The 51,490-nt window shown below is 40.3% G+C and overlaps 3 protein-coding genes across 3 annotated transcripts; 1 reads left to right on the top strand and 2 right to left on the bottom strand.

The window, feature by feature from the left end:
- Positions 1-20,828: 20,828 nt before the first annotated feature.
- LOC148316845 (breast cancer metastasis-suppressor 1-like protein-A) lies at positions 20,829-26,760 on the bottom strand. The gene is made up of 10 exons (XM_088286953.1): positions 26,482-26,760; positions 26,226-26,316; positions 25,901-26,028; positions 24,689-24,768; positions 24,491-24,587; positions 23,772-23,861; positions 23,617-23,681; positions 23,493-23,532; positions 23,284-23,404; positions 20,829-22,077 (listed from the first exon to the last, which is right to left on the bottom strand). Exons 1-10 carry the CDS (start codon positions 26,615-26,617, stop codon positions 21,960-21,962), a joined length of 966 nt encoding a protein of 321 aa, XP_088143079.1. The 5' UTR covers positions 26,618-26,760; the 3' UTR covers positions 20,829-21,959.
- A 5,948-nt stretch (positions 26,761-32,708) lies between these two features.
- Positions 32,709-34,946, top strand: LOC148316844 (NF-kappa-B inhibitor alpha-like). The gene is made up of 6 exons (XM_088286632.1): positions 32,709-33,001; positions 33,460-33,565; positions 33,728-33,935; positions 34,027-34,115; positions 34,199-34,459; positions 34,539-34,946. The coding sequence occupies exons 1-6, from the start codon at positions 32,772-32,774 to the stop codon at positions 34,566-34,568; spliced, it is 924 nt and encodes a 307-aa protein (XP_088142758.1). The 5' UTR covers positions 32,709-32,771; the 3' UTR covers positions 34,569-34,946.
- Positions 34,947-36,124: 1,178 nt separating this feature from the next.
- Positions 36,125-39,940, bottom strand: LOC148316843 (proteasome subunit alpha type-6). The gene is made up of 7 exons (XM_088286050.1): positions 39,751-39,940; positions 39,002-39,096; positions 38,649-38,730; positions 38,272-38,427; positions 37,520-37,698; positions 37,314-37,408; positions 36,125-36,339 (listed from the first exon to the last, which is right to left on the bottom strand). The coding sequence occupies exons 1-7, from the start codon at positions 39,824-39,826 to the stop codon at positions 36,282-36,284; spliced, it is 741 nt and encodes a 246-aa protein (XP_088142176.1). The 5' UTR covers positions 39,827-39,940; the 3' UTR covers positions 36,125-36,281.
- Positions 39,941-51,490: the final 11,550 nt, after the last annotated feature.

Raw genomic sequence — 51,490 nt, 5'->3', positions numbered from 1 at the left:
CAGCAAGAACTGGATGGTTGCTAGGCAACAGGAGCATGCTGTAACTGGGATGTCAGTTTTTTATTTTTTTTTTAAAGGCCGGTGGGAGTTGGAATAAAGCCTTTGTTATTGACTCCATGTTAGCTCGTCCTGGTAAGACAAAGACGGCACTGACACGCAGTGAAGGCGGGAAGGCGCTCGCTTTGCCCCCTAACGCCTTGCGATTTCAACATCTTAGAAATCGGCGAACTGCTCAGCTATATTTGGACCACACAGGCTCTCCTCCTACACACTAGTCTCATAACCATAGCGACTATTTATAGCACAAATTTGTACCCCTGCCAGTGGAGTACAGTTTTGTTTTCACCTTATATGAATACTGTACCGACTTATTCAAGTTGTTTTGTTTTGTTTTTATTATTAAGACGTCATTCAGTGAAAGGGTGTCTGACCTTATTGTCTGGATTTCAACGTACTAATTACCTATGCAGACATGCTTTAATCAAGTTGCAGGGAAGGTCAAAGTTCGTGAGGGCTACGCAAGTCAACGGCCCGCCACTCGATTACAAACAAGTAAAGTTACATCGTCAAAGCGTTTGATGCAGCCAGGAAACCGGCCAACCAATCCCATTAAAGGAGGCTTGCTTAAAACATGGAGGAGACGAAGAGACACCTGAGCACCCTGCCGGTTAAATTAAGAACATGAATATTTCAAGTGTAAATGAAGCAGCGCACTGCGGAGGCCGTAATGTGAGACGGACTGACCGAGTCCAGATATCATGTGTCACGCCCAACCACACCCACCTTGGAAAGAAGGAACACACTGACAAGACGTACGACAAAAAAAAAAAAAATAAGGATTACGTCCAGGATATCTGGTGCGGGTGTGCATGTAGATGCAAAAAGTGTGACATGCTTCGTAAAGTATTATTATTTGATTCATGCTGAGAGACAAACATTTGTACTATTAATTATAATATATAATAAATATAAATGCATATTATAATATTAATTTATGGGTCAAAAATGCATTCTTATTAGTTTTCTCATGCCTAACATAATTTAAAAAATTATAGACCTTTCCTGCAATATTAAAGTCTTAACCACATCTTTTGTCCAATTATTTGTTGTGCATTGTGTCTACATGGCAGCATCATTCAGCATTTGCATGCCACTTCTGAGATAATTGTTATTTGTGTTTCGGCTTTCCCTTCATAAGTTGTCATTTCCTTCTGTATTCCCCGTGCAGAGACACCCATCGTAATTAGGTTGCATGGATTCAGACATAATGTTCTTGCAGCCTCACTGCCTATTATGGGCCTTAGAGGGCCGTTTCCACTGTGTTGTGTTAATGTAACGCCCTCGATCACAATGCACACAGCAGCTATCGTCATCCAAACAAACAAGAGTGAAGTTCTAAATCAGCCGTGGTTTTTTTTTTTTTTTACACGTCAATCTTTCTGATTGTGTGTCTTTATTGTTGCTTTCCTCTGCGGGCTCCATCGGGAGCCATCTGCATTTTTGTTTCATTTCGATGGACTGCACACACTCCTCCGTTTTCTTCGTTCTCTAGTGTCCGTCATTGAGCATCGACGTCAGGCCTCATTCTATTTACCGAGAAGAATGGACTCATCCATCTTTGATTGTAAAAATATTACGGAGGTGTCACGACAACTGAGCCTTCCCAAACCTCATGCAATATTCAGAGGCAATGATATAAGATTACTACTAATGAAGAAAACAAAAATAGCATGCCATACAAACAGCTCTTTAATAACAACCTGCGCCCTTGTTCGGCTTTAGAAGAGCAGTCAGCTGGCGGTAACTAGAGGCCACAGAGAGAGCATGCACATCAACACCGCACCCTCGGTGTTATCTGTGTAAAAGCCACTGCAGGCAGCAGTCACACTCGATGGACACTTCATTAGGTACAACCTGCAAAATTTTAGGAGGTGCAGTACAGGCCCTATAAGACCAAATTTGATGGGTATACATTTAACACGATATGGTAAAAGTACTGTACTCGAGTATATAAGTATACATATAAGTGCACAAAAATCACATTCCACGTGGCGTGTTGTCCTTTAGAGGCTAGCCAGCACTAGCTGGACTTTTATGCAATCTATGCTTGTTCCCAGAGCTTCGCTAACGCGGTCATTCCGAAGCGTTTGAAAAAATTAACAAACCAGTTTTGACAACATAAGGAGTAAAGTAGTTTGTAACCACGGTTGTTATAGTTAAGGAAAACTAACAAATCAAATAAAAAAAAAAAAATTACAAAACATTATTGAGACCAAAATAAAAAACGAGAGTGATCTTAAAAACACTACTGACTGAAGCTACGGTTCATATTTAGAAAAAAAATAAAACTGATTAGAATTGATGATCGTAATGATTTTTCATTTTAATTTAGTATTACAGTTCGACGACACAGAAGAAACAAAGTCGAACCGTCATTTGAGAATTGCTGTACTTGACCAAATCTCCTTATTTTACAAAAAACTAAAACTAATACTAAAACTAATAAAACAAAACTAGCACAGATTAAACATGCTCTAAAAACTAAGCCAAATTAATGTCATTTTTTATAATTAAACGCAAAATGAAATATAAAATAAATATAAAATAAATAATTTAATATTTTTAATTATTTAATTATAAATTTAAATTATTTTTAAAAATATTTTTTTATTTTTTATTGTGCTACCTCGAACCTTATACGAGTAATATTTTATCGGACTGTTTTTATTTAATTCTCCATTTTTTTTGTACTTGAGTCATATTATTTAAAGTTGCACAATAGTTTTTGAAAAATAAATACTCAAGTAAAGCACAGATAACCCAAAATGACTTAAGTAGAATAATAAAGCATTTACAGTTTACGTTAGTCATATAGGTTGTTGTTCGCATTTCATCACAAAATGCATGTAAGCAACACTGCTGAGCCGAGGGATGAAAGCGAGGGTTCACTGGATGGCAATGACTTGCATCAGCATCAGCATATTCTCTAACGGGGTAACCCCCCCTGCACCCCTCCCCCTCAAGGAAAAAAAAAGGCGGGAGGGAGGGAGATCAATGCAGAGGGTGTGATGCAAAGAGACAGGAATGAGCTAGAGTGGGCAAAGAAAAGGTGGGGAAGAAGAGAGAGGAGGGGGGTGAAACCCGCAAAAAAAAGCTGGGGTCCTCCTGCAAGGAATTTCCTCTCTGCGATGTGTTTCCCAAGCATTTTTTTTTCCAAACAATCTTTCCTGGGTTTAAAGGCACATGATAATAACCAATAATTACACGTCCATACATTGGCCTCAAAGCATGCACCTGCAGGGTGGTCCAAAAGCTTGACAATTGAGGAAGGAAAAAGGAAATGATGGAGAGGAAAGCTGGAGAGGGGGGGGGCGGGTGTGGGTAGCCTTGCAGAGGCAGATGCAAATGCAACATAATGCAGTGGTAGCCGACTGAGGCATTGCAGATGTGACAAGGCAAGAGCTTCTGCAAAGCTCCCCCCCCCCACGAGCATGACGGATGAGGTTTGCAATGCGACGCTAACCTTGATGGACATTATTGTAAACCCACAATCGCACATCAGCCGGATGATGTGTCATGTGATTGAAACGTGAAGCAATAACGGGGGAGGGGGGCGCTAAGGCCGTAGAGCTTCATCCACAAAAAAAAAAAAATTGGTTTGAATCAAATCCCTCACACATCAATCACAAACACGCACAGCAAAAGACCCAGGCCTCGAATGCACCACGCAGACTTGCCTGTCGTACGTCTTGTTTAGAGTGATGTAGCTCACAAAAGTAATCTTATTTCCGCCTTTAATGTTAATGCCTCCTTTTCCCCTACATTTAATAATTTAATAAAGCCAAACTTAAAGTAGTCTTTGTACTCTACGGGCCTGCCAGGAACAATGCAATTAAACAAAGACTGTCTTGGCAGTCTGGTTTATGCTTCTCTATCTCTTATTTATTCCATCTTACAAGTGGAACAGTGCAGAAGTTGAACATTGAAATTTGGTGCATGTTATACAAACGTGATGGGCTTGCCGATTGTTCACAGACAAATACAAAAATAGAATTGTTCTTCTCGTAACGCATTCACTGCCATTGACGGATATAGACGTCAAAAATGACCTGGGTTGGCAGTGAATTAGTTAAGTAGTTTTGCTTTCATGTCAAAGCTGTTGATAGTAGCAAATCAGTGCAACCTTGCCCTGAGGATATTTATACTCATGTTTGTCATATTTGGACTAGATCAGCCCTCTCCTTTCCTTCCTCCTTGTCTGTGTTCCTGCACTGGATTTGAACGTCAAGAATGGCCGAGGCAACTAGCCGACTCAGACATTTTGTGTCCTGCTGTGACAAGCCTCATTTTGTGCTGCAGGGGTTAAAAAACGCTGTCAAAGGGGTGGCTGGAAGAGGCAATGGGTGGATGGGGGTTGGGTTGATGGTCGAGTCGGTGAAATTATATAATATTCAATGTGAAAGGTACTGACAGGAAGGACAGGGCGTTTGTTCGCAGGAAGGGCCAAAGCGTCAGCGCTCGCTAATCCACAGCTGTGGAGACTGACAGGAGGTTCGACTGTCAGCAGGAGCAGGGGGAAAAAAAGAGAGTTTGGCATTTCCATACTGTCTGCATGAGGTATTTCGACTCAGAACATGCTGCATGTGGCTATCCTGGGGCTAACACGAGACTTCACCTCGTAAAAACTTTTTTGCTGGTGTTGCTGCCATCGTGTATTATGCGGCCGAGGTTTATATCGAGGCAAGCGAGGCTTTCTCTTTCAGCGTAAGGGAAGTCAAGTGAAAATGTTTCTTTATCTATCTTCTATGCTCGCTCATTCATTTAAAAATGACATTCTTCGTTAATATTCGTGAAATGTGAATTCTCTCATTCGTTGCCATCCCAGGTAAAATTAATATAATTTTTTACGTCAATATCCGTCAATGGCAGTGAATGAGTTAAGCAGGAAAAATCTCATTCGCTGCCATCTCAGGTAAAATTAATATAATTTTTGACGTCAATATCCGTCAATGGCAGTGAATGAGTTAAGCAGGAAAAATCTCATTCGTTGCCATCCCAGGTAAAATTAATATAATTTTTTACGTCAATATCCGTCAATGGCAGTGAATGAGTTAAGCAGGAAAAATCTCATTCGCTGCCATCTCAGGAAAAATTAATATAATTTCTGACGTCAATATCCGTCAATGGCAGTGAATGAGAAAAGCAGCTAAATCTCATTGGGTGGCCATTTTGTGTGACATCACGCTTGCTCGGAGCTCAAGTAACGACCAATCACGGCTTCAGGTGAGCGTTAATTTTCACGTGGGGTCAAATCATCGTAAAAAATGGTCGAGCGATTGCCGCTCCATTACTGGCGCTCCTGTTTCAAAACTTCCTCAAATAAATGCTAATGATATCCCGAGAGCGAGCATGACTCAACTAATGATGTTGCTCGACTCATTCGGCAATCATTTAGACACATTGGTATTCGAGCTATGGTCTACAGGTCGAATACTTAATCTCGCCGAGGTCACCATCTCAGAGGAAAATGTGCTCCGCTTTGCTCAAATTGCTTTCAGATGAGACGTGGTTGTTCTGGACTTGTGTCATTTAAGAATTACAGAGGTCATCGTGCCCATGGGAGGAATTTTTTTTTTTCTGCAGCTTCGCCCTGATCTGTGATTTGCTACAGTGTATTGCCCTCATAGTTTGTTGTTGTGAGAAAGAAAATGGAATGATGGCTTTATTTAGAGAGATACGTGCCGCTTCAAATCGTGTCTAGCCAAACTGAACACAAATGGACTCCAATCCAGAAGTACAAACATCTCAAGGATGATCAAAAGAAACGGAAAATAAACATTTCACAGAAAATGGTCTGAACAATTATGTCTTGCTGTGATATTATATGTGCAACATCTCAGTTTTTTTTCCTTTTCTTTTTTTTTTATGGGTAGCTTTTTATAGAGCAAGAAACCATATTTGGTCACTTCACCTTCCGGTGGGGTAATAACCCCACAAATTAACCCCTGTTTATCGTGGGAGATATGTTCCAGACTCAACCTCTATAGAGGTGAAAAAAAATGCAATACATACCGTTTTTAAAAACAGTTTTATTTTTGAAGTCGAACAGGATCGTAATCGTCAGTTGGTCAACCCCAAAAAAAAAAAAAAAACACGTCAGCAAAACGGGCGTCCATCGGTGAAAGTTTCCCTTCATGCTCAATAAATATGAGAATAAAAGTGTTTTAAATATCTTAAATAACATGTACAACTAGCATGAGACAGGGTTAGAAAACAGCACCAGCCCCTCCGCCGTACGCGCCCACACATCGGCCGAGTCACCAGGTGGGCGGCTGGCAGCACGCTTTCATTGGCCGGTTGAGGCCGCCCGTCTACTGGAAACAGCCAGAGGATGTGCTTCTCCCAATCAAAAGAGCACGATGACTTCCATCTTCTCATCCTCTGCCCTCAAACCAATCCTAGCTTCCGTTACAAGCAGAGGCTGAATCACACCAGAGAATCACTTGAACATAAATAGACAGCATCCCGGCCGGCCGTGAAACAAAACTTCGTTGAGGTGTGAAAGGGACAGGTGGGATTTTTGAGAAAAGTTGGTCTGACCTCAGGTCACACTTGCGTCATTCTAAAGCACGAAAACACACGAGGTTCTCAAACAATCACACAAGACAGTGTTTGTATTGTTGTTTATATGGCCGGTGAGTGACTGATTCGCCGGATGTTTCCTTCAAAAAAGCTATTGTGAGAACAAGGCACGCTTTTATAAGTGGTTAGACAACGGTCACATTCAAAAGAAAAGGTCTACATCCAGTGGACACAAGCCTTTAGATCAGGCGTGGGCAAACTACGGCCCGGGGGCCACATGTGGCCCGTTAAACGTTTTAATCCGGTCCGCCGAATTTGAAAAAAAAAAATTAAATGAATAAACGTTGTTAATCTTTTATTTTCTAAATACTGTTGTTTTTCAAAGACATATATATTGTTGTAATGCGTTCGGCCACTTTCATTTCAAATTAAATGTATTTTTTATCAAAACAATCCATCCATATGGTCCTGGTCTGGCCTCTCTGTCAAATTTTAGAACCCGTTGTGGCCCACCAATCAAAAAGTTTGCCCTCCCCTGCTTTAGATACAAGTTTCCATTTTTTTATGTTAAGTTCTACAGTGAGAGAGGAGCGAGGTTATTTTTCATTTTTTGGTTGATTCGTTAGCAAGCGCAGCGAAATGTACATAAGCAATTTCCATAAAACTTTGTGGAGGGAAGGCACATCCATTCAGTTCTCAAGGAATTCAGGCACCGTTAAACGTCGCTGACGTTTGGGTTCAGTGGGACAGTGACCCACCAGATCCAGCAGGTGGCGCTGCAGTTAAAAAAGGTTGTTACATGTGCATATGTGTCTGAAGCTTTTGATATTTTTTAATTAGTCTGGCATTTTTTTGCAAAATATAAATGTATACATTTTCTTGTCGAACTTTGTACTCTTAAACGTACGGCTTTTTCTTATCGAATGCCAGCTACAAGAATCGGCATTTGGGAGAATGTCTTAGGCTATTTTTCATACACACAGACGCACACAAAGCGCGACAGACAAAGGCCTCCGAACATACTGGAGTGCTTAAGGCATACTGGGTGGTAATGGAGCTGCTGCATATACAGTTACGCCAGTCCAGTCTTAACAGCGGGTCGGAGGGCAAGCATACACAAATGGACACAGTTTGTTCATCTAAAAATAACCTTTTATGCTCGTTCCTCTGGGATATGGAGAGTTAAATTGTAAGTACACAGTGTACAGGCCTCTCCAGCACGTCCTGATCGCTCAACACACAGCACGACTGATCGTTTGATGCCGCCTAGCTGAGCACCTCACATTGTGTGCGTTTTCTATTTGCACATGCACTTCCTCGATGGTTGCCACGGCGACCTCCGGGGGGGATTAGGAAGATAAAAACCCGAGACGATGCCAGCGGCCCACTGAAATTTGCCACCGCTGTGGCATCTTCGGTTTCCACCGACGCACCTGAACTTAGCCTAGCCAAGGGAGAAAAAAAAGGGCCAATCGCAATCGCGTCTGGTGATTGACAGCCAGCGGATGATCGATGGGCCAGATCGCGGCAGCAGGTGGCGACCCGCTCAAGCCACAAAAGCAATATTTGAGGACGGTGAATGGGCCGCTAATGAGACACTGGATCCTAAATGATAACATGGTGTTTATGAGAGGTCACCTGAGATGGCTAATGAATAATAGACTGGTTGTGGCCTGGTGTGGTTGGTTGTTAGAGCTCAGCTCAGGGCCGCTAGCACTGACATTTAGAGGCTAACGCTGAGCCTTGATAGGGCCAACAGGTGAGCGGCAAACAAAGGCCATCAGGTTTATTGGCCAAGGAGTGCTGCCATGTTAGATTAACTCGCTAAATGTTTGATCAGGCAGTTCCTGATAATTAGATTATACATAATTGGAAATGTTGTCACAGCAAACCACGTTTGAAACATAGTCCAAATTAAAGCTAATACTATATATACATATATATATATATATTAGTGCTGTCAAGTGATAAATTTTCACAAAAAATTCCATGATTAATCACGATTAATCACTTGACAGCACTAATATATATTTATATATATATATATATATACACACATACGGGTTGAGTGATATACGGAAGCGATACACGCGGCTGTGTGAAGAAGCAGTTGAGAGCCATTTAAGTCAAGGATCTTAAATTGTGTTTAATTTGAGCAAGTGGATGAGTTTCAATAAACACATCCGTCTCTACAGTGCAACCCCGGTCCGAGCTCATCTGTGAATTTGCCTCGTGCGACAACAAGACAAATGTTCCCGTATGCTCTGTGACCATAGCTGCGTTCTGCGTTTTTTAGGGAATAAAAAGCGTCTCCCGGTTCTTATAATAAAGAGGCTAAATTTAGCTATTGTGGCTTTTAATCAGATCTGTTTTGTAGTCCGCCTATTTGTGAAGGCACTGTGATGATGCAGAGATGTCGAGATGAGATTCTGCATCCAGTGGCGATCACACATCACCACGGGCTGCGAACTCGTGCTTAGAAGGAGCCGCTTCCAGAATTCCCACGGCGACTGAACACTCGTACTATGAACTTGGGTGAGCTGTTCGTGCAGGAGTGATCAACCCGAGAGGGTTTGCTGACTTGTGACGACTCCTGGTGGAGGAGTTGAAAGCCATCCTACAGTCGTGTGACCAGGCTGGTGACCATCTGAGTAAGGAGATGCCAGGCTGTTGTGGATGTGTATAATTTTTCCACACACGACTGAGTGTTATGTTTCTGCCTAGTTACTGCAAAGACTTTAAGCAACAAACCCAAAAACAAAAGTCAACAACCACAGAATAAATTGTTTGACAAGGGGAAGACTTGGTCCGTTTTGCATGGCTACAATGCGCGCACATTAGTGGCTTAAGATTTGAGTTTCACTTATTTTGTAACCACACTTGTAACTCAAAACACTTGATCTCAAATCATCTTTTCCCATTGAAATGAAATATCCATTAATCCGTTCCAGCCTTTTGCCCCAAACTAACAAAATTGTTCTGTGTATTTTAATTAAGAAAAATGCACTCAATATTAAACTACTGATAATTCAAAATAATTCAACTGATTTTGTCACACTGAATCAATCAATTAAATTATGCTGCTCTTTTTGGCCACCTGGAGACAGTATAAAAGGACATATGGCTGCACTGGGGAAATGAAGCTTCACGATGCTTCATGAACCAGTTTTTTATATTTTTTGGACTGCAGATTGCCCTCTAGAAGTCAAAAACTAAAACATGGTAAATGAAACATCTTGAAATTTCATTTAATTGTGAAGTCTCAGCTCATCTGTACTGCAATGCACGGCCTTTGGTTTTCTTGGTGTTTTCCAAGCCTTTGGTCATTCTTCGCAGAGGATTAAGAATATATGACGCTGTATCTGTCTATAAACTGCTCTTTAACGGGTTAATTACCACCGCATAAATGTGATTTAATGTTAGCATTAAGCTAGCAGACTGTAAGGCTAAACTATGTGTTTGTGTTAAATTTCATTTCGCAAGGCACAGGACTAAATATAAAAAAATATATTCCTGAAAATTCAAAGAAGACTATGAAGGTTGAGAAGACTGACATTACATTGCCAACATTGGAAAAAGTTTGATTGAGAAGTTAATGCGAGCAGTAAATCGAATAACCTCTTGTCCCTTCTGGAAGCGTGGGCCCAATCCTACATACTGTCATCCCATCACTTTGTGCAGATTATAATAATCTGAGGCTGTCACCTCACTGCAAATTCACGCTCGCACCTATTAGCGTCTGATTCAGTGAACCTGCTCATCTATTTGCCGTGCAAAGAAACCGGACACCTAAAGGAAACATGCAAATTCTATGCAAGCAAGCTCCATGCATCAATGGCCCCAGTGAGCCTTGAAGTAAGGCAAGCCTGTGCTGATTGCAGGTATTTACCAGCTACAATGTTCTAGTGGCCCTTATCTATGAAACATTAATGAGAGCTGATGTACTCTTAACAACCCCAACGGAAAATCCAGCACTCAACCTTTAACGGAAGTGTGCACTCCTATTATTATCAAACCATAACAAGGCAGAGTTACATCAGACTGTACACTTCTAATCGCCTCACAAGGACAGTGAATTTGTTGCCATAAAAAGCCTTTGGGAATTATTCGGACTTGAAAATGATTGGATGATGTGGCTTTCCATTAGTGCCACCGTTCTCTGGTGTTTCCTCCCTCACTTTATTTTTTTTTTTCCACTCTGACCCATTAAAGGATGCATCCATTTCACAATAAAAGCGCTTTTCGCCGACTAAGCACCGCCCTCCTCCTCCACCACATTAGTTCACTGACAGATAAAGGGAACAGAATGTTGCCTGATAAAGAGGTGCAGGCGCATCAAGCTCATTCATTTCTCCTTTAAACATGCATACGGATGGACGGGTCAGGTACTGTTAGAAGGAAGCTGCAGTTTTGCTCTGAGGGGGTTCTCTCCTGTCTTTATGTATGTTCCACTGCGCAGTTTGCAGGGTTTAACACGCACCCCTGGGCATGAGTGAGGCTCAATGAAGCCAGCACATAAAGACAGCCTGCTCCTCTGCTTGCCCTCCTTCTTACAGTTACATAAGAACGAGAGATGCAGGCGTACAGGGCGCTGTGGAAGCCCGGGGTGGAAGTAGGCCTATGAAAGCCATTGGGGTAATAGGTGTGTCTATGTGTAAACATGGTGATATGTGTGTTATGTTATGGGGGGGGGGGGGAGAAAGAAAGAAAATATAGCCCCAAGTGGAAGGCAGGGCTAAGGCAAATGGCGCGTCTGCTGGACAGGAAATTCTAATTATTTATTCATAAACAAGAGAGCGCTCCGGGCTTTATTTTGCACGTGCGAGCTCATATTCAATGTAAGGCTGAGATAATGACATGGCGGATAAATCATCTCAAAACATTTGGATGCATAAATAACAAAAAGGGACACACATTAAAGCGCCGTTGCTGCGACACTGATGATGGAAGTCGCAATGAAACATTGATTTCCCCTCGGCAGGGCACAACCAACGACCCCTCCGCCGCCTCCCATCCCTGCCCCAGTACGGAGTGGAACAACACGAGGCTTTTACCAAAGACAAGAGGACCTCATGAATATTCATGTCGCCACCTCTGCAAGAGACGGGGTGCAGAATTTGCTGAGATCAGCGGCGAGAAATCCCCATTGTGCAAAAAACACACAAGTACACTTGCGGTCCACTTCATGGATGTCGGTGCTCTCTCAACCACACTTTCTCTCTTTTAGTTTTCTTCCTATGACATCCCAACCGCCTACGCACACCCAAATGTTGACACACACACACAGATCTCCGAACCACCTACACATTTTCTCACGTTTTCACGTGGTCTGGCTGATGAATACTTGTGATCTTCTTTTCTTCACAATCTGATTTCCAGAACCAGCATTGGTCCACATCTGGACAGGTGGCTCCTTTTTATACACTAATAGCCCATCAACTCTGATGGTAACGACCTCTGGACAACCTCATGAAAAAAAAAATAAATAAAAAAATCATGTTGAAAGGCTTGGCAGCATTTTTGACAACTTCACACAGTGTTCCCTCTCGTGTTCATGAGTCAGTGCTTCTCACCACGTCCTCGGATGGCTCAGAACCACGTGCTCAGCACCTGCACTTTCAGCTCTCCGCGCCCGGGTTGCCACAGTAACTTTGAGTCTACGGAGACAGGCGCTTGATAGTAAACGGGAACGACGGCCGATCTGATGCTAGCTTGAGAGAGCGTCGACGAGGCGAGGCCAACGGGAGCCGAGACGCCGATAATCCCCCCTCCCCACCCCTCGCCTTACTGTGTGATCCCCTGGCGATGTTGTTCAGCTGTCAGCTGGGCCCTTTGAGCCCACACAAAAGGGGCACAGATGTAGAAATCGATGAAGCAATGGAGAAGTTGACTTCACTCACAAATGAGTACCGATTACGGCCCTTCAAACATCGGCAAAAATAATCGGCCAAATTGTTTTTACAGCAGTAATACTGGCCTTATATTTTAATCCATCTATACCATTCCCTTACATAACTCAACATTATTTTTTAAATATTTTAACTCAATTAACTTAATAATAATAACTAATTTCTTTACGTCAAAAATCATTTGTATATCTTGCAAAGTCAAATTCAAATATTGTACCATATTAGGTGAACATCTTTACAACATCATCTTAGAACAAAACACCCGGCTCAAGTTACCACTGGGCCTTGCAAACCAACACTGCTGGAGTGTGGTGCTTGTGGGCAGAACTAAATGACTATTTTTTTGAGAATCGTTTCAAAGAAAATTGTCTGTAAAGATCACACCGTTTAGATCTCATTTGAGGATCAATTAGAACAGTCGTTTATTTAAGGTACACTTAATATTTGGTGATTAATTACAAGATTTTCAAGGAAGCACCTGTGACAAGCTTCACAAAAAATGGTAAAAAATAAAAATGGGATTAATAGCAATTAATTACACAACTTCTTGCAATTAATGTGTTAAAAATGTAATCTCTTGTCAGCACTAATATATATATATATATATATATATATAAAAAAAAATATATATATATATATATATATATATATTAGTGCTGGCAAGTGATTAATTTTTTTAACTAATTAATCACAAGAAATTCCATGATTAATTGTGATTAATCACATTTTTCAAATACTATTGTTTGCAAAGCTTATAACAGACATTTACTTGAATAATATCTTGGAATTGATGCAAAATCACCAAATGTGAAGTATATTTAATTCAAAGACTGTTTTAATAACTTTCTTGGATTCTTGAATACTATCTAAATTTCGAAGCATTTATCAAAACTGCCCACAAGCGCCACACTCCAGCAGTGTTGGTTTGCAAGGCCCAGTGGTAACTTAAACACTGTGTTTTGTTCTGAGACGTGCTAATGGCACAATATTTGCAAAGTATGCAAATTATTTTTTAAGTAAATCAAACTGGGTTAACTGAGTTAAAATATTTAACTGAGTTTAAAAATGTTTGTATTAATCACCTGAATTAATGCTTTAATTTTGACAGCCCAAATATATATATATATATATATATATATATATATACATATATATATATTTATTTGGGGGGCGGGTTCAGGTTGTAGTGTAGGAGGACCCAAAATTCAGGGAATTGAGGCAGGGGTAACTTAAATGGTACTTAATTTGAAAAAAAAAAAAATGCAGACAATGGGGATCAAACAAAACTTAAGGTCAAATTAACAGGTATCAAAGTAACAAACAAACAACACAAGGACAACATAACATGGCTAGCTTGACAAAAAAAAAAGAAGGACAACAGAATAAGATTCCTAACTTACAGCTTTATGTTTAAATAAACCAGACCCATATTTGCCACTGAACAAGATTGCCAGTATTTCACTATTCTTTTGTTGGGGTGTGCCGTGAGATTTTTTTCCTCTGTGAAACGCCGCAGAGTTTGGGAAACAATGTTGTAGACAACTAATTGATTGTGGTGCAGCCCATTGAGGTAAAAGCTATTTGCGATGATAAATGACTGTAGTTGATGATTGTGTGGTCAAGCTCGGATGTTTTCCTGGAACTGGAGAATGGGAGGACTTACATAATGCAAAATGATATACACAAAGCAAAATAAAAACATGCCTTTTCAACGATAATGATGTTTGGTTTTGATTGACACTTCTGTTTGCAATTTTGTGTGGTTTATTATCGGGAGATGCCATACTGCTAGTTGCTACCCGTTCGAATAAACACACGGAGAGCAGAGAGGCAGGAGGCATGAAATTTTGCTAAGCTTTCCCATTCGTTCTTGTTTGTTATATTTCTGGTCATGAAATTGTAACAAAATTCATTTGACAGTGATTTGATAAGGCCTCGTAATTATTTTCAAGACAGAACTCTCCGTTTACTTGCAGGGGCCTGACTTTTTTCAAGCAATATAAAAATACTCATGGGCATATATTCTTTATCATCTGCGAAGAAAGAGTAATATTACTGCATCCTACTGACGAACTCTCCGTGTCCACAAAATTTAACTCTCAAAGCATCACTAATATAAAATGAACAAAAAAAGAAGTGCAACCACTCAAAATAATAATTAAAAAAAAAACAGCCAGTTTTTGTAAAGTTTGAAAGAAGGAAACTAAACATCCTATGTGTCCACCATCCAGACTAGCCTCACGGGTGTTGCACCCCCTCAACACCCGGTTAAAGTGATACAAAGGCACTTAAGCTCAACTAAATATAGATTCTCCTCATGATCCTTCAGCAACTTTTTGTCTCCTCGGCAAAATATCCTTAAAGGAAAATAAGACATCTGCTCTGAACTCACACAATAAGAAAATAATGAAAGACCAGCTTGATGATTAATTGACTTCCCACATAGTTAAAACAAATGCCAGGTTTCCTTTCATTTGCTTTTTGCTTTAATAGAAGAAATTCCAGCAATATGAAGATACAACTTCACATGGTGTCTCAAAAGTAAGCTAAATGTCACTTGTTATATTTACATGTTTTCCAAAAAGACAAGTGCATCAAGTAATATCGTTGTGACCCATCAAAGTGAAGTGTCAAGTAAAAAGCACCCTAGGGGAAGATTCTTCGCCATCTTTAGACATGCCTCATTTCCAATATTGCATGCATCCCTTCCCCCACCTCTTACTTGCACTCCAGACGACTGTGCCGTGCAGTAAAAGCACATTGTGCAAGTCATCAGAATTCCGACTCACGTTTAGCTGGCAACCAGTGCAGGGTGTAAGAATCCAGCACGTCCCCGACCCTCGTGCGGATAAGTGGGTTGAGATAATGGAGAGATTTGACTTTAGCACCTATGATGATCAAATAATTCAATAAGTTGTTGATGCTGCCATACGATTCCATGGCAGGCACAACAGCGTGAAAAAAAGTAAAGAAAACATTTTTTAAATTTTTTTATCTAAGATAACTTAAGCTACATGTGAGCGTTACATAAGGTGAGTAGAAAATCAGCTTAGTGTTAACAAGGGCATATTAAAAGCATTTATTTAAATGTGTTGTTGAGTTGGGAATATGAAAAGCAGTTATTATTATTATTATTATTTAATTTATTTTTATTCTTCTTATTTTTATTATATTATTATTATTATTATTATTATTTTGGTAATGAACAATGGGGACAAATCTGAATTGAAATATCACACAAGCCTTCAGTAGTAAAAAAAAAATAAATAAATAAATAAATAAATAAATTCTCAGCAGCGATGATGCCTTTGCAAAAAGGAATTTGTACAGATAATTAACAATTAAATTGAATTATTTAAATGCAATGCCGGTACAAAACTGACAAGCCTCAAGATAAGGTTCCGTTTCTGGTTCTATGGTTATCATTACACTTTCCATTTTTTGGGTTTTACTGGTATCATTATTGGGCAGCGTCACAGACACCTTAAAAGCCTTTAGAGGTATGGGTGTTGCTAATTAGCAATTGCTACGACCAATGACATTTGCATGGGATGCCTGTTCCTGGTTGTCTATGGTTGCAGTATCTAACAAACACAACCCCAACATATATTGATAAATATAAACCGGAAGCCAGTAAAGAGGAGAGAGTAGTCTCATTAACAGGGACTTATGTCCACCATCCCATTCCGTCTTTGTATCACAACCCTGGAAAAACAACAAGCTTTGTAACTTGTCAAAGGGCACCACGCTTAATGTTGAGAGGAAACAAAGTAAGTAAATAAGAGGGAGTTCCTCTGAGGATAAATTATTAAAAAAAAAAAAAAAAGACAAAACCAAGAGCTTTAGAATACCTGTGTGTGCGTGTGTGATGTACTCTGTCAGCATCCCGTCAAAACGGCCCAGCTAATTAGGACTGTAGCCAAATGGCTGGGTGAGCTTTTTGTTCACACTCCACTGATTGTCTGCAGTAAACATGGTAGACAAAAAAATATATACTGTAGGCGTACAAATGTATTTCGTAGTACGGACCTGTGTGCATCTGTCTTCTATATAGCGAACAGACCACTCGGTCAAATTAGGTCATTTGACTTTGTTTCCATAATAAAGTTGCACCATGCAAGCACATGAGGCTAAAACAGTAAGAAATGGAATCAAAACATTGCAATATCACTGAACACAGAGACCAGTCGTCTTCCAAATAATTACTTGGGGAACAAGTACTACTAAGAAAAACTAGTGAGAAACTTACAATTCATTATTTATTTAATCAGAGCGTGAACAAATCGACAAAATGTAGTTACATTCTACTTGAATTGAGGCCAAGTGGTGCAGTGACCAACCAGATCCAGCAGATGGCTCTACACCTACGGAATGGCCGTGTATTTTGTGATCTAGCAATCAAAAAGGACTGATGGGAATGTTCAGGGTTGTTTGGCCAGAGGGGGAGGTCCGCACGAGTACGATTTTTGTTTAACGTAAGAGCTGCGCCTGGATTTCGAGTTATTAACTTATTCACTGCCATTGACGGATAAATACGTCAAAGATCCATTTTTTTCACTCGGCTGATAGTGAATGAGTTAATTAAAAAACAAATCATCGTCAGCCACTCGTCTATCTATTTTTTTTTTACATTGCTTGTCGTCATTAAGGTCGTGGATATCTGGAGTCTGGGCAGCGTACACCAGTCAATTCATGGCACAAAACGACAAAAATGTGTACATTCATAGTGACGCCTCAGGAGGATAGAGTCTTCCAAAACACAAAATGATCTTATTTCAGAACTCAAAGTTTCAAGCAGTCGCTTTCACAAAGTGTGCCAAGGGGCCCGAGTCAACAGGGAGGAATTTACAAGGGCCACTGGGACCAAACACTATCGCTTCAGTTTTTTTCTCACGAAAGTTTAAGCAATTCAAGGCCATTCAAGCTTTAATGTCTTCAAGGCATAATAAAAGAAAGTAAGGAGAAGGCATTTTTTTGTAAGTGGCACATACAGTAAATCCAACTACCATCAGTATAGCATCCATGTTTCTATTCTCTTTCACTTATCCGAGAGCAGGTTGGATGCAGGAGCAACAGGAGCAGCTTAAGCAGGGAAGCCCGGACTCACTTTTTTCTGACTGTGTATCAATCGCAAGATGGACCCTCAGGCAGCAAATACAAAGAGAAAAGCAGCGGCCCTGGAATTGCACCCTGTGGAACCCCAAAAGACAGCGGGACTCCGATATGTGTAGATTTTAAAAACCTGACTTGAACGCCTTCAACTGAGTGTGTAAAATGAAAACACCCGGCTCCAATCATCAGGGTTCAAAGGCTAGAGACACGCTGTTGAATATCACACTGAATGTTATATTCGATGAGCTATCCAAGAAATCCCAGACCACACAATTTACCGAGCACATTCCATGACATGTATGCTTGTAAATGACAAAAACATCGGAACACTAGATGAGAAACTCTTCCACAGGTGACTCGGGAGACTGTTAAGTACAAATTGGTGTGGAAAAAGAACAAGCATATATGCGCTGATCTTTAGAATTATGCAAAATGGTCAGATGAGTCATCGCTCACTACGCTTTCTACAAGTGGGTGAGTGCATGTGTAACATCAAGAGAAAGACACAAGATTCAGTAGTGCTACTTTGAAGTAGGTTTATGGTGGCATGGCTCGGTTCACGCTTTGGACCAAAGTAGAGAAAGATATCCTTTGTGATGCTACTCATTTTTACACGAGTTGTGTTTCCTGTAGGATGACGAAGCAATGCATCGAAAGGGCGTACGCAAGTCACTGAAGGCTACTCGATGCTGTGAACAAAAGACAACGTGACAGAATAACGATGTCACTGTCCTCTTACTTTGGCAGCTGTGTAATTTATCACAGAACATGAGCAGTCACCGCCTTGTTTAGCCTTGGGGGTAAGCCACACTATCCTGGCAGAATATGCTGACATATAAGGTATGAACATTTTTGTCATTTTGGATTTCTGGGTACCAGATATTTTGTATGTCACAAGAAATGTATTGCATTAAACGCCACTTAGAAAACAAGGTGAAGAGTGCCCCTCGAGTACTGCATTATAAGCTTTATATAATCTATGACGAGCGCCTTTATTTTGACTAATGAACTGAATTCTTCAGACAGGATAAATGTCATTCGTCTGAGTGGACTATTATTGCACCAGTGTAGCAAAAAAAAAAAAAAAAGAATTTTTTTTAAAGGGTATGAGTCACTTTATTGGACTAAGGTTGACCCAACTCGGCTTGCGAGCCGCACGTTGTGAAATGTGAATCATTTAAGTCAGAGTAGACCAAAAATGTGCTTTCGGGAAAACAGCAACAAACAGCTGCTTCACTCATTTGAAATCATAAATGAGAATCCTCAATAGTGAATTTCGGCATTATAATACAAATGAGTCAGAATCAAATGGCATTGACGGGTGTTTTATGATCAGCCATTGTGTCGTTACATGATTTTGAAGCTATTAGTTTAAAGCTCCAAATGAAATAATCACTTGGAAAGAAGCGGTCACATCCATGTGGGTCGTCTGAATGTACTCAAAAAACTGACTCAGTCGGTGTGAAATCTGTGCCCGTTTAAATGAAGCTCTCAGGAAGCCATGACTCATTCTGTTGTCTGAATGGCAACAGGTGGATACACACGTTTATTGTACTTTGTCATCTAATGGAAGCGTTTTTAATTATTATACAGCTCGAGCATGGATATACAAACAAAAATATTTTTGCGGTTAAACTCGTTCACTACCAGCCGAGTTAAAAAAAAAAAATGGATCTTTGACGTCTTTAGCCGTCAATGGTATTAATACATCACTTTCGGGTAAATTAAGTGAAATTTAGTTCTCTCTCCTTGCAATGTAACCTCACCGCGACGCCATTTGCCTCATCCTTTATGATGTTAACTTATGGATGCATGCGTTCATCGTTCTCTTATACAATCTGCATCAAAGGTACACACCCACGCATGCACAGGCCTACAGCGCGGCACATTTCATGCATGCACAAAGAGAACCAAATGGCGGAAACTCCCTTGCAAAACACGTCGACACACGCACGTGTCCGTCTATAGATGTGCATCACACACGCACGGGTGGAGATATAAGTAATTCAGCAGTGTGTGACACTTTCACGGTCTAATTAGCCCCACTGTTGCAGTAAACACGTCCCGATGACCCTCCAGTTCGGGAGACTCATTAAGAATGGATGCCGCAACCGTCAGGAACTGATTCGTCACAGGACAAAGTCCTCCAAAACCATCAAGAATGTTCCAAACAGATAGGATCCAAGAAGGAAAGCCTTTCTCTCAGCCACTGCGTGGTGGGGGTGGGCGCATGTTTTAGCGAGGTTTTCTTGTCAGGGCCTCGCGCATGTGCACATTGACAACAAGCAGACTGAAGGAATGCTCTGGAGAAATGCTGCATAGCGTGTTCGAGACAGACAGCTCTGTTGCATGCTGTGTTTTGATGGCTTGATGGGGATTTTCCTTTCTCTCTCTACCGCACTCGCTCGCTCTCTTTTTCTTGCAGCAGCAGATGCAGACAAGGCCAGCAAGCTGTGATCAAGCTCTGCCTCCATCCCTCCCCTCTTTCCCTCACTCTCGTCAGCTGGAAGGCTGCAACAGCAGGGTGCCCCAGATTCAAAAAGCACCTCCCTCCGCCCATCTTTTTGCAAACACCTGCAGCCTCTCCTATGTGGAGCCTCACTGACACCTGGTGGATAGAAATTGCAGTGCGACAAAAGTCCAAGATGGATTTGGGAGGCAAAGTGAGTGGGGATTTATGACAGCCAAATTATACTGTACTAAATACTAATGTGAATGCTGGGCCTCAAGCTCTCAGAAAAAATCATCAAGAGGCAATTGGAGGAATGCAGGGAAGCCATTCATACGAAATGCATTAATAAATTAAGTTTTTTGCTGACAGCCACAGCTCTCAATCAAAGCCCTCACACACCCTACCATCAAGCCCCACCTCTTAAAGTACTCTATGTGCAGTATTTTTTTTTTTTTTTTTACTATTTTTGCTTCCAATTTGCGTTGAAATAGAAAATCAACGACTTGTCAATTATGTCATCCTATACCGCTCTTAGCCACTAGGGGGCATGTTTGTTTGCGATATGGGGATATCCAACTATGAACGTTCGCAAATATTCTTTCCAACGTCATGAAAATGTTCCCGATAACTTAAAATCAGGCTTATATTGGCCTGATAATGATACCTGGTATCAGTATTTGTCCATCCCTCTGAGCAAAGATCAAAAGGTCACTTACAAAGAGTCAAGCTTCATCAGGTGATGGTAACAAAATATTTAATCAGCCGGACATGCGTTGCATTACGGACATTTTTATTTTGATGTAGAACATAGAAAATGGATGTACAAAATGATCCACAATGCACAACAAGTAGAAACTAAAAAATAAATGATTTTAATATGGAGTAGCCTTTAAATCAGCTTAACTGGTCTGTTTGCTCCCGTTATGTGGTGAGAACTTTTGAACAATATTGTTCAAAGAAATATTTTTGAACGATGTATAAACAAACAGCCAACCCTGTAATTTAGTACAGAACAAGATTTAAAAATAATTAAAAAATAATAATTAAAAAAAAAAGCATCTTGTTGGATTTTAGTGAAAACAATGACTACAGTCTTTTTTTCTAAACAGACATTTACATTTTGAAATAAATGCCACTGATTATTTAATACAAGCCTGGCCAGTGTTAGCCTGGATGCAGCTTTAAATGCTCAACCCTGGTCACCATCAGGCACAAGAATGGAGCATCACAGTGACGTTAACTCAAAACACAGTCTTCGCTGTACAACGCACCTCTTGAAACGTTCTTACCACTTGCTATGCTCAAGTGCCATAATCCAGTGCTGCAATATATATATAAAAAAAATCATCACTTCTTAACATTTCCAACAATAACTCCCCGAAAACTTTCTGTTGCATGATTAAGCTCCTCTCACTGCTTCCAACGTGTGCAATTTCCATCCACACGCTCAAACGTGTTCAAAGCATGCATCGGGCTCATGGAGAATAGCCATCCATGCCAGCAGAAAGACTACAAACACACCAGTTCTGACCCTCTTCCTGTCCTTTAAGAGCGTTGCCGCAGTTCGCAGTAAGGCTTGCCGTGTCGTTTGTGGATGATATTTTTCAGCCAAGGCTTCGTCTCAACTCGCAAAGCTACGTGACTGAGCTCCATGCGTCACAGTTAAAAGACTGCTAAGCTTTTTACCTGCCTATGTCTGTAGCGTCACGTCGCCTTGATCCCCTTTTTTGGACAAGGTTTCGACTTTGTCCTTTATATCAACATAGGCACACATTTACAGAGATTGTTGGATTGGTAGAGAGTTGTCGCTTTCAGGACAAAATAAACAAGAGGCAGCGACATGAGGCGTGATCTTATTTTAAGGACGTATGTAGTAGCGCATGTGGGTTTCTGTTGTTGCATTTTCACGAGTGTTTGATGGTGTATTTGCCTTTCTGCAGCTGGGAGATGTACAACTTGGACTTGCTGCCGTCCAGTCGTTTGAACCACACCTCGTCATTGTTGATGGTGGTGATGATCGCGCTGTGTGGAAAAGAAAACGGCGTCAAGAGAAAATATCACTTGGTTGGACACGTTTGCCGTGGTTTTGGGTTGAGTGGTTTCACGATTGGCTGGAGTTATCACAAAACTCCTCGTAGTCCATTTTTCCCTTCACAATAATACCACCTACAGTTGACATTGATTTATCCAAGAAGGAAGAATTTGGTTTCGGAATTGGTTTAATTTGTGGTAATAAACCTTTGAGCTTGTGTGGTAAACCCAAAACAGAACACTGCCTTTACACAATGCGCTCTTCTGGAACACTTTGTGAGGAGGGTTGTGGTTTTGTTGCTTGGACTGAAATGACCTTGTCGAGTATTCATTTAAAAAAAAAAACAACATATTTGTGCGCATGCCAAAGCAAAAAAAGCAGAACTTCTTTTTTTTGGGACAAGCAACTATGTTCCAGTAAATTGTGGAGGAGCTTCATTTTGGTTTCACAAGATGGAATCTGAGATGAGGTTAGTTTAGACCAGGTGTGGGCAAACTACTGCCCGGGGGCCACATGCGGCCCATTAAACATTTTTATCCGGCCGGCCAAACCTGAAAAAAATTAAAAATGAATAAACCTTGTTAATGTTCTATTTTCTAAATACTGCGGTGTGTCAAAGACGGATATTTTGTTGTAATGCTTTTGTTCATTATCATTTAAAATTAAATTTATTTCTTTTCTCCAATGAGGTGAGGTTACCAAAACACTCCATCCATCTGCTCCTGGTCTGGCCCCTCTGTCAAATTTTAGAACCCATTGTGGCCCACAAATGAAAAAGTTTGCCCACCCCTGGTTTAGACAATTCCTGTCAAGGAACTAAGTTAAAGACAGTTAAGGAATTTCATTTTGATACAAATAGTGGTTTTCTACCATCCGGCGACATCTACACACAATGAAAAAATGACTTGTACATTTTCAGTACTCCACTAAAATACTTGGACATTACAGAAAGCACCGTTTTAATTATTTATTTATATTACTATTCACTTCAGTGTGGACGTAAAAAGGGATTTGATTTTCTTCCATTCGTTTGAATCGGAACATGTTCATTCCTATCTCTCTTCACTGATTGGCTGAATACATGTCAACATTTAAAAAAAACTATCCATCCATCCCCAACCCTCAAGCAACCACTCCCATTTGTAGATTATATAACACCAAGTGTGGTGAAAGAGCCCACCCTTCCGCACACAAACCTGGTGGGGAACTCGTCTTTCCTGTTGATGGAGATGGCTTCCCCCCTGCAGTACCACTGACTGTCATAAAAAAGTCGGCCATCTTCGGACCGTGCAACGTGCTGGTGTCGTTCCGCTTTGGCTGTTGGAATTTGGACGGGGATAGAGATGAGAGATGAATAACGTGAAGACTTCACAAAACAGTGCAGTAAAATTTGTGCAGTCCCAACCATCGGCCTTCCCCCTATGCGGCCCGAGAGACGCCATCGCCTGAAAGGAGACAACACAGAAGCAGCACGTCACATATCTCAACTGTCACTTGCAACTCCTGTGAGCCACTTTTCAAAATATGACCTTTCTTATTGCAGTCCAGTCTTCCAGAATATCCAGATCTTGCAGCATGTAAACAATATAAGGCCGTGGAATAGCAGTTAAAGAAATGTGAGGCTACTGTAGGCGACTAAGGATGGAGGGCAGTGAATGAATTGCGAGATGATGGGAAAGGATATCAGAGACTACAACAGGCTTCTTCTTCTTGATGGGGCAGAATGGGTCTTTCTTCTTACTTTTCCGGGAATGCAGGCCATCATTCCACAATTCTGGAAAACCCAACGGGAGGATTACAAAGCAGCTGTTGCATTACGTCAAATCACACCAAAATGACAATTCTTTCGTTTCATCACTTGTGAGACTTTTTGGCCGAGGTACACAAAAAAGATAGCATTGATATTTAATCAATTAATTACACCCTCGGTGGTTGGACTCATTAGTTCCACTGAAATCAGTGTTCTCATCCAACCAAGACGTTTTTGGAAACCTTCAAAAGCTTCCAACGTTGTGGGAAAAGTTTGGGGAAGGCCTTTTCATGTTCACAAGGCACAAAGCAAATGCCGTAAAGAAAAGGTTGGAGGACTTTGGTGTGGAATAATGTCAGAGCCTAGACCTCAACCTCGTCAACAGCCTCCCACGAGAAACCACAAAGACAAATTATTCTTCTGCAGGAAGGGACAAATCTCCATTATTTTTTTTTTTTTAAATATAAATTAAATTCTAATAAATTATTTTCATGCAGTGTCGGTTTTCACTGAACAAATCAAAATGCTATCCTTCAATAAACGTTTCATGATCAGATCAGGCAGTGTTTGAAAACTTTCATAAAATCAAGAACGGATTGCATGGTTTTCTAACGAGGGCTAAGCGAGCGGTGATTTTTCATCGTCCTTTGTACCTGAGGTGATGTCAATACTGTGTCTATCTTCTTCCAGTCGTCTGATCTTCTCCTCCAGCTCGCTCTGCACTGTGTCAAACAGCAGCAGCTTTTCACTCTGGGAAAATACACAGGTTGCACATAAAGGGAAGTATTCATCCATTGCCACAGACACACAAAATGACATAAATTGGTTCATTTGATCTTTTTTTTTTTTACCTCCCAATGCTGACAGGCTGCCTGGATCTCACAGTCATACTTGTTCTTCACCGATTCCAAGCAGAGTTCTTTATAGATGCCTGCACCAAATCAAATCAAAGCAAACGTGATAAATCAGATGGAAATAATAACGAGCAAAGAACACGCGGTAGTTTTGAGATGTGTCCATCTGAGACATCGAACACATACTGTTGGTTGGCAGTAATTGTTGCACACTAATCTGAAGTGGATATCCTACGCCTGTAACAGTACTGTATCGAAATGGAAAATAAATAAAATAAATAGAATATACAAATAATATTTTCATAAATTAATACTATTTTTATGAGTTATTTATATCAATAATAATATCAAAATAAGTCAGAATTTCACAGAAGAAATTCATATACGAATCAATTAACTTGAGTGTATCATTACTTGAGGGTATCGGTATTTATTTAATTATTAACAATTAGATTTAATTTTGCACTGTATGTTTGTTTTGTGTGGTTTTGCATCACTTGGTTTGATGTTCATTTGCCACTGCCATAATCCGCCGTATCAAAACATATATTCGCCTCAAATGGGAGAAGTGACAGTGGAAACGACAGGAGAGAAGTGGATTTTCTATCGTCTCCGCAATATAGTTCGTCAAATCACTCATCTCCAGTCACAGCACAAAAATAAGGTTAAATACATTTGGGTGGTGCTGGTGGTGAACTTTGGTAAATTGTAGTTGTTTGCTCGGGCTTTTTATAGATATCCGTGCAGCCTAGCATCTTGGCAGAGAATCAAAATCATTACACATGAAAAAAAACAGTGAGAATGAGTCTTACTTCAGGAAGAAAAACTAAGCCTCACTTAACCTGTCCTAAACAGATGGCCAGCGTGACTTCTATTTTCCATTACATTTGTCAACACATGCACACGCACGCACGTTTTCTTGTTGATACCTGACACTTGTCATAAAATGGAGCAAAGACCTGAGAGACAAGTTTGACAATACCATTTTGTGGATGTAGTTGCTAGCTTGTATAACTAACTAACTAACAACTCTTGTACTTTGGCTAAGAAGATATATGTATTTGTATTTTTACTGGTAACAATTTACAAGATGATCCTCAAGTCTCTGGGCTTTATAGATTAGGCCTGTGCGCAGTCTCTGACAAACTAAAATGGAAAATAAGCGTAATGCCCTTATTTGGATAGCAATGCATGTCAACAAGGACGCACCTGCCACCTTGGTTCTGATCTGCATGTTCTCCTGCAGGTTGGCTAAAGGTTCCAGATATTCCTGGGCACATCCTGCCATCACTTCCTGCAGCTTGACATCCACCTGGCTCAGACGTTCCTTATATAATCTATAATTTTGAAAGAAAAGCAGCAGAACGTGTTATGTTCAAATGTTGGCCATAAGACGTGCAACAGATGCAGGTGCATAGTCAAACCAGAAACAGTAAAATATCTTGTGTGCACGGTTCAAAAACGTGTGATGTGATACTAACCCACATTTAGCAATGCCCTCCTGTAATTTCTGACATGGAGAGAGGAAACTTACTGCTCCTTTAAGTCTGTGAACTGTTTCTCCAGAGTGGTCATCTCATCCAGGCACTCCATCCTTCTCCTTTCACAGTCTTCATCATCCATCTCTGTCACATACAAAGATATGACAGTTTGGGTCCAGTCATTTTGACGATAGCAACTTCGTACAGATTTAGAACTCACGGGCTACATGCCACGTTGTGTCTATGATTGACTGACAAAGGTCATTGTATGAATTTAAAAATGGGGTGATTTTAGGCCTGTTTTCCTACCCGAGCTGTCTCCATCTTCTGACACAGACGTGCTAACCGTGTCCTCCTCGTCAGTGCTGCTACCGTCTTGCTCCGGAAAATCCACCTCCATTTCCTCGTGGTTACTTTCTTTCTTCTCCCGGGAGTGAACCGGCATTACGACAAACGACGAATACACTGTAAGGACGTGGCAAATCTTTTTGTTCGTCGTAACACCGGTGAGAAGCGATGTTGTAGCTCAGTCAGCTAACCGGTTAGCGATACCGCATCAGGACAGCTGGGTAATGCAAACATGGCCCCTGTAGACCAATGAGAAGACGTTTTATTCAGATTGTCCAATCAAATGTTGGTATGTGAAACTAGTGGCAACGGCGCGTGTTCTGGGACTTGTAGTTTTGTTAACTGCCACAAGAAAGTGAGACGTCACCGCGGTTCGCGAGTTTTAAACCATTTTAAGTTTTTGCTTGTGTCACTATGTGTGTTTGCTTGTGTTTTTGCATTTTCGTATTTATGATTCAACTGTGATTCATCCATTTCAGAAGCCAAGGCTCAAATACACGCTAAAAACCTCACGATACGCAACCAACAAAAACTTTACAAAAATATACAATGGGCAAATAAATTTTTGTATATTCTGCCATCTAATTTAAGATGTTGTTAACTGGTAAATACGAAAGAATTCTGGGACAAATTAAATGAAAGTGAGCCATTTTCTGCAGCACACAGGCTAATGTCTCTCAAAAGAAATAATTTAATAATATAATTTCTTTATTTCAATATTATTTCATAATATTGGTGACTGGATCAACCAGTGAATATTCCTCCTGGTAAGACCAGTGGACAAATCCATTGCATTGGGGGATGGTGTTCCACTGGGCTATGTCCTAAGTCCAGTCCTGTTAAACCCTCATTGAATTTGCAGACGGTAGAACCATTGTGGGGCATCATCGACGAGAGGGAGGCCACTATAGACACCACCACTCAAAAAACGTCTCTTCTTTTCAAGAATGCTGATGAGGAATAAACTCCCTTCTGAAAAATGTTAATCACTGAACAATAGAGAGTGACGCGCAGCTGTAAGGTATGGTATGGTATACAAGTTGTACTGCACCTGAGAAGAAATAACTGACTAAGTGAATCACCAATTCACTTCCACACTTGGAGAAGATCTACTTCAACCGTCTCGTGGGATGGACCACAAAAGTCCAGGGAAGATCTCTATACTCCAGCCAGAAACCTGCACCAACAGACTGAAGAACAGCTTCTTTTTCATGGCTCTGAAGAGACTGATCCAGTAAACGTGATTCCCTCCAAATGCACTTTTTTTCCCCAAAACTATTCAGCTACCGTAACTACCTTTCAATGTGATTGAGGGTCAACCAAACATAATTTTGCTGTATCGTTAGAGAAAGATGATGTTTTCTTCTCTTCTCTTATTGAGGAGTCTGTTTTTCACCGCAGTGGAATTGGGTGCAGGTGGATGACCCATAACTGAAACAGTAATGTCTCATTTCCACGGTCTAGTCATACAGAATGCACAAATAACCTGCAATGGAAGCACAAGGTCATTTTACGCTTGGGTTTTCTCTGTTAAATCTAGTCCTAGCAGACTGGTTTGATGAATGATTCAAACACCCCTGTGCCAAAATTGTCAAACCATGCTGTTGATATTTACTCGATGTCCTCGTGATAGCTTGTTGGAGGTGAGAGATCATGGCACAATTGTCCAATCTCAAAGTGATTAATATTTTTGTAAAATAGAATTACACTCAGTCGTACCACGCCCTGTCATAACATAGCCTATATATGATTTTCAATTCGTTTTATGTTTACATAAGTTTATATTCTTATATTCTATAAACAATCTGACTCAAGTACTATAGACTGGGTGTCAAGAAGAGTATTGAGATCATTTCCGTGCTGTTAGTCCACGTGTGAACACAATTTTTTCCGAAAGGAAATAATTATGTATAAAAAAAAGTTTATTATGAAGGAAGGCGCCCATGATATCATCTACAATTAAAAACCACTATTGTGTTAGCATCTACGCTAACTGCCTTTGAGCCTGATGACCTAAAAAGATAATATTAACAAATGAGTAAATTTGGACAGCAAAAGAATTTAGTCATTTGGTTATGATTTGTCATGCAACTCCACTATTTCTGTGTTGTGTCTGCCAATGTGATCCATTTGCATTGCATGTGGGTCAGGAAACTTTGCTGTCTAATATGTGTAGTGCACTGATGCGCAAGCAGGAAGTCTGAGCTTTCACAACCCTGAAATTTTCAGGTAAATTTACATGGGCATGCAGCGGTGCCGCCGACAACTATGTAGATTCAGACAAAGGAAATAAGAATGAATAAATGAGAGCAGACAGATTGCGTCACCATGATATTGTTGATGCTATAGTTTAGAATGCACAAGCCATACTGGCTTATCCTTTTTTTTTTTTTATAATATCGCTGACATCGGACGGTATGCTCGTAGCTCGAAAATGTATTTTGTAAAGTAACCCCCACACTCAAGGATCCTGACCAATAATAAAGATTTACAGGCACGGAAATATGTTCCAGGGTTGCATTTGTACAGAGCTAAAAACATGCACGTGCGGAATGTGATCCACCTCTATATGCTACTTCACCAAGTATTGATCATGCAGGAAAATATTATTACCTCCATAAGCAAGTTACTTAGTTAATTAGTTATTACCACTTACTTACATTTGTTTTTTTATTGTCTGTTAGCTAGCTTTTTAGCTTGTCTCCCAGAACACTGACTTACATTTACAAACTAAATTCTGGTATTTGGTCTATTAACTCATTCACTGCCATTGACGGATATAGACGTCAAAAAGTAAATTCATTCTACTTTGATGGCAGTAAATGAGTTAAAATGTATTAATTTATTCCAAACAGTTTACAATATCCACTTCATTTGTGTTTTTCAATCAAATTTCTGCCCATTCGTTTTGCCATGTAAAACCAGATTATTAATTGGAATCTTTCTTTACCCAGTCAGATTTCAAAAATCATCCTCACAGGAAACAAGGGCTGGTCTTCGATGATGTCATTTTTTTTTTTTTATGTGGACCATAAAAAGTCATACAATAAACAACATTCAATCAATAATAATGAAATCAGCACAAAATAAAATGTGACGATAGAACATGCCCCATCACAAATGAAATGACAAAGCAATGAATTCAAATTCGTGGACGTCACAGAAAATGACATCGGCACAACTTAAAAGCGGCAGTCAAATTAAGAAGTAGCACTAGGTCAAAAGATCATATTGCAGAAAATAAATGAATGTGTCTATGCATGCGCATGCTTCTCTGTACACGTACCACAGTGTGAATGGCCAAGGATGGAAATAAAGGTATTACCTCTTCTATGAAAAACACCCACACATCGCCTGTACGTTCATCACAAAAGTGGGTCGTAAGAGAGGCTGCTCAAAGGGGTTTTAAACTTATCTTTGACATTCATTAACCTTATATGGATTGGATTTTTAAAATGAAAAAGAAAATACAATACCTGTGAACATTTCGCATTTGAATAAAACAAATACCAACAAGATTGAATTTAGGTTGGGATTGTCTGCTATTAATTATAGGCTTCACGAGCATTTAATTTTAGACGCTGAATTCAAATTAGCATCCAGAACAGTAGCACAGCCGTAATAGTAACAGAACAATCTGGCTTGGGAACAGGTCTAGCGTCGTGGAGAGGTGAGAGAAGTTTGCAGGGTTTGGCTGGCCTTCCCCATCACTGATGAATCCGCGATGGGCTGTCCGAGGAAGCTTTGCCGTCCGAAATCAAGCTTTTCACTCCAAAATGAGCAGCAGATTTACTCATCGCAAAGTGTTGCTGCACCAAAAGTCGCAGTTCATGATGGCACCTAATTACTTGAAAGAAAGGACCATTTTAATGCCGTTAAAATAATAATAAATAACAAAACAGCATCGTCACTGCTAAAACACCCGTGGGGGATTACAATGCAACTGTTTTAAAATTATTGTAAAATGCAGTAATATACAATTTATTTACAGCTGTCCACGAGAAAATTGTCCACTCGAGTATTGCAGCCTAACTTACTGATTTGACTGTTTTCTGAGTAATTAAAAAAAATGTTCATGAGTGGATGATAGAGTAAAAATTGTCTCATTAACATAATTATGCCCCACCATTTTCACAAAAATAAACATAGCAGCAAATTCAAACTCTCCCCCTTAGTTAGTAAATGTTAGTATGGTAAAAGGTCAGTATGACTTTGTAAGCAAAAGTTTCATGATGTCAATATTAGGTGATGTCATGGGATGAATAGGATGGAGATGCCCAGACAAGTAGCGATTTGTTGACGCATAGAAGAACGCGATGTATTTCTCTTGATACTCAGCGTTGGTGTCCATAGCAACCATGTGTAAACACACAGCAGCATTGTGTTTGCAACAACTCTCCAAAGATGTACAGTGAGTGGAAGTCCCGGCATTTCATGAGTCTTGACAATATCAGACCGCACACCTCTAGCGTTATCAATTTAGTGTGATCAAAGAAATTCAATTTAGGACAGTGAACAGGATGGGAACGGCATGTCCTCAGTTTTTTTTTTGTTCTAACACTTGGCAGAGATTGAAGATTGCTTGGAATTAAACGCGAAAGGAGGAGATTGCGTGCATGTTTGTGTGAGTGGCATTTCCCTGATGTGACTCACACGCAGACACACAACACCCCACAGGGTGTGTTAGGACGGTGTGTTTGTTGTCTAGATCTCCCTTATGCACTTGCGATGTGACTGCTTGGATACTGCTGCTATGTTTGCATAGGTAAATCCCCGTGAATGACAAAGCAGTAAGCCACAGACAGGTAGAGCGACTTTAACACCATATGCATCATATATCCATTTTAAAAATGTTGCGTGACACAGTAATAACTCAAAAAAAAAAATCCCAGCATAAGTTGTGTAAAATTTGCCATTTCCACAAAATCCAAAGCAAAAAAATCTGCATTGCGTACTAACTTTTACAAAGAAAGGCAAGTCCCAAACATCCTCTTGTGGCGTAGGAGATGAAGTGTTGGTTTCACAAGAGTTGCACTGTACAAACTTGAGAATTTTTTTCTCTCCTCTGCATACAATGTGCAAATATGGGGGCGTTTTGAAAGGCTATTTTGTTGCTGCCTTAGTTCTGCGTATTGCAAATTAAAAGGCATAAGTGAAATAATAGGGGCACATTTAACAATATTATATATATATATATATATATATTCGAAATATCTCTCTGTATGATGCAGTGCAGGTTTTACACCAACAGTTCCTGCAACAATACTGAACGTGTTCAATTCAATTCATTATGCGTGCATGTATATACTTCATTAGTGACATACATTGCATAATTCACGACAAAAACACTAAGCAAATAAATTAACATCCGTGTATACTACTGAAGTGCAATAATATTTTACTACTTAAGATATCAGCGGGCTCGCGCACGGAGCGCTTTAACATGCAAGCACTCTATGACTGTGGCACTTTACAACTTGTACTCTGTCTTATTCAATGTATTTATGGCTGTCCATTATTGCATTATTTTTCTTCTTTGAGACTGTACTTTTTTAAAATTTTGCTCTAACATGAATCTGCTACAGGGGCATCTGATGTAAATTAGCCATTGGCATATTTATGGGAAACTGTTTAATTAATATGCACTGTCCCTGTATACTATAAAAATACAAATTAAATCACCGTAACATTTAATGGGCTGTTCCTCATTTCAGTGGGAAAAAATGAGTACGTAAAATTAAATTGTTATTACTATTGACATATAGCACACAGGCTATAGTTATAACATTGTTTTAAAAAAATACATATAACATTTAAAATAATGGCGAATCAAAATGAAAAGTTACACAAAAGAAAAAATACACCACAGTAAAAAAAAATAAAAATAAAAGCCCCAATTTTCCCCAGGCAAAAGGGAATTCTTGAAGAGCTTTAAAGAGGTTGTCCCCATCTCATTCATGGCAATCATTCACAATCAAACATCCCCTAATGATCATGGTGTAGGTGTCTAATAGGAAACTACAAGATTTCATTTTGACTTTAGGGTTGGAGGATGAGGGGGGGGGGATTTTTTTCTCACAAAAACACAGCCCTGCCAGTGTGATTTCCCTGTCTTAGATAAGTCAATTGGAAATCCCCACAGAGGCTCCACCCAGCCAGGCTCACAAAAACCCAGTGCGCCAGCCCTCTCTCAACCATTCTTGTTTCTAACCTTTGGACTGTATGCGTGTACTTGTCTCGTGACAACCATCATGGACGTCCACGGAGTATCTCACGGCGATCGCATGGATTATAACGACCTCGAGCACATGGAACCCAAACACGGGAAAGCGTTGCCGTGCCAAGACGATCGCTTCGATAGCGGCCTGGAATCGTTGAAGGAGGACGAGCTGGTGAACGACTTGGAGCACTTGCGAGTGAGCGAAGAGCTCGTTCACGACTACGAGCCTTGGAGAAGTGTCGTGACCGAGGACGGGGACACGTAAGTGGACATTTTTTTTGACACTCGATTTCCTTGGAGGCGTTTGCAAAACGCCAATCTTGCGCGTGGATTTAAAAAGATACACTCGTGCAAAGATATAACGAATAACTGCATCGGCAGGTTTTATAACAACGTAATAACAAAATGCATGAACATTTAGGAAGTTGCATGAAATATGTTCCGCGTAAAGCGTGTTTGCGTGTCTGCGTTTACTTTTGGCTGAGTGCGCAGTCTGGGCGGTGCTTAAAGTTGAGCTCTGTGGGCTCAGGAAAGTCCCTGGCCCAGTGCCAGTAACTGATAAAGCATCAGATGTGTCAAGCCACAACTGGTGGAAACAACCCGACAAAACTCCACTCTTGCGAAACGTTCCTCTTGCACAGGCGTTGTTCCTTATAATTTCACTGGAGCTACTTCCTCAGAGCGTTCATTTTGACCAAGCTCTTCCATTCTCTCGACAGGCTTCTCCACTTGGCCATCATTCACGAAGCCGCTGATCGAGCCCAACAGATGATCAAACTGTCCCACAATCACCCCTTCCTCAATGCACAGAACCACCAGAGACAGGTACTAAGACACAAATCCCTTAAAACTCATTCACAACCAGCCCAGCTAAAGCAAATGTACTTTTTGGCGTCCATACCCGTCAATGGCAGTGAATGAGTTTTAATTAAAATCACACATGATGCTTTTGCTGAAGTCAGGGTGGTAACACAAATATTCTTGCAGACGCCACTGCACCTGGCCGTGATCACGGAGCAGCCTCAGTTGGTGGAACGGCTCCTGAAGGCCGGCTGCGATCCACGGCTGGCCGACGACAGCGGCAACACGCCGTTGCACATAGCCTGCAAAAAAGGCTCCCTCGCCTGCTTCGGCGTCATCACCCAGACGAGCCAGCGCCACCTCACCTCCATTATCTCTTTCCCCAACTACAGTGGTAAGTTCAAAATCCCGGCAAGAAAAATACACGAGGCCGATTTTGTGTTAGAACTGTTGCTGATCTTTTTCTGTTTTCTTTTGCTTCCCAGGACAAAACTGTCTTCAAATAGCGTCGATTCACGGCTATATTTCATTAGTGGAGAATCTTGTTGGGCTGGGAGCAGACATAAATGCACAGGTGTGTGTCATCAAGTTCAAGTTTGCTGCAACAAATCCAGTTTGGAGCAACATAGTGAAGTAACCACTCGTTTTGTTTTATAGGAACAATGCAGCGGCAGGACGGCACTCCATCTCGCTGTGGATGTCCAAAACCCAGCGCTGGTTCGTCGCCTCCTTGACCTTGGCGCTGATGTTAATTGCCTCAATTATGGCGGGTTCACGCCGTACCACCTCACCTACGGAAGGCCAAATGACGACATACGCCGCCAGCTGTATGAGAAGACGGCACAGGAGCTGAGGGCCTTGCCCGACAGCGAATCGGACGAGAGCGATATGGAAGACCTGGACTTCACTGAGGATGAGGTCAGTTTCCATAAATAGCACCCGCTCACGTGGCAATCATTTCACTATGAGGTTCTAAACATTTACCCCTTATTCGCAGTTGTACGACGACATCAAATTCGGAAAATAAAGTCCAACGAAATCCCGCCACTGGTGGTGTCAAAAGAGCTGCTATCGGGTCACCGAACCCCGGCCCCAAAAAGGACAAACACCTGCCCAGGACGTCCACAAAGCGCTGGCCCGGGGATCACAAGAAGGAAGACGGCATCGGCTCTGGTCTAGTTCGATCCAGAAAACAGAACTCGGCGCCCAGAACACGCGGCGAGACAAACGTTCTCCCTGCAATACTGTATAAGGATTTAATGATGTGAACATGCCAGACTGGTCATTTGTAGTAAATTGTAAATACAGAGATATTATTTTTGTACTTGTAAATATGTTGTGAAGTGAAACACTATCAATGAAATGCAAAATAAAAAGAAGCTTATGATGAATGAATCCCACATAACTTCTGTGTGCGGCAATTTTACTGGAACACCACCACATTTAGTCACTACACATAAAGTGACGGGGCTGAGAATTATGAGCCACACTTTTGAAAGACACACGGCCCGAAACAATCCGATTCAAGTCTGGGATTTTCTTCCTACGGGGCGAGGTCACAGTGCGTGAGTCACACCGTAAAAAGTCCCACGGCGGCACACTTTAGAACATAATGTGCCGAATATTCCACCCTACCTCTGAATCTTAAAGCACAAGGAACTGAAGAGGCGCTTTTGAAGGAGGAAAGGTCAAAGATGCTAACTGGTTGCTTAGTCACAACAACCAGGAAGCATTTGCGGAAAGTACAGTACAGCCCAATCCTGGTCATCTATGATTTTTTTTTTTTTTTTGGAATGGCCTCGATTAACCGGTACAACTACAAGGCCTGCCCTTAAGTGGCATCTATCATAAGATCCCCGAACGATTAGGTTTAATAGCAGTGTACACATTACCTAGCCTATAATTGTCCGCAGGGCTATAAACATTAGTGCGCCATATACACGTGCACGGGACTTGACGGGTTTTTCCAGCGACTCATCTGCTTCCTTTTAAAAATCACATCTAATTCCACATGACAGGGGAGCTCTGAAAACGATTCCTTGATTTAGGAAAACATGACATTTGAGAGGGGGTTTGGAGGTTTGATTTGTGATTCAGAGCTAGGCGGGGCAGATGACAAACAATTTGATGACTAGAGGAAACTGGACTGACTAACTGGTGATATCATTTCTGATCAAGAGTGAGTGATGAGGCAGATTATGTCAGAGAAATGCAAGGCTGCCATTTCCCTAAAATAGATTGTCACAACATACGTGTAAATGTACACTGGTTAGGCTTGCTCACATTTTCAGTGCATTGAAAAAAAAAAAAAAATCAAGTCAAATCAGCCCACGTAACGAAAAGAAACACTTCGGTGTGTCATGTGATTCTGGTGCTTTTTTTAAGTTCTACAACAGGAAGTGGAGTCGCGAGCCGCTCGTGTTCCCATAGACAGCCATTTCTAAATTTGACACATGAAAGCAGTTCTGATGAAACAGGATGTAGTCACATGAGTGTCACTTCAGAAAACTTAGCATTCAAATCCATTCAACTCATGAGGGACAAAATTTCATGTAATGCCATGAAGACACAAACTCATCAAAATGTATTTTACTCCAAAACTGTTTATTTTTTTTTATTGTTGAATACATCAATGGGGGAAATGTACAGCAAGCCAAGATAACACTAGTCTCAATTTTGAGAACTGCGTATCTCATCATGCTCAAACGAAATTCACGCGGGGGACACTTTCTCTTCTCGCTCAGTCCCGCTCTGCCAGGGACATCAGGTGAGTATCCACTTCGGCCTCTGTCAAAATCCTGGAAAGAGGAAATTACACACAGATGTTCTGATTGCCATTTTTTGTTCGTGTATCTCTTTGCAGAAATTACTTTTTTCTTTTTTTTTTTAGAAAATAGCCTCAGGTGTTATAGCACAATTAATTAGGAGTGAGAAACTACGGGTGCCTCGAGTCGATTAAATTCCGATTCCGATGCCTCACCACATTGGCTTACATTTTGTAATCCATGCAAAACACTGCTACTTTATTTTTAAAACAATTGCACAACTCAAGTGCAAGGATTTCTATTTCAAATTTTGACTTTTAATAAAGTCTCAAAGCAATGTGGTTTACAATAGGGTGTCAACAAGAAATTTGAAAAAGTGCCAATGGCAGCAGTTGCTATAAAAAAAAAAAAGTCCTGTAACTTCTCCTATGACAAAAGATTTACAAAAACATATTTAAACTCAATGCGATTTAGCGTAACCTGAATTTTAATACTTGACGGTGGAATATGCAGGATGATTGACATGACTGGGTAACTTAATGAACGCTGCTATTATGTAACCGAGTTTCACGAGGACGGCGCCGCTCGTATTAGGTTTGGCTTGTTCTGCCATCTTGCCAACAACAGCACAGATAGCTGCCGTACAAACGCAAACAAGCGCGTTTTATGTGACCGACAACATTGGCTTTTAACTTATTAATACGACGATTGTTGTTTTGAAAAATCGATAATTCTCCCCACCCCTGATATACATACATACATATAAAATCTATTCACATAAGTGAGTTTCACCTTAAGGTAGTTCTCTTCGAGTTTGCTTACAGTGTTGTCACACTTCAAGTTCCACACATGCCAAAAGCATTAAATCACCGCAATGCTCTTTCATAATTGCGAAATCTCGCTGCATCTTTCAAGCTCTCATCTCAGATAATCCATGAATGGTGATTCATGACTCGTAAAAACTGCTTTCCTTTGTTCATTATTCTGGAAACCTAGTGAGTCTTTACCTGAACTTGTGGTCTTGCGTTGTAACCACGCCCACCTCAAGCTCTGAGGGCTTGAAGTCAATGGAGAGGACGGTTGACAGACAAGAGATCGCTGTCTAAACCAGGGTGGAGGGGACACGAGGGGATTCATTTACAATAACTAACCAACCCAAGAAGTTGACCTAAAAGTCGAGAGACATTTCGAATGTCACTTTTGCATCACATACCTCGATAGTTTGCTCGAAAGTCCAGTCCAATTTCTTTTTCACCTTCTTTTCCAAGAAGCTGGTCGCTTCGGTCTGTTTCACCCCAGCGGCGGTGGCTTTGAAGCCGCAGTAATAGCCTGCCGGGTCACATTTGTAGACCTGTGGGCCGCATTCCGCGTCTATGCCGATCACAATCATACCTGCGGGTAAAACATGACAATAAGAGGCTTGCGGAATATTTTGCAGCGATCTCCAGGAAGGAGCCCAAGGGCTTTTTAGTGTCTGCTTGAATTAACCTGATCAATTACCCAGCCGCTCTTTGTTGTAGTGGGGCTGGGCTTTGTGCACCAAAGCCTTCTGCCGTGCAAAGCCAAAGCCTTTTATTAAAACCCACTTTAATTCGCTTTTCGTAATTCTACCAATCGTAATGATTAGAATTATATAATTCATTTACTTTAAACCCAGCTCTCCTGGTTTGTTCTATCAAAAGAATAAAACTAACACACTTAGCTTCGGGTGCTACTTGAGGAAGTTGCACCATAGGAGCACAATCCATTGATAAGATTGACATTTTTGTCATTTACTGGCAAGTTATCTTCCGCAAGCGGCAATGAGGTCATATTACTTCAGGGTGTAATGCACCAGAACAAACGTAATGCTTTGTGCTACCTAGTGGTTAAGCGGACGACGCGCCCACCGCTAATTAAAGGCATAGCGTCTATTAGAGTGGAGGCAACTATTTGAAGATCTATCAGATTGTAAGTTATACTTACAGCAGCCCAGTGGTCGCATCTCGGCATTCTGCGTGTAGACTTGAGAGATGTCTGCAATTCTCTTACACAGCATGTCCACTGGGATCTCATAGCCATACTTGTACTGCCAGTTGGCTGCCTCATAACGAGCGCGCTGAACTTGGGACCGGCTGTCAGCTGTAGATGTTATTTGGGAGGTGTAGAAAAAAAAAAAGTCATTAGTTGAAAAGCATCACTTCTTTTCAAATATATTATTAACATTGTCTGATGTATAATTAGTTTTATGACTATTTTTGGGGCTGCAGATAAGCCATCCGGGAGCATATTATGTCAATGAATCCCAGCATCGGACAGATGAAATGTGTTGCTGGTAGTTTCAGTGTCTTCTTTTTGATTACCTGTCATTCCGGACATTACACATCCAATGTTATCTGTTATTCTGAAAAGGTGGGTCACTGTGGCGGAATCAAGAAGCTTATCCTGTTAATGAAAAAAAAAAAAAAAAAAAAGAGTTGGCATTGATGATCAATAGACACCAGTTAATACTCAATTGATAAGTGACAAAGACATGGGGTGAGGCAAAAGAAGCCAAGCCAAACAAGGTGTGCATGTACGTCATGCTCAGATCAGTATGTAAGCAGTGCAAGAGAGGCACTTGGGCTTCTTCTCAATTAATGACAATGGCCAATATAATTATTTCATGTTGAGATTCCAAGTGGAAAGCCATAGGAATGTAGAATACACCACTCACCGGTACTTTTTTCTGTGTGACGACAACTGCACAGTCCTTCCCACGAACGGCGACTGATGTGAGTCCACCTTGATTAATAGCCTTGAAAGCATATTCTGTAAGTAGAAGACAGGGTGTAGGTTTATGAGAGACTTGTTTTGCATGGATATCTTTGTTTGCATACGTTAAAACAAGCAGGACAAAAATTAAGTCCGACGAAAGCCATTTAAATAAGCTAAATGTATTAATTTTTACTTTCAATTTTTGCATTCCGCCTAAATATGGAATCGCTATGTAACAGGCGTCCTTATCGATGAAGAAACTAGTAATTACTTTATTACAAGCAATCACACTGGTGACACTTTCACTTTCAAATTTCTTTAGTCCACTAAGAGCTTTTGCTATTAACCTCAAAACTAAACCGACCAAAAAAAACATGTTCAATTAATATTGAGACTATCAATGTTTTGCTGTCGCACTCGGTTTTAACAATGGTACAACAACAATGAATTAGTCAGTGATTACCTGACACGCTAAATGTTAGCTCACCGCTAAACTGCTAGATCAACCTGTTTTGAGTTTCAAAGAACTATCGAAGTTGTCAAAACATAACCTTGTCACAACACAAATGCACTCCACGTGGATTCGTATAATCGATTATTTCGACTGCCTTATTTGCAAGCAATTAGGAAAGCTAACCGAAGCATGACAGCGCATTTAGCTAGCTAGCAAACATGCAGGAATTTATCCAAAACAAAACACATACTGACCGACTTGATAAAGCCTTCCTTCGGGGGAGAAGATGGTAATGTGGCGATCAAACCCTGCACTGGAACCTCGGGACATTTTCCAAGGTAAACTTGGCCGAGGTGTTCGTTCGAAACAATTTGGAAGCGGCGAATATGCTGTGCTGTTTCAACCCGGAAGTTATGCGGCTGAGGCTTAAACTACATCCGCTGTGAATGCCGTCTCCATGGAAACGGTGAGCGCTTTGAGTAGAAGCGCATTATGATAATAAAATTAGAATTACTGGTTCAAACCATTTAATTAAATAAAGAAAAGTGCAGACTCCAATGTACTTAAGGACAAAAGTGAAAATTGATTTTTAGTGAGTGCGTACACGGAAAGAAAAGCATACAAAAGAATTCCTCACTTTTATTAAATTGGAAGGTCAACGTTCGCAGGTTTTACAGTCCAGTTGGAAAAACAATACTGACTTTTAAACATAATCTAATTCTGTACTTGTATTGAAGGTTAATTAACCCGAATTTTTGTTTCTTAAGAAACTTTATTTACATACTACAAAATAAATACATCATGAAAAATGAATTAACATCAATAAAATAAAAACTCCACCAAGCAACATTTGCACAATTCCTTCTCTGATAGCCTTGAAGAAGGATAAAAAAGTTAGAATGTATTTTTTAAATTATTATTTCCCGTATGAGCATTCGTACAACGGCGAATCAAAGCACCCCCCAATTTTAGTGCTATATTATTTTTGTTTTACAGTGTGATCTTCTGAACAAGCTCCAAATTTGTGAAAAACAAACACTACTTGGTTGCAACTTAATATTTCAACAACAAATCCAGTCCACATCCCCTTTTTGCTTTCAAAAAAATGAAAAAGTACTGTAATCTCTATCAAAACGTGCTTCCACATCTTTGATAACTTGAAATTACTAACAAAAAATTCTAAAGTAGCTTTTCAATATACAGTATAAAGCGCTTTGTTACAGCTGCAGCTGTTGTGACACCTGTTATAAAAATAAAAATGTAGTGTATGTATTGTGTTGATGTATTATTACAGTATAGTACACAGTATTTGTACTCATTTACTTCCCACCAATTTAAATCCATTAGGGCTACACTGAATAAAGTACATTTTATTGCTCCACCCACATGCCAGGTTGAATTGTTTTTAGTGTGTGAGAGGAAGGTTGGCGCACCTCAGAGAAAACCCACACAAGCACGGGGAGAAAAATAAAACACAACCAGTCAGTAAAACGTTTTTTCTTTGGGGTGTGATCACAAAACAATTGCTTGCAAGACACAACCCCCCCTCCCCCCAAATAAACCCCAGCAATCTTGCAATGCAAACATTTCCTTTATAATCTTGAGGCATGTTTTACTTCCTCTTTCTCCGTTACTGAGATCTTTTCATAAACATGCAAACTCCTACTTGGCCATTGCAGTCATGCAGCTCACTTAAAAACAAAGAAGAAATTATATAGGGTTGTGAGAATCATTCATTCATGCATATCTATCAGGTTCGGATTTTCAAGAATGCATTTTATTTTTACCCACAAAGGGAATTTCATGACCTAAACAGTCAACCCCCTCCCACTCATGCTTACTGCGTCTACGTTGACTCTTTATTTTCCACACATAATCTTTTGGTATCTCTTTGAGTCCCCTCGACTGCTGACCTTACTCTACGAAAGCATCTCTCATTCACATTTCTAAATTGTTTCCACTTTGTGTGTGAAAGACCCCCCACCCCCGCGTCGACTTGAACATGTGTGGGAATCAGTTCCGCTGTCTGGGGTGCTATCCAGGCACAAAATCTTAAATGTTACAACATGTTTTCTTCCATTGACTGTATTTTTATGTTAGATGTTAAAAGCTTTAAATGGCACTAACCATGCATGCAAATAAATACAATTAAGTTTTCCTTGAGGTACATATCTTTTTGTATTCATCTTTGTAGAGCCAAGCAAACTACATATCAGGGTGCCAAACAATTCAGCTTGCTTTAACTTTGACACAAATACAGTGAACAACAGGGTTTTTTTTTTTTAGTTTTTTTTTAACTGAGCTTGTGGTCTGGCATGTTGCAAGCAAACATACGGCTGCATGTGGTGTGTCGCAATGTGTCGGGCACCCTTTGTTCGTTCCTCCTTACATCAACAGTAGACTTGCAAAGAAAGCATACACATTTTCCCAGTCTCACGTGGTAAAGTGTGCAGGGCAAAGGTAACTTTTAGCTTAAAAAAATAAATAAATAAAGGAAAAATGGAGTGACACAACAAATTGCAGGAACCTGTCAAACAAACACATCAGATGGGACAAGAAAGCACGCTCAATTATGCAGTTTCATGTGATTTTATCTACTTGTGGCCATAACATATTTTATATATTTATATATATTGTAATTATTGTTATTTTATTATGCTATTTTAGTGATCGACTACAGCACATTCCGATGCATAAATTTGTACTCTGACCCCATGTATCTTTTTCAGCCAATCACATGAGAGCAAATTATCGCAATATAGGCATGTAGATATCGTCAAGAGAATGTAATCAATCGAAAGCATCTACCACCATTGGAATGCGTTTGGAATAAAGAGTCAAATCATGGGCATCTCTGGCATTATTTTTATCTATATGATGTTCTCTGATCCCCCGAGAAATGTTACAAGCGCCATTGGGAGTCTCTGACAAAGAAGTAAGGCATTTCTTCAATTGAAGTTGGGTTTGATGGTTGTGAAATTAGCGTGTGAGGCCTTGGTGAGTGAATATAATTATTGGGTGGGGTAAAACTGCTGAGACGCTTTCTATAAATTGTGGATTATTTCCTTTTCAGACAGATTGAGATGCATGTAGGGCAGGGGTGGGCAAACCTTTTGATTGGCGGGCCACAATGGGTTCTAAAATTTGACAGAGCGGCTGGATGGAGTGTTTCGGTAACCTCACCTCATTGGTGAAAAAAAATGAACAAAACCATTACAACAAAATATCTGTCTTCGACACGCCACAGTTTTGAGTAAATAAAATTAACAAGGTTTATTTATTTATTTAATTTAGTTAATTAATTTTATTTAATTTTCAATGAAAGTGAACAAAACCATTACAACAATATATGTCTTTGAAAAACCACATTATTTAGAAAATAAAACATAAACAAGCTTTACTCATTTAATTTTTTTTCAAGTTCGGCGGGCCGGGTAAATTCGTTTAACGGGCCACATGTGGCCCCCGGGCCGTATTTTGCCCACGCCTGATGTAGGGGAATGTACTGTCACATTCAATGTTTATGCAAATTTCCAGACATTGTGTGCTGTGCAATATGTGAATGGACAGATTGTTGAGCAAGACAAAAAAAAATGATGGGGCCATTTATTGAGGTCCCAAAAATCACATTCGCGCTAACATTGTGTGTTGCACGTTGGGGATGCATGCATGTGCGACAGAGTAGAATGTCGCAATGCAACATACAGTATAGCAATTCACCCATCGTGTCAATGCATCATTTACCAAACACTAGTTAAAAATATGACAACGTGTGTAAAACTCACTCTAAAATAAACCACCAAAATACAGAATTAGAATTCTTGGAAGTCAAAGTCTCAAAGGGTAACAAATTGAAAGCCACCTCATGACACTTTAATAATGTACGCGAGCGAATCGTTCTGTTTTGTTTCCACCTTAAATGCTTCCGTTAATCTAAAATGAAGAGGTCAATCTAATTCATTGCGGGGGAAATAATTCATACTGACTCATTCCCTTTTGGCAACACTTGCGTCAAAATCCTTGTGACTGGGCCTGCATGGCCTGATTTCAATTTGGAAGCGTAGATGCCTTGAAAGTTTATACCACAGTTTTTTATTCAAATAAAGCTTATGAGTAAAATGGAGCACTTTGGCAGGGTGACCTCAAATGGAGCCAAAGGCTTATGCTCGACTCTCGGAACATGTCACTAGCAAGCCATGATGAGTACGAAGTTCCACAGAATGCCACACATGCCTTTCAAACTGTTTGAGTCGTTATCTAATTGTTTTATCTCGAAAGAATCACCAAGGGAGCTCATACCTGAATAATGAGTCACGATACTACGTTGCAGCTCCGGATTCGAACCTGAGCGCTTTGCCAGCCGACCGATGCACTTACTGCAAGTCGCAGGCTCATTTTCTCATGTTATGCAAAAAACATAAAGGAAAATGGTTCATGATAAAAGGGTACTTTTCAAATGTCTGCCGCATTACAATTTATCCATCTCTTAAAGTGTTTCCAAACTGCAAGCGCTTTTACTGTAACTTCGATTTAACTACAGGGTTCAACTGGTGAGCTTAGTAAGCATTACCTCATCACCTCTCCCCCCTCTTATGCTATCTCATTGTGGTCACAACAGATGACCTAAACGTGGTACACTAATTCTCGTCTTTTAATACAAGTCTGCAAATCACACAAATCAGCAGTGACACAGAGCAATTTTCTTTTTTTCACCAATTGCTTCTGAATTCTAATCTTTACGTTTTTTTTGTTTTTTTTAAACTCAATTTCATTCACGTTAGAATGATTGATAATGTAGCATCAGCAGCAACATGCAATTCTCAAAAAAAGAAATGAAGTCATGGAGCTGTTTCTACGGAGCCTCTATTCAAAGCGATTCATGACATTTTATCTCGGACCTTTAGCTCTGTACAGCTTTCAAGACAGACTAGGGCAAGGGTGTCAAACATATGGCGCGCGGGCCGGATCAGGCCTGTAAGCGGGTTTAATCCGGCCCGCGAGAAGATTTGGTAAAGTATAAAAAATAATTATGGCGATAATCCACGTAATATTGACCCCGATTGTTTTATGTTGTAGATCATGATTTTACTGGTCCGGCTCACTCAGTAATAGATTTTCCCCCATGCGGCCCCTGAGCTAAATTCTTCCCGTTTAAGATAACATCGGATTGCATTTTTATTTTATTTTTTTTAAACAACATCATGTGATTCATTTGCCTCGTCATCCTGGAAAATGGATAGTAGATGGGGCTTTTAGACCAAGGTCACATTTATCTCTGTGAACTGTGATCTTGGAAAAGCCCCTTGAGGCTATTTTGTGATTAAGCGCTATAAATAAACTAGACTTGATTTAAGCACGTGTCCTTGGTTCTCCTATTAAAGGTCTAACCAATAGCTGCTATAGTTCCCCGAAAGGGGACTAGAGGTTTAAAAAGATTTATCCAAGAGCATAATTATGGGAGTCTGCATTTCCTGGTGAAACCGAATAGAAAAGTCAGCACAGTGAGGATTGGGAATATTGTAGCAAGGGCAACTGTGACAACTGTACTACATGTGCACGTAATAAATAATGAAAGTGATGCATGACACCAGCATGATAAATCCCAAAAGGAACAACGAGACCACTGTATGACTAAATACAAGGCAAGCATGGATGGTGACTTCAGTTAGACATGCTTGTGGTACATGATGGCGACTGATGATCCACGAAACAGCATGACTCATGTTCTACACACTACTGTACGCCTATAAAAATCCCCCCTTTCAAACACTTTTGCATTCATTAATTGTATGTTCGCAATGTCCCAGGATGGAAAATTTTTTCTCATGGATCGTGGTTGTTATGTCAATGTCAAAAAAAAAAAAAACAATAATAAATAAAGAATGACATTGAGTGGTGATGTCATTGCAGGGAATGCTGGGGGAATTTGGAGTGACAAACCTTCCCAAGAATTCAACAGCTGATACATGTATTTGAAACATTGATTCTGTGTTTTCTGGCAAGGCTACAACTTGATTTAGGGATTTAAAAGCAGTTAATGGGTGGGATTTGACTTTATGTTAACACCTAAATTCCCTCTTGTTATTTCTGCCTGTTCCTTCATGCTTCCCATATTTCCAAAGTGCTGTCAGGAAACTTAATCTTACTTCCAATATCCCCAGGCCGGGGGAGATTTATTGCTAGCTTGAGGGTACTCAAGACTTTGAAAAAGGCTCCACGGCACTATATGTGACTTTCATTTCAGTAACGAGACGTTCTGAAAAACACAGGAATGTCCTCATGCTGCTCGGGCGGAATTTTTGTTGGGAATTTCCCGCTATTGTGTGTGTGCACATTCGTGCACTTGGCTTGTGTGCAGCACCCTAACGACTACAAACAAGTCTGACCGTCTTATTTTTGAGAAGGTAAACATTAAGCAATACAGGTGACAACAGCAACACCCAGGCTAACCTCATTTCCTCCTACTTACAACATTGGGTTCATTTAGTCAAGTAGAAACACACAAGAAAGGGAAATTCTGACTTTTTTGCATAGAGATGAAAGAATGTCAATTTCACCTAATCAAACTAAAAATATACAGATTTTGTGAACTAAATTTTAAAGAAGCTGTTGGAAAAAAAACGAGCAGAGTAGAGAGCAGTCCTTGGCCAAGGTCAGACATGCTTTGAATGGCCAAAGCTTGTACTCTATTAAAGGGGGCGTCAACCCCCCAAAATTCTTTGCAATAAAATGCTCTATACAGCCCCACTAGGCGTTTTGATTTATATTGCTTTTGTGGAATATGAGTTAAGCAGTAAAATCCACCCATTTGTAGCCATTTCCGGGGGCGGCCATTTTGTCACTTCTGTCGACCGAAAATTACATTACACTTGCTCAGGACTCACGTGTTTTCTGAAGCTCAGCCATGATTGGTCGTTAGTTGAGCCATGAGCAACTGCAATGTAATTTTCGGTCGACAGAAGTGACAAAATGGCTGCCGCCTCTGATGGCAAAAAACTGGTGGATTTTATTGTTTAACTCATATTCCGCTGACACGATGATAGTCAGAAGGCCAAGTTTCGACTAGTGGGCAAGCCTAGTACATATGCTTGCGAAGAAAACTTTTGGGTTGACTTCTCCTTTAAGAGTACCGTTACTTAAGCGTAACACAACCCAATTAAAAATATTCCTGCAAATTGCATTACAATTTGTTTGTCTTTCTCCTTGTTCCTTTCCACGATGAATTGACTTTACTTCGCCGCATCATTGCTTAAAGCTTGAAATCGACTAATGTCCAAGTGCGCATTATGAGCATTTTGTCCTCCGTTTTATTGTGGCCTTTAGATTCGCTCGTCAGCTGATATAGTATTCCTATGTTGGAATACATGTACACGTATTCACATTCAAAATTTTCAGTATGTTTAATATATTTGGTAAAGGACGGGACACGCTAATGCCCCATGCTACTCCTCAAAGCGGATGTCACAGCTAACAATATGCTTTTGGGAAACTTATTTACTTCTTTGAAACAGCATCACTCTAACGGGAATATCCGAGCAAAACACACAAAAAAAAAAAAAAAAAAGAAAAAAAAAAAACCCAGCTTGGTCCAACGGTCTCTCACAAGCAACACAAATGCCATTAGTGTTTTATAGCGAAATCCAGCCGCACCCTTGCCGAACAGTAACCCTGCTTCCCTCATTTCCCGGCCTCATGGGATCCCCGGAGGGAATGTGAATTCCCGAGCTAACCTGGCGCACACTTGCCAAAGTTTTTACACCCACGGTGCGGAGATGTTCCTCCAAGGTGCTTATCCTCGCCTCCATAGCAACAGATCAAATACACTTAAGGCAGCATCCATTATCGCGACGTTGGAGGAGGATACGGTGCAAGCAAGAGAAAAGAGAGAAGCCATGCTGTTCACTCTTAGAAGAGAGAAAAAAATGTTTGCTTAAGTGGTACATTTAATTTCAATTAAAAAGAAATGTCTAAACAGCGGAAACTAACTAATGGTAAATACATTTACAGGATGTAAAAAAAAAAAAAAGATAATTGCATCATTTATTCTTAAAATTTCAAATATTTTTTTCATCACTCTTGGTTTGATTGGATTGTTAAAAGGTGCCTTTTTGTGTCACCCTGTTTATTTCTAAATATTTAAATGTAACATTGACAATTGACAGCGAGATTTACAGCAGGGGTTTTTGCAATTTTTAAAATGCCATCACAGTTCTCTTGTCACTTTTTGCAGGTAATATATCCCAAACTCCCAGTGCAATAAATGGATTTTCACAAAGTAGAGTTTGACTTTTTTTTAATCATATTTTTTATTTTATTTTGGTCCCCACCTTCTAAACACTGCATAATTGCAACTTTTAAAATTCAAACTGTAGATTAAAAAAAAAAAAAAAAACGAGCTGCTAATTCAATGAGACGAGCTGTCTAATTTTCATGGTGTCGCTTTTTGTGAAATAAATAATAAATAATAAATAATAAATAATAAATAATAAATAATAAATAATAAATAATAAATAATAAATAATAAATAATAAATAATAAATAATAAATAATAAATAATAAAAGTCAACATTTTTGGCTGGTCTGACTTAGAAGAAAAATAATTAGCAACAAAACTTGCCAAAATCCAAAGGCAAAACTGCAAGTCATTTTGTTCTATTCTCCAGGAACTTGCACGTTCCGTTGGTGTGATTTTTTTTGGCAAATGCTTTGCATTTTCTCAGCTCCGCATGATTCTCAGATGACTTCTTTTTTTGTTCATAATGTGAGCTTGGCGACAGCTTACAATTTCCAGTAGTGCCCCGGGCGTAGCCATTTCAGATGAAATAACTTAAAATGAGACAAGAAATGTGTATTGTTTTAAATATTGTTGCGGGAAAGTGGCGGTTTGGACAAAATTGTGATTCTGTGCGATTAAACGGGATTTTCTTGATTTTGGATCAATAGTTACGATCGCCACGTCGCAAAATCCTGGAGTGTCTGATTACCGTGCCGACGGTAAACCGAACCGTGGCCTTAAAAAACTCGGAATACAGCTTCAAGAACGTACAAATCCTGCCATTTTGCGTGTCAATTTTGCAAAAGTGGTGGACTACCGCTGACCTCCAGTAGCACAGCTACTTGGAAGCAGAGAGTAAAAATCCCCCAAACTTTCCCTCAGCACAAATCTCTCCTCCTGCTGCCAAGATAATGGTCTTTTCAGGCTTCCTCTGATTCGCACTCCGTCGCGCATCCACTGCAGCTGACTGACGTGCCGCCTGACTCGCCTGTGCGAAGCGGTCGCCGTGCGTGCTCATAAATTGCTTTTCCAGGGTAGAAGAGAGGGCAGTGTTACAAAGACGAGGCCTGGTGGAGAGACGGCGTTTGGAAAGTGGGGGAAGAGGTGGGGGTTCCTCTGGATGCTTTCGCCAGATGTGTACAGTAGCGGTTGGCCAGACGCACATCTGCAAACGTTTGAACTGACTTAGGGGAATTCCTCTCTCACTGTTTCTCTTTGTTAGACTGGATCCTCAGCGCGGGACAATGAGCCGCTTGACTGCCTCCCTCTGCTCATCCTTTCAAATTTCCCCCTTTGTGTCACGAGCTGTTTCCCCTCCCAGACAAACAGGCCGGTCGAGTGAGCTGCTCGAGCGGCCTCGGATTCTTTGTTTTGAAGAAAATCCACGGCAAAGATAAAAACGTCATCCTGTTCTTAATAACAATTCGGAAATAGTCAGACAAAAGTAGCACTAAATGATTAATTATTTCTCCACCCTACTTCTCTCTCCTGCACTGAATGCCCCATACAAAATACTTTTGTTATAAGAGCGATGGAAAAAAATGCTTTTAAAAACAGCAATGTGCGTTAGAAAGGCGCTGAGTGGGTTAATTTTAGCGAAACAGCTAAAAATATCAACTATTTTGCTTTTCTGTGGGATGAGCATCGGAGAACAAAAGCAGGGGCTTTCCTCTCATGCAGGATGTTGGGAGATTTCCTCATTGCAAAATTCCAAAATTTGGGACAATGGGTCTTTTTCACGAAGATGAGCTTCTCTCTGTATCTGTCACCAGCACCGCCACACGAGTCCAAGTATTGATTATATTTTAACTTGGGGAAGCGGCCCTTTATCACCAATCAAACGGAATCTATTATTCTGCACAACATGGCACAGACGCAATTCCAGACTTAAATGCGGCTGAAATCTAAATGGCTTGTTTTTTGATACAGAAATGCAATTTTCTTGATTGATTAATTTCTCATTCAATGGATGGAAAGGCACTGAAGATACATGATTATTGTCATAAAAGCAATTAATAAGTACATTTTTTTATACCTTTTAATCATTCATCTTAATTAAAATCTTACACGCTCTGATTACAACAAAATATGATCTGATATTTCTGTCAACAGTGGGAATTGTGATTTTTTTTTTTTTTTTTTTGGACCAATAGACAACAATAAGCTGTGTGGGATATGACACATTTCCTTTTTCCTTGTTCACACCTCTTGCTTTTTATGTCAGAGGTGGGTGGCTATTTAGGGAGGAAAGTACCCAAAATATATGCGTTATCATACCTGCCCCGCACCCAGTCACATGACTCTGAAGGGGATGTTTCTCCATAGTTCTCCTGTGACCTGCAGTTACATAAGTCCATCTGAAAAAGGAAGCAGGCCTCCACCCTGCGCATCACGACACGCGATGACCAGCCAAGCTTGGTCAAACGAAGAGTGGGCATTTTATGGTAAAATGATTTTCATTTCGCCCCTGCAGAATCAGTTTGATTCGGTGATTTTTGATGAGATTGTATGCTCTCACCGTGCTGGTGTGGATTTTCTGCTGGTATTGTAGCTTCCGCCCAAATTCCAAAAACAAATCTAAACACATTTTACATATAAACAGTCTGATCCAAAAGAGCTAATTGGACACGCTTATTACATACTTATTAATGCTTTATTAATGTCGATTCACATCGTCGGCATTTTTCACTGCCATTCTTGCAGCCACCTGCAACATGCAAACTGGCAGCTGAAAGCAATAACTGCTCGGGAAATTCCAGAAGACCAGATTTCTTTTTTTTAATGTGTTGTGTAGAAGCTTGAGTGTGTCTTTCATTTTGTACAAGTGAACTAGTTTTATTCTCAAAAGTAGAGTTGTAAAAGTAGAAGCTAAGATAGTTGTTAGCTTCTATGGTCATTTCTTTAAGTAGGCAATTTCTTGCTAACTGTGTATTACGCACATCTGATTTATTCAGATGCCAAATAAGGTGTGCTAAATTGTATGTTCGTTCTAAGCTTGCGCTGGTCCATCCTGCGTCCTAAGACCACGACCTGGGCACATTTCCGTCATCATCCCTCCGTCCTATTCATAAAATAATCATCCTGCTTTGCCATCCGTCCTTTCAAAGAGCTTAAAAGCATGACGAGAGGCTAATGGCAGAGCTATCACAATTCATAAATATTATTTAAAGCTCATAAAATGGCTAATTCCCTATCCCCATCCATTTACTGTAAAACACTCCTCATTAAAAGCCACAATAGCTAAATTTAGCCATAAAAAAAAGATTTGTACTTACATTAGACCATGGGTCTCCACATTATTAAATGGGGTATTATATGTATTGTAAACACCAGGAGACGCTATTTACCCCCCAAACAACACCGAACACAGTTACAAAGCGGACCGACCAAGTCAAACCCACTACCGTCCATGCTTAGTGCGTCCTTTTTAGAAGACTAAAAGTTCTCCACCATCCCAGGAATGCCCATCTCTGGCACTGATGGCAACAAGAGTAAAAACAGCTGCAGGTTTGAACTGTGGATATGAGACAAGAGTTACTGAGAATGAATATGTCGCGCCTCAGACAAGCAGTGAGTCATGAGTATCCGTAAAAGCCACTTCATTAGGGAATTGTAGGCATGGAGGACCGCTTCGTCTCCGTGGTGAGGCCCAAGCTCAAACAACCCCGACAGCTTGCATCCCATATTCAAAGGAGGATTTTGGTCACCATGGAACATTT

Source organism: Idiotropiscis lumnitzeri, chromosome 21, assembly GCF_059441095.1.
Source record: "Idiotropiscis lumnitzeri isolate Australia: NSW breed Sydney's pygmy pipehorse chromosome 21, RoL_Ilum_1.0, whole genome shotgun sequence".
In the NCBI taxonomy this organism is placed as follows: Eukaryota; Metazoa; Chordata; class Actinopteri; order Syngnathiformes; family Syngnathidae; genus Idiotropiscis; species Idiotropiscis lumnitzeri.
The sequence above is the reverse complement of the archived record's forward strand: the minus strand, read 5'-3'. Positions and strand labels throughout refer to the sequence as shown.

Coding starts and splice junctions, on each gene's coding strand:
- LOC148316845 (XM_088286953.1), bottom strand. CDS start 26,617: ATGCCGGTTCACTCCCGGGAGAAGAAAGAAAGTAACCACGAGGAAATG. Junction 23,862..24,490: donor CAGTATTGACATCACCTCAG/GTACAAAGGACG, acceptor TGGGTTTTCCAG/AATTGTGGAATGATGGCCTG. Junction 22,078..23,283: donor AAAGACGAGTTCCCCACCAG/GTTTGTGTGCGG, acceptor TTTTCCACACAG/CGCGATCATCACCACCATCA.
- LOC148316844 (XM_088286632.1), top strand. CDS start 32,772: ATGGACGTCCACGGAGTATCTCACGGCGATCGCATGGATTATAACGAC. Junction 33,936..34,026: donor CTCTTTCCCCAACTACAGTG/GTAAGTTCAAAA, acceptor TTTGCTTCCCAG/GACAAAACTGTCTTCAAATA. Junction 34,116..34,198: donor GAGCAGACATAAATGCACAG/GTGTGTGTCATC, acceptor TTTGTTTTATAG/GAACAATGCAGCGGCAGGAC.
- LOC148316843 (XM_088286050.1), bottom strand. CDS start 39,826: ATGTCCCGAGGTTCCAGTGCAGGGTTTGATCGCCACATTACCATCTTC. Junction 39,097..39,750: donor AGGAAGGCTTTATCAAGTCG/GTCAGTATGTGT, acceptor TTCTACTTACAG/AATATGCTTTCAAGGCTATT. Junction 37,409..37,519: donor CTTTCGAGCAAACTATCGAG/GTATGTGATGCA, acceptor ACCCTGGTTTAG/ACAGCGATCTCTTGTCTGTC.